Below are 72089 nucleotides of genomic sequence, written 5' to 3'. Positions count from 1 at the left end.
AAATATACATATACCTAAACCCAGAAAGGAACTCATTGCCTCATTCTTTATAGCAGCTAAGAGTACGATAGCAACAGTATGGAAGTCAGGATGAACACCAACACTTGAGACTTGGTTTTCTAAAGTTTGAAATCACTTTATTTTAGAAAAAATAAACAATGATATACAAAACGCAGAACACTTTACAGAAAATACTGGTTTTATTGAAAAGAGGCTTCCCTTCTAGGAGTATATAGAAAAGAATAACCTGGACTTCTGGTTTGGGATTAATGGCGATCTGAAGTAGCCTAGAGAGCTGGGCTATCCGAAATACTGTTTTTGGGAAGCGAGGCGCTCGAACGTCTGCTAACATCCCCCTTCAGGGAGAAGGGGGTCCTGAACAATACGCGGCCCCAAGAGCGTGTGATCTCGATGACAGGGGGGGTTCTGAATCAAGGATTCTCCCCACCACCTTGAGGTCCCCTCAGAGAAGGGCAAGCTACTAACTCTGTAGTACCTCTGGAGTAATTAAATTGGCATAAGATTATCAGAAACCAAGCCTCAGTACCAGATTTGACCAACTAGAAATGGAGGAAACATCACAAACAACCCGAAAAAGCAGCGCAAGGTAAAGATTGTTATCAGACTTTTTAACAGAAAAAGCAGAAAAAAGACCAGATATTAAAGTAATAAAAAGGCTTAATTAAACAGAGGAAACAATATGGAACAATATTTGAGTAAGAAATCCCTAATTTGGCAAGTTTTTAAGGACAAAAAGAGCGATATAAAGGATTGTTTACGCATACTTGCGATTTGAAGAGAGATAACCGGCGTGAGAGAGGAGGAGGGAGCTTGGAAACAGCATTTAAAATATTGCGAGAGGAGACGGAATTGAGGAAGGAGGAGACAATGTGTGCCTAGAGAGGACAAGGATGAGCGGGAAGCAAGAAGAACAGAAAGAAAAAAGAAGATCTGGAAGGAAAACAAAGCAAGCATTGTGGGAAATTGGGACTAAAGGAACAGGAAATACGCCATCTTAACTGAGGGAAGAAGCAATTCCAGTTACCGTAGAGAAATTGCGCCCAGCATTTTGGATCCAAATTGAAAAAAAACTTTCTTTTACCGAGACCAGCAAAGTGAGTAATATTAAGAGGGAAACAGCAAAAAAGCAAAACGGATTTAAGAAAGAGAGCGGACACATGGGGTGGCACTAAGCCAAGTCCAAGTATGACAAAAAAACTAGATAAAGAGTGGCAAGCCTCAGTAGACGCAGCGATTGAAGGACTGGAGAAAAAAGTTACAGAAGGCTATAAAGAATTGAATCAATCGATACAAAAGATGCATGAAACACTAGTAAAAGATTTGAAAGATGTAATTAAAACGGAGGTGGCAGAATTGGCTAAGAATATGGAGGGGATCAGAAATGAACTACAGTCAACAAACAACAAGGTGCAAGAAGTGGAACAGAAGACTAATGATTTAGCTACAAATGTAAAGACGGAAAATCAAGTGATACAAGAGAGGAGTTAATAGTTTGAGAGTTATAATTAAATCAAGACAGGAAATGGAGGAGTTTCTTTCTGAGAATGCAAATGAAAATAGAATAATGGAGTACAAACTAATATTGTGGAATGTAAATGGACTAAATTCACCACAGAAGAGGAGAATTATTTTTCATTGGTTAAAAAAACAAAATTGTAATGTAATTTGCTTACAAGAAACACATATTAAAGATCAAGATGTCAAGTTTTTAAAAAACAGACAATTAGGAAGAGAATTTATTGCATCGGCAAAACAAAAGAAAAAAGCAGTAGTAATGTACATCAAAGAAGATTTGGATTCAAAGCTGATCTTTCGAGACCAAAATGGGAGATGACTTGCTGTGGAAATTAATGTGTGTAAAAAGAAGACTTTAATAATAGGTATATATGCACCCAATGGAGCCAAAGATCAATTTTATAGGGAAATAATAGAGAAGCTAGATCAAGATCTATATGAGCAGATTGTAATGGTGGGAGATTTTAATGGGGTTGTAGATTTGCAATTGGATAGAAAAATAAAGGGAGGAAAGCAGAAATCAGGAAAGCTACCCAAATCATTTTTCGAACTAGTAGAACAAGAAAAACTGGAGGATATTTGGAGGAAAGAAAATCCTAAAGGCAAGGATTATACGTACTACTCGGCGAGACACCAATCATTTTCAAGAATTGATATGATTTGGACAACAAAAGAATTGGCATTATGGACAAAAAAAGTGGAAATAATGCTAAGAGTGAGCTCGGACCACAACCCATTGCTTTGGAAAGCTGTAATGGGACACAAGAAATTACATGGAGAATAAATGAAGATCTATTACATAATCAGGAAAATATGGAATATCTACAGAAAGAAACAAAATATTTTTTTCAAACTAACAAAAACAATGAAGTCTCAACCCGGATGGTATGGGACACATACAAAGCAGTAATAAGGGGAATATTAATTACATTAAACAACAAAGACAAAAAAAGAAAACGAGAAAGCTCAAGAAATTCAAGAGAAATTACATAAAAAAGAGCAGGTGTTAAAGAAGAAACCAGAGAAAAAAATCAATAGTACAAGAAATTAAAATATTGCAAGAGCAAGTAAGAGCAATGGAAAATAAAGAATTAGAATGGAAATTGAGGATATTACAACAAAAATCATTTGAAGGAGCCAACAAGCCTGGAAGGTATTTAGCCTGGCAACTAAAGAAAAAAAAAGAGAAGAAAATAATTAGTAGAATAATTGAAGAAGGGGAAGAAATTAAAGAACACTACAGAATTAAAGGAGCTTTTTATAAATACTATGCAAAACTTTTTCAAAGGAAAGCAGTACCACAAGAGAACATAGATCAATATCTGCAGAGAATAGATTTACCAACTATATCAACCAGCATGAAAGAGAAGCTAAATGCTCCAATAACACATGAAGAAATTGAACAACCTGTAGACGTGGCAAAGAATGGTAAGGCACCGGGACCAGATGGGATTACAGCAAAATTTTATAAAGCAATGAAGAAAGACCTAGTACCAGCTTTAAGAGTTGTAATGAATGATATATTGAGAGGAGAGGGTCTTTCAGATACATGGAATGAGGCAAATATTACTTTGATACCAAAGGAGTCACAGGATCTGACTGATGTTAAAAACTACAGACCAGTTTCGCTAATAAACAATGACTATAAAATACTAGAATATTAGCAGATAGACTTAAAATATGGCTAATGGACTTTGTAGGAGATGACCAGGTGGGGTTTCTACCAAACAGACAATTAAAAGACAATTTGAGGGTGGTAATAAATGTCATTGAATATTACAACAAGCGTTCAGACAAAGAAGTTGGGGTTTTTTTCTGCGGATGGAGAGAAAGCTTTTGACAACTTGAACTGGGATTTTATGTTTGCATTGATGGAAAAGATGGATCTAGGCAAAGAGTTTATAGAAGCCGTAAGAATGATCTATAAAAATCAAAGAGCAGCAATCTGTGTTAACGATGACCTGACGGAGAAATTCGAAATAAGGAAAGGAACAAGACAAGGCTGTCCACTCTCTCCGTTGTTATTTGTAATGGTCTTGGAAATATTATTGAGGCAGGTAAGAGAAGATGAGAATATAAAAGGGATTAAATTAAAGGGGTCTACATATAAGTTAAGAGTATTTGCAGATGATGTGATGTTTATAGTTGAAGACCCAATACATGTTCTGCCAAGATTGCTCGGAAAGATTAAAGAGTTTGGAGACTTAGCAGGCTTTTATATAAATAAGAAGTCGAAAATAAAAACAAAAAAATATGACAAAGAAACAGCAACAAGAATTGATGGAAGTAACAAATTGCAAGGTGGTACAAAAAAAAGAAAGTATCTGGGAATAGAGCTGACCACTAAAAATATTAATCTGTTTAAGAACAGCTATGAAAAGCTCTGGACTCAAATTGAAAGAGACATGATAAAATGGAACAAGTTGAATTTATCCTGGTTAGGTCGGATTGCCACAATTAAAATGAATGTGCTGCCTAGAGTCATGTTCTTGATGCAAACGATACCAATTGTTAAGGACAAGAAACAGTTGGAAAAATGGCAGAGGAAAATATCGGAATTTGTCTGGGCAGGAAGAAAACCCAGAGTCAAAATGAAAGTGCTTTGTGACGCAAGAGAAAGAGGAGGCATGCAACTACCTGATTTTTCGACTGTACCATAAAGCAATATGTCTACTATGGCTAAAAGAACGGGTGTCTTTATCTAATCATAAGCTGTTAAATTTGGAAGGTTATAACAAACTTTTTGGATGGCATGCATGCTTATGGTATGATAAGTACAAAATGGATGCAATGTTCCAGCACCATTATTTGAGAAGAAATTTACTGTTAACCTGGTTAAAATATAAAAAATTTATAGAGCAAGAGAAACCAATGTGAATTGTCCCAGCAGAAGTAAGTAACCCCAATTTGGAATATAAAGGAGATGAATGGCTTACCTATAAAGAATTATTAAAAACTGAAAACAATGAGCTGAAATTTAAATTGAATGAAGAATTACCGTTTAAGTATGGTTGGCTGCAATATCGACAAATTAAAGACTTATTTGAATCAGATCAAAGGAAAGCAGGCTTTAGAAATAAAAATTCAGAATCAGAAGAACTTTTATAGGGGGATAACAATAAAATAATTTCTAAAATGTATAAATTATTGTTAAAATGGTATACAGAAGATGAGATGATTAAGGTTCAAATGGTAAAATGTAAATAAATTGTAATAATAAAATAAATTGTAATAAATAACAACAACAACAATAATAATTTGTAATAATAATAAAAATAAATTGTAATAATGAGATTATGATGGAAGCATGGGAACAGTTATGAAAAAATACTCTGAAAATTTCAACATGTACCAGTATTAAAGAGAATGGCTATAAAATGATATATAGATGGTATTTTACACCGAAAAAGTTAGCCATTGCTAATAAGCAGCTATCCAACAAGTGTTGGAAATATAAAGAACATGAAGGTTCTCTATTTCATGTGTGGTGGACTGGCAATGAGGCTAGAGACTTCTGGTCTAGAATATGTACGGTGCTGATTCTAGAGCTGTTTTTTTCAAAACAGCTCTATTGCACTGATTAATCAGATTTTCCCAGAGGATGTAACAGCCTTATTCCATCATTGTCTGACAACCAGTTACTTCTAATGGGATAACGAATTCTATGAACAGATGGATGGGGTGGCCATGGGGAGCCCTCTCAGCCCAGTTATAGCAAACTTGTACATGGAACATTTTGAAAAAACAGCTCTAGAATCAGCACCCTACAAACCTAGTGTATGGTTCCGGTTTGTGGATGATACATTTATCATTTGGAGCCATGGGGAGGAAGAATTGATGGGGTTTTTGAATCATCTCAACAACATCCACATGAACATACAATTCACAATGGAGAAAGAAATCGAGGGAAAACTCCCATTTCTGGATACCTTGGTCATCCGCAAAGCAAACTTTCAGTTAGGTCACAAGGTCTACAGGAAACCAACTCACACTGACCGGTACTTACACAAAAACTCCAATCACCACCCCCGACAGAAAAGAGGCATAATGAAAACATTAGTGGATCGTGCAAGACGGATATGTGAGCCACACTTTCTCAATGAGGAAATTAATCATCTAAAGCACGCACTTCAGGCAAATGGCTACTCCAGAAATGAAATCCGAAGAGCAATCAAACCCAGGATGAATCAAACAACCAAGGAAAAACAGTCTCCTACAGGAAAAGTGTTTTTGCCATATATCAAAGGAATTACTGATCAGATGGGAAAGCTTATGAAAAAGCATAACCTTCAAGCAGTATTCAGACCCACCCGAAAAATACAACAGATGCTACAATCAGCAAAAGACAGTAGAGAGCCCCTCACCTCTGCAGGAGTATACCGTATACTCTGCAGCTGTGGACAAGTTTACATCGGGACCACAAAGCGTAGCATCCAGACAAGAATAAAAGAGCATGAAAGACACTGCAGACTTGGCCATCCTGAAAAATCAGCAGTGGCTGAACATAGCCTAACTCAAACAGGGCACAGTATCTTATTCCAGGACACCAAAATACTGGAGAACACTTCCAACTACTTTGTCAGACTGCACAGGGAAGCCATTGAAATTCACAAGCATAAGCAAAACTTCAACAGGAAAGAAGAAACCTTAAGAATGAACAGAGAATGGTTTCCAGTTCTGAAAAACACCAGGCTAACAAAACACTCTATACCTGACAATAGCCCTGCAGAGAAGATTAGCATATCAAGCACCAATCCATACGCAAAAGAACCTCCTCAGGATACAGTGAAGCCTCCTGCCATTAGCATTCCACACCCGGGGAAACTCTTACAGGATGACTCAGCTCAACCCCACCCCTCCTGATATAAATGACCTGCCAACATCTTTTCCACACTGTGACACTGAGACATCTCTGTCTTTTGGTGCTACACCTCTGAAGATGCCAGCCACAGCTGCTGGCAAAACGTCAGAAACTACAATGCCAAGACCATGGCAATACAGCCCGGAAAACCCACAACAACCATTGTTTTTATGGTAGCTTACCTTGATGAGGAAGATCTCTCTGCCGAATTCCCTCCTTTATCTCCATCTCCCCTACATCTTTTCTGTTAACATCAAACAGTGTTAAATACTAGCCCCGGTGAGCAAAACATGCATATTTTTCTCTTTTCAAAGCTCCTTGTGTTAATGGATCATTCACCAAAGTTGTGTGATGGATTAATGCTTCATCCTTCTTCCATAATGATGAGTAGTGCCATTTTTCCCACTGGAAAATTACATGTGCTGTTTACTAAGAAATCTAACATCTTTCATATTTGACAATGTAAAAATTTACATATACAGCAAAATGCTGTATATGTATTTTGATTTGTAAGCTTGTATAGCTACTGTAAATTTCTGTCAATTTACTCTATGGTTACTCAAGGTGACTCTGTGGGGTGTGCAAGCATTGATTTTGCATACTGCATCTGTAATTCACTTCCACAGGGCACTTGTTAGCAATTTGTGCCAGCTTTTGACCACTTAGAGTTTATTTTATATTCTATTAACTTTCTTATAAAGTAACTTTTGCATTATTTCTTTGGAATTGTTTTTCATTCTGCCTTAGTTGGTCACGGCTATTGCTTCTTTCCACGCCTGATTCTTTCCACAGCATTCAGCTGTTTCAGCTGCAGACACACTGGTTGAGCTGCCAGTTCCAATTCTCCTGAACGAAGCCTGCCGACAGCAGGATCAAATGGTGTTCAACTTAAGAGCACCACCAGCAACAACTCACAGTAAAAACAATGTTGCCTGATTCTGAGTGATCATAAAAGAGGCTTTAAAGGACTTCTAGGCATGACAGGCAGGACCCTCCAGCTATCCCACAGGACGCCGGTAGCTGCCCCTTTCTCTGACACACCTTTCTGTCTGATGTAGTCTGCTGCGGCCCCTCCAGCAGCAAAACTATGGGCAGTAAACAAGCAGGGGGCGCCAGCGGCAGCTGCTCACATTGCTCTGTGAAGCAACAGCCTCCGGCAAGTTTTCAGCTCCGTCCCTCGCCATCTCAGCTCTCAGCTTCCCAGTCTCTAATCACCCTTGGGGCTCGATAGTAAGCCAGTTTCTAAATAATTCCTCATTGAAGTTGTACTACTGACCCCTAAATACCAACTCGGGCTGTAGTAGTTGTAGTAATGACTCCTAAATACCAACTCAAGCAGCACACATGACCTCAAAAACCCCAAATCCTACTATATAATTGTGTAAGTGTGTTTCACAGAACTCACTTTATACCCTGGTGTACCACCAGTGGGTGCAGCCACGGAGGGAAATCCAGGCAAGGCACCATGTCCCTCAAGAAAACGTGCCGTGGACAGGAAGACCAGGCCAGGAACAGAAGGGGGACAGATGGCAATATCAGGCCCCCGCTTTCACTCAGCTGGTATTAGGAGCAGCTGAGTGGCAATATTCAATCCCCACCTTAACCCAGCTAATATTAGGAGCTGAGCAGATGACAATGCCCACCGCCGCCTTAACCCAGCTGGTATTAGGAGCAGAGTAGGTGGCAATACCCACCCCCCTTCAGCCATCAGGGATCAGGATCAGACAGGTGGCAATGCTCACCCCCCATCTTCACCCAGCTGATACTAGGAGCAGAGAAGGTGGCAATGCCCACCCCCCCTTTAGCCAGTTGGAATCAGGAGTGGAGGAGGTGGCAGAGCCCACCCCCACCTTACCCAGCTGGTATTAGGAGCAGGGCAGATGGTAATACCCACTTGCCTTCAGCCATCTGGGACCAGGAGCAGAGCAGATGGCAATGTCCACCCCCCCCCGCCTTCAACCAGCTGGTATTAGGAGCAGAGTAGGTGGAAATGCCCATCCACTGCCTTAACCCAACTGGTATTAGGAGCAGAGCAGGTAGCAATGCCTACCCTGCCTCAGCCAGCTGGGAGCAGGAGTGGAGCAGATGGCAATGCCCACCCCCAACCTTACCCAACTGGTTTTAGAAGGAGGGCAGGTGGCAATGCCCACCCCATGCAATTTCCACTTCCTGCCTTACCCAGCTAATATTAGAAGTGGAGCAGGTGGCAATGCCTACCCCAGCCTTAACTTAGCTGGTATAAGGAGCGGAGTAGGTGGCAATGCCCATCCAGTGCCTTAACCCAGCTGGTATTAGGAGCAGACCAGATCGTAATGCCCACCCCACCTTAACCCAGCTGGTATTAGGAGCAGGATAGGTGGCAATGCTCACCTCCAGCAATTCCCTCACCCCACCTTAACCCAGCTAATATTAGGAGCGGAGCACTTGCCAATGCCCACCCCTGCCTTAACCCAGCTGGTATTAGGAGTGGAGCAGGTGACAATGCCCACCCACTGCCTTAACTCCCCTGGTATTAGGAGCCGTGCAGATGGCAATGGCCACTCCTGTTCAGCCAGCTGGATACCCAACTGATATTAGAAGCAGAGCATGTGGCAATGCCCGCCCTCAATGTCTTCAACTACAGAGGCATTCCAGGAGAACACTGCCAAACAAACAACACCCAGTTCCCCTTTAAGATAAACTCAATGTACTGAAGAAATCAAAAATAATACAAAACAAGCTATGAATCAAGCAATAATGTCTCACAAGATAATAATCAATCAAACAATTTACCAGTCATAAATAGTATCAATCATAAATAGCTATTAGTAGTATAATAGATGAACCACTACACAACCAGATCCAAGCATGAATGAGTCTTTCAAATGAAATCATTCAAGGAGTCCTGAATAATCACAGTCATTCAAAATTCAGCTGTCATGAAGTCCAAAGGCACAGTAAGAAGAATGTGATGAATGGTTGTTGTGGCTTTTCCGAGCTGTATTGCCGTGGTCTTGGCATTGTAGTTCCTGACGTTTCGCCAGCAGCTGTGGCTGGCATCTTCAGAGGTGTAGCACCAAAAGACAGAGATCTCAGACACTGAGAGATCTCTGTCTTTTGGTGCTACACCTCTGAAGATGCCAGCCACAGCTGCTGGCAAAACGTCAGGAACTACAATGCCAAGACCACGGCAATACAGCCCGGAAAAGCCACAACAACCATCGTTCTCCGGCCGTGAAAGCCTTCGACAATGTGATGAATGTCAGCGCAGTTCCTTCCACCAGTGTCCAAACGATGGTATCCGTGGTGTAAGTAAGGTCTAACAAATCCTGGAAGCAGCTGGCAAAAATATCAGCCCAACACACTGCCAACAAAAGATTGTTTCGCCTTGTGGGCTTTCTCAGAGGCTAAACTATAGGTGTTAAACAGAAATCACATTAAGAGGACACTCTAACATTTCTACAACGTTTGTCTATAAATATACAAAACAAACTCTGAGATTCAAAGTCATGGTAACTGTGTGCTACACTCTAATACGTTCAATGAAACAGTCTCAAACTCAGAGCAATTAACAGTCAGGTCTGGTATCCATAGCCATAACAGCTGGAATACAAAGCAATGAATCCCTCCTCTTAAATACCATTCACATTTAAAGTGGACACGTCCTTATCTAAATCACCTCCTTCACTAAACAGTATAAGCCCTTGTAAAATACACATTTGAACAGCAGAAGCCATAACGTTTATAAAAAGCAAGTCATGTCAAGATCTAAATTTAGTCCCCTAGGAGCCAGAGTGCCCAATTTAAAGATCCAAAAACCTCTCCCTCTGGAGAAGTCTTCTCATAGGAATTCTGCCTTCGTTGTCCTGTACAACCTCCAGCACTGTAAACCTCATGTCCGTCTCACTATGTTGCAGCTGTAAAAAAATGGGCTGTTTAAAGGAGCCTCAGCAACATGTCTTCTTACTTTAGAATGATGTTCCTGAATCCTTATCCAAACTTCCCTGCTAATGCTTCCTATGTAGATCTTACTGCACGGACATTGTATAAGGTAGATAATGCCCTTATTACACATGGAGAAATTATGCAATTTAATCTCCTGATCCAATAATGGTAGGGAAACCACGTGCCCCTGTAGAATAAAGGGGCATACACTACAAAGACCCCACTTAAAGTGTCCTGTCGGTAGGTTGCCCTTATCTCTTATGTCCGCAGGCACAAGAATGTCCCTCGGGCTATTGGTTTTCTTATACCCTATCATAGGAGGTTCAGCACAACCGGGCAAATGCCAATGTTGACGGACAATCTGGCTGATGTTAAACGCTCTTGAAGTGTAATTTAAAGACCAATGCAATCTCTGAGTGGAGTCCTTATGTTGAGTTGTTAATCATTCCTCCCTAGGTCTCTCAGAAGCTCTAATTCTCCCGTGCTGTACGGGAGTAGCCACATGCTAGAAAATTTTTGACTGAACTATCACACTCTCTCTCTCTCCAGAAGTCCGTAGTTTTAGTAGAATTCCTCCATAAACGAAGGAATTGACTGTAAGGAATATTATTTTTGAGTCTGGTAGAATGAAATGATGTGAAATGCAGATATGATTTCCATTCGGATTCGTTCCTGAATAGACGCACCACTACTTCATTCTTGGAAATCTTATAAATAACCACACCCAGATAATTTATATGGGCCAAGCTATGGTTCCCTGTAAATCTAATATTAGCGTCTAACCCACTCATCCCGTCAATAAATTCACTTACAGTCCCTGGATCTGAAAAAATGGCTGCCACATCATCAATATATCATCACCAGTAAAATATTTTGGCATAGAACGGATTGTGTGTCTCATTAAGAATATACAGAGATTCCAACCTGTTCATGTAAAAGTTGGCTATTGAGGGGGCTGCAGGACTCCCCATCGTAACCCCCTTTATGCCCACCCTGGCAATTCCCACCCACCCCCGCCCTAACCCATCTGATAATAGAAAAGGACCAGATGGGAATGCCCACTCCCTGCCTTAACCCAGCTGGTATTAGGAGCGGAGCAGGTGGCAATGCCCACTCCCACTTCCACCAGCTGGGATCAGGAGCAGAGCAGGTGGCAATGCCCGCCCCTCTGCCATAACCCAGTTGGGATTAGGCTGCCTGCTTAGTGCCTTATTCTGGTAGGTTGAAGGGAGTGAGGTAGCATGGAGCAGGTAGCAAAGCCCCACCCCCTTCACGTGGCTGAGATCATGCGTGGAGCAGGTGCCCACCCCCCTCTGCCACCAGCCACAACCAGTGACGTAGGAGGAAGGAATGCCTTCCTATGTGCCCTCCCCTTTCTAGAGCCCGTTGTATTTTTTCCCCCATAAAGGGCTTTGTTTCTAGTAATAAAATAAGAGTCATGCAGAGGTTTCTGTAGTCTAATGTCCTGTTTCCCACACTGGCCAGCCAGATCCTTCTCAGCAGCAGGGAATAAAGGCAAGAGCCATCTCAAACAGAGCCCCCCTCCCCAGCATTGGCCTTCAAGAGTATTCTGCCCCCCTGGACACCGAGCTATTTGTTCATAGCTAAGCTAGAGCATTGTTCGCTTTGATAAAATTGGAACAAAGACATTCCTTATTATTCACAACTAGCAACAAAGCCCATTGTGGAAAAAATATGATGTGCTCTAGAAAGGGGAGGGCGGACAGGCAGGCATTCCCTCTTCCTGAATCACTGATCCGGCCGTTGAAGGAGGGGGGGTGGGCATTGCCACCTGCTCCATGCCTGATCTTGACCATGTGAAGGGGTGGTGGGCTTTGCTACCACCTTACCTGATAATCCCATTTGTAAAGTGGCAAGTATGGCAGGCATTGCCACCTGCACCTGGCTGGGTGAAGAGAGGAATGGGCATTGCTCCTGCTTCATACCTGATCCAAGCTGGGTGATAGGCATTGCTGCCTGCTTCTTGCTGGGTGAAGGGAGGAGCGGGCATTGCGGGCACTACCTCTGAGCTTGGCACCATCAAGCCAATCAAGATTGATAGACTGGTCTTCCATGAATTTTCTCTCTTCCTTTTAAATTCATCTCAAGTAGTGTGGCAGGTGCAGCGTCTTGTGTCAAGGAGTTCTATAGGCCTCTACCTTCCCACCTGTGTGCTTGAGTTGACCAAGGTGGGAGCAGGAGGCTTGCAGTCTCTTCCACCATAGCCAGGCATAGTTCAGCCAATCCTCCCCCCCCCAGTAAAATAGAGGAAGCAGTTTTCACTTTGACAGGTACCAAAAAGCCTGTGCCTTTGGGGGCAAGGTCTGCTTTGCTGCACCTCCTGAACTCAAGCAGAGGAGGTGCTTGTCTCATCTCTCCTGCAGGGGGCTGGGGCCACAGTGGAAAAGGCCTGCGACTGGGCAGAAGCCCTTCTTACCGCTTTAAAAATGGAATTATCGGGTAAAGTGGTATGACCTACACAGTCTGGGACCATCATTCCTGAAGAACCAGCTCTCTCAATAGGATCCCCCACAATTTCTGCATTCTTAATCTTGCGGCTTACTGGTGGTGCCTGCCCCCCCCCCGAGTGACTTGTCTCTCTTCCATCAGGTCAAAGGTCTTCTCTGTGGTATCCCCGTCCTGGTGTCATGGTCTGCCCAACCATATGCATGCCCTTTGGGACCTAACTAAGTTCCGCAGGGCATGCAAGGCAGAATGGTTTCAGCAGCCTTTTAACTAGCCACGATATATCACAGAATCTTTGCCACTTAGTTTTTTTTTTTACTATTGGTTGTATTTGTGCAACCCCTTAATTGTAGTGATGCTTTTAGTTTTAATATATGCTTATTGTTGTTTATAATGTTGTAAATTGTTTTGGGCCTCATTTGAAGGAAAGACAGTATAAAAATCTAATACATACATACATACATACATACATACATACATACATACATACATACATACATACATTAAAGTAAGGCCATTTGGGAGGACTGAAGCTGATATACAGGCCCTCTCCGGGAGAGACAAGACTTTAGTAATACAAACTCTCAGGCTTGGAAGGGCTTTTAGAGCCCATCTCTTAAATCTGAGCCCCCAAACAGTCTTAACATGAAAGTCTTTAACATGAGACTTTAACTGTTAGCAGCAAGTTGCAGTCAAAAGATCAGCTGCAGCATTCTGCCTGAATGGGCTGACCCATAGAGCATGTTACAGCCTCAAGGGCAGTAAATGCAGATCAACCGGTTATAGAAAGGAGAATGATCTATGTCCTAACTAGTAGAGTCCAATAGCATCTTTAAGACTAACCAACTTATTTGTAGCATAAGCTTTCGAGAGCCACAGCTCTCTTCATCAGATGTATCTGATGAAGAGACTTCCGGTTTGGGATCCATGGAGGTCTAACGCAGCTCTAATTGTGGAGCTGACCGGGCTGCCGTTTTAGCGGCCGGCGGGGCAAATCTAGCCCGCGGCCACCTGCTCCCAGGCAGGGAACAGGCAAAGAGCGCTCAAGTACCTCAGGGCGCGTCGATCTTGGGCAAAAGGGGGTTCTGCGCTAAGGATTCTCTCTCGTCCCTTGAGGTCCCACCCTACAACAGGTCGGCATAAATCTCTGCGGCAGATCCGGGGCCAGTGCGGCTGGCATAAGATCTTCATGCCCAAGCTTCAGCAGGGGAAAGTAATTTCGGAAGAGAATTTGAAATCGAAGCAGTGATTACAACCCAGAAAGACTCTTGAAAAGGTAAAGATCACTATCTCTCAAACCGGGACAGATTGCTTAAAGTAACGAGGCTTTAAAGTGAACTTTTAAACTGCAACAGATGGATTATATTGAGGAAAAGACCCGGCAAGAATTAGATCAGAAAAAGGACTAAGTTAAACGAAGTTATTGAAGAAAATAGACAATTGTTTACCATACCTGTGGTTATAAAGTGATAGCAGGCTGTGAGAAAACTTCTATCATCGCGAGAGCTGCAGTGGAGAGTCGGCAAACAGGAAGTGTGTAATAGTGATAGAGCTGTTCGAGAGAGATAGTCCTTATCGGAGGACAGGAAGAAGGGAACCGCCATTTTTGAAAAGGGAAGGGCATTGACTTCAACAGGAGCGGAAGTAGGACATCTTGGATTACAAAAAGACCATAGAAAAACCATAGAGAAAAGACGCCCGACATTTTGGACTTTGCAAACGTCTCCTGCTTATTTTAAAAACCGGGACATTTAAATTACTTTAAAGGGACATTAATCTAGACGGTACACGTGGTGTACCGAATAAATTCCAGATTTGCGACCCAGAGGAAATTACCAAGGGATGTGATTGTGCAATTTACGACAAGGAATATAAGAGAAACGATAGTGAGTAAACAGTTCCAAGATCCATTGGTAGTTGATGGCAAGACGATTATCATCATGAAGGAGTTACCCAGATCGGTGTTGCTTGATCGGAAAAAATACAAAGTGCTCGTCCAGAATTTGAAGGACATGAAAATAAGATACAGATGGGAATTACCGGAAGGGATATCTTTTGAATTTGGAGGAATGAAAAAGCGCATTAGATCTGAATTTGAGATGGAAAAGTTTATGAGGGACAATGAAAAGGACTTACCAACAACAAGGTTATGAATATGGAGTGTAAAGTTTTATCTTGGAATGTAAACGGACTTAATTCACCCAAAAAGAGAAAAAGTACTTTCCACTGGCTACTAAAACAAAAATGTGATATTGTATGTTTGCAAGAGACCCATATCAGAAATCAGGATGTTAAATATCTTAAAGTGAGTAAGTTGGGCACGGATTTTGTAGCGGCCTCAAAAAAGAAAAAAAAGGGAGTGGTATTATATATAAAAGAGGAGCTACAGCCGAAATTAATGATTAGAGATGTGGAAGCCAGATTTATAGCAGTGGAATGTACATGGAATTTAAAAAAAGTGTTGGTAATTGGAATCTATGCACCAAATGGTGCTAAAGAGAGCTTCTTTGAGGATTTAAGGAAGCAATTAGATGAACTTTCATATGATCAGATAATCCTTGCAGGAGACTTCAATGGAATTACAAATTTGGAACAGGACAAAAAATCAGTAACTGCACAAAAGAAAAAAGGACTTTTACCAAAGACGATTTTTGCATTAGTGCAACAGGAAACTTTGGAAGATGTGTGGAGAACGTGGAATTCTACAAGCAGACAGTACACATTTTTCTCTGCAAGACATTCTACTCTATCACGTATTGATATGATCTGGGCCTCAAAGGACTTAGTGCTTTGGACTAAGGACATTGAAATAATGCCTATGGTGGCCTCAGATCATAATCCAATTATGTGGAAGTTTGGGAAAAGAACCAAGAGGAAAGGATGGAGAATAAATGAGGACCTGTTACAGGAGGGAGAAAATATGGAAATGCTGAGAAGGGAAACTAAGTTCTTCATACAACACAACATGAACCGAGAAGTACCAACCAACAAGGTTTGGGACGCATACAAAGCAGTAATTAGAGGCATACTAATGGACTTAAATGGAAGAGATCAAAAAAAAGAGAAGAGAAGAGACAGGAGATTATGGAGAAAATAAAAGCCAAAGAAATACAATTAAAGAAAAGACCAGGGAAAAAGAAAATTTATCAGGATATTAAAATACTTCAAGAGCAGTTGACGGCAATGAATAATAGAGAATTGGAATGGAACTTGAAAAGAATGAATCAAAAGTCGTTTGAAGGTGCAAATAAACCTGGGAAATATTTGGCATGGCAATTGAAGAAGAGAAAAGAAAAAAAGATAATAAATAAAATATGTGAGGACAATAAAGTGTATTGGGAACAGACTGCTATTAGTAGAGCCTTTTACAAATTTTATGCCAAACTGTACGGGAAAAAAGAAGTGAACAAAGACTCAATAGCGAAATACTTGGGAAAAGTAAAACTCCCAGTAATTTCGGAAGATTGGAGAGCTAAATTAAATTGTGAAATAACAGAGGAAGAGATAAGGAAAGCAATACAGTCAACAAATTTGGGAAAAGCGCCAGGGCCTGATGGACTTACAGCCAAATTTTATAAGGTAATGGCCAATGAGCTGGCACCACTTTTAAAAGAGGTGATCAATGGTGTTTTGAGAGATCAAAGAATTCCAGGTACCTGGAGTGAAGCTAATATATCATTGATCCCCAAAGAGGGACAGGACTTGACTAACGTTAAAAATTATAGACCTATTTCCTTACTTAACAATGACTACAAGATCTTCGCGAAGATCTTGGCAGAGAGACTAAAGGGATGGTTAGCCGAGGTTATCGGGGAAGAACAAGCAGGCTTTTTACCAAACAGACAGATCAGAGATAACTTAAGGACAGTGATAAATGCTATTGAATACTACAATAGGCGTTGTGATAAGGAGGTTGGTTTCTTCTTTGTAGACGCGGAAAAAGCATTTGACAATTTGAACTGGGACTTTATGTTTGCCACTATGGAACAGCTACAAATGGGAGAAAGATTCATAAGAGCAGTTAAAGAAATTTATAGAGACCAAAGTGCAGCAATTGTGGTGAACGATGAGGCGACTAAGAAACTGACTATAGGTAAAGGCACAAGACAAGGTTGCCCGTTGTCTCCGCTGTTGTTTATTTTGGTATTGGAAATTTTGATGATACAGATTCGAGAAGATAATGCAATCCGCGGAATAAAGATAAAGGACTTTTCCTATAAGGTCAGAGCATTTGCAGACGACATAATGTTAATTGTGGAAGATCCAATCGAAAACATGCCTACGGTAATGGATAAAATTAAAGAGTTTGGAGAGTTGGCGGGTTTTTATGTAAATAAAAAAAAATCAAAGATATTATGTAAAAATATGACTAAACAAAAACAACAGTTATTAATGGAAGTAACTGATTGTGAAGTAACAAGTAAGGTAAAATATTTGGGAATTGAACTGACTGCAAAAAATATAGATCTATTCAAGAACAATTATGAGAAACTATGGACTCAAATAGAGCAGGATTTGATTAAGTGGAATAGACTGAATTTGTCATGGCTGGGAAGAATTGCAGCAGTCAAGATGAATGTTTTGCCAAGAGTGATGTTTTTGTTACAGACAATACCAATTATCCGGGACTCTAAACAATTTGAAAAATGGCAGAGGAAAATATCAGACTTTGTGTGGGCAGGCAGGAAGCCTAGGGTGAAAATGAAAGTGTTGCAGGATTCAAAAGAAAGGGGTGGAATGCAACTGCCCAACCTGAGACTTTATTATGATGCAATCTGTCTGGTATGGTTGAAAGAGTGGATAACGCTGAAAAATCGCAAATTACTGGCCTTAGAGGGATATAAAAAACTGTTCGGTTGGCATGGATATTTATGGTATGACAAAGTGAAAGCAGACTCTATGTTTTTGCACCATTATATTCGGTGAAGCCTCTTCACAGTTTGGAAGAAACATAAAGATTACCTACAGGGAGGAACTCCCTCCTGGGTGGTTCCATATGAAGCAATTGATCCAAGAACGGTTGATAATGAACAACAGTGTTTAACGTATAAGGAGATAACTCAAATAGAATTTTCTAAAATAAGAATAAGGACACAACAAGAGTTGTCCCCAAACTACAATTGGTTTCAATACAGACAAATTAGAGACCTTTATTATTCGGACTGTGCGAAGGGAGGAATAAGAATGGAGAATTCAGAACTAGAGAAAGTAATTTTACAAGAAGATAAAAAGGAAATCTCAAAGGTTTATAAAGTACTGTTAAAATGGTATACTGAAGACGAGGTAGTTAAAGTGCAAATGGTGAAGTGGGCTATAAATTTTAATAAAGAAATAACAATGGAGGCATGGGAATACTTGTGGAAAAATACCTTGAAGATTACGACATGTACTAATATTAAAGAGAATGTTTATAAAATGATTTACCGTTGGTATCTGACACCAAAGAAAATTGCGCTAGGGAATCTGAATATGTCTAATAAATGCTGGAAGTGTAGAAAGCATGAGGGATCTTTGTATCATATGTGGTGGACGTGTGAGGTAGCTAGGCAGTACTGGGGGGAAATAACAAAAGTAATGAGTGAGATTTTACAATTTCAAGTTAATAAGAACCCAGAACTCCTGCTACTGAACTTGGGAATGGAGGATATCCCAGCACAATATAGGACATTGTTATTTTATATGACAGCAGCAGCTAGACTTTTGTATGCGCAGAAGTGGAAAGTACAAGAAGTGCCAACTATCGAGGACTGGACCTACAAATTGCTGTACATGGCGGAGATGGATAAAATGATAAGAAAACTGAGAGACCTTGACCCAGGGCAGTTTAACAAGGACTGGGAGAAGCTGAAACAATATCTGGTGAAAAAATGGGAGGTGGGAGGAGAACTGTGGCAGTTTGAAAATTACTGAAATATAATATAAGAAGAGGGAAGTGACTATACCGGGGTGGAGAGCTAACAGAATAATTCTAAGCAAATATCATATTTAATTATTATATAGAGTATTAGTAGTGCTATTAATATAAGAATTATAAGGATAATAGACTAGCATACGGAATGTGGATTTAATAGACTGACTTATGTTAAATGGATATATATTGACTATTTTTGGTAGATAGCTTTACAATGGTGAAATAAGATAATTAAGATAGATAGGATATGTAAAAGGAAGTAAAGAGCAACATATAGAATATAAGTCAAATTGATTGATTTATCATGAATGTATGTAATGTTTATAGAAGTATTAGAAGATATGTATAACGAGGGGCAAATTGTTTGTCCCGTACTGAAGAGACTAGAAAGAATAAGATAGAGCATAGATTATTAAAATGAATATTATTAGTATCATTGAAGAAGATAGGTTAAGAGAGTATTATTCATTTGTAAGGGAAGGAATTAGAAATAGCACAATTATGATAGATAAGCTTAGAAGAATTTGAAAGTATATTTTAACAAATGTATCAAAGTTGATATGAGTAAAGGGAAAATAGAATGAGGGGTTGGAAAACTGTTGGAAGTCAATAAAAAGGGGGGGAAAGGGAGGGGGTTAGAATTGGAAAATTTTAGGGAATGTGATTGTAAATGATATGGACTGTTTCTAATCCAATAAAAATTTTTACAAAAAAAAAGATGTATCTGATGAAGAGAGCTGTGGCTCTCGAAAGCTTAAGCCACAATAAAGTTGGTTAGTCTTAAAGGTGCTACTAGACTCTGCTATTTTGCTACTGCAGACTAACACTGCTAACTCCTCTGGATCGATGTCCTAAATGTGATTGACAGAAAGCCCCCTTGGCTACTGCACTTCCCTGATTCTGTGACAATGTGGACAGCTAGCAGTTGTGAACACAAAAACCAGGACCAGCTCTTTATGTGCAATTGTTACCATCATGTATATGACTAGTGTGATCTTGTGCAGGTAAAGGTAAACGTAGTCCCTTGTGCAAGCACCAAGTCATTACTGGTACATTGGACAAACCAGCCAACCTCTACGCAAAAGAATAAATGGACACAAATCTGACATTAGAAATGGCAACATCCAGAAACCAGTGGGAGAACACTTCAATCTACCAGGACATTCCATCAAAGACTTAAAGGTCGCTGTAGTTCAACAGAAACCTTTCAAAAACAAAATCCAATGGGAAGCTGCTGAATTGGAATTCATATGTAAATTTGACTCTGTCAAGCTGGGACTGAATAGGGACTATGAATGGTTATCTCATTATCACAGGTAACTGATTTCATTTACATAGGCGGGGTAGAGAGAGTCCAGTGGCACCTGACATGGGCTTTCGAGGACCACAGTTCTCTTTGTCAGATGCATCTGGCGGGGAGGGCTGTGGTTATCGAAGGCTTGTGCTGCAGTGGAATTGTATGGTCTTGGTGGTGGTGCTGGACTCTTTTTGATTTTGCTACTACAGACTAACACGGCAAACTCCTTTGAACCTTTACACAAGCAAACTGATCCCCACATCAAAGGAAGCTGTTTGCATCTCCATATCAAAGGAGTTGTTTACATCCCTCCTCTCCTTCTCCCCTCCCCTCCTCTATATTTGACCAGTTTCTTTCTGCCTTCCATGCATCTGACGAAGAGAACTGTGATTCTCGAAAGCTTATGCTACAATAAAATTGGTTAGTCTTAAAGGTGCTACTGGACTCTTTTTGATTTTGCTACTACAGACTAACACGGCTAACTCCTCTGGATGACCAAGGGAGTAACAGATGGCCTTTCTTGGATTAGAAATTGTCTAACTCATATCAGGGGCTGGGGCCCAGGTATGAGAAACGACCTAGGTCACACATGAAGTTACCTAAAGTCACCTGGTGACTAATGGGAACCTCCATATTCAGAAACAGTAAATCTCTGAATGCCAATTCCGGGAGACAACATCAGGAGAAGGCCTCAGCCTTTATGCTGTATTGTTAGCCCTTCCGAGTAACTGGTTGGCCACTGTGTGAAATGGGGTGCTGGACTAGAGGGACTGCTGGTCTAATCCAGCCAGGATCTTCTGATGTTCTTACCTTATACTGAATCAGACTGTTAGTCCATCAAGATCCATATTGTCTGGAAAGAAGATGGATGCCCAAACAAGGAAATTTGGAAAGATAAAGATGGCAGAATATGCAGTGATGGTGAAACTGACGAGTTATATAAATAGAAGACCAGTAAGTGAATTAGAAGAGAAATGGGGGAATTATTTTGCTTATAAAGAATAAAATAAATAAGAGGTTGCAGTTCTATAAAGTACCGATTTATTGTTATTAGTGCTTATAGTCTAACAAGGGGAGAAAGGTTTGAATATATAATTAAATATATTATTGCTAATTGCTAAAATAGTTTGAAGATCTGGAAGCATCGATAACGTTAGGGACAAGTAGAGAGGATGAGGATCGCTATATTAATCAGTTATATAAAGAGTTAAGATGAAATAGTGCAGCAATTATGGAATGAGGTTTATATATTGATAAATACTGAATATAAAGCCATGATAAGATGGAAATGGTCAAATATTAGGGACAAGGTAGACTTCATAATGTATTTAGTTTGTGAAGATAAAGGTGAAAAAACTCAGTAGTTGGAATAGTATACGTATTCGATGTATTGTCGAAGGCTTTCAAGGCCGGAGAACGATGGTTGTTGTGGGTTTTCCGGGCTGTATTGCCGTGGTCTTGGCCAAGACCACAGCAATACAGCCCGGAAAACCCACAACAACCATAGTATACGTATTCTTTATTTTAATATTGATTAACTCTGATTAATATGTGTTTTGTGTACTCTGTATTTTAATAACTCTTGTAGTGCAAAATCCTACCCCACTTTTGACCCTGTAACTCCCCGTTTTTTCTGTACTTTTTATTTTGGAAATATTAAAAAATTTCAAACACAACACAAGATCCATATTGTCTGTTCAGACTGACAGTGACTCTCAAGCTAACTCCTCAGGTAAGTCCAACTAAATACTGGCCATTTTCACACATCTGTAAGCCTCTGGAAAATCGCACAAAACTCATGATGCATGACCCATCATGATCCCATTTAATGGTGCGCTTTCTGATGTCATAACACTGTTAAACGGGATCGTGACGGGAAATTGCGCTATGCAGATGCCATCGTGCCATGAGTTTTGTGCAGTTTTCCGGAGGCTTACGGGCATGTGGAAACGGCCGCCGAAGATATCATTCAAAGACGTATATTGGTTGAGGGCCAACAGATATTCCTATGTATGAGAAACTTTTAAAATTTGTTGTGATAAAAAGTAGTGAGAACAAACTAACCATTTTTATAGATAAATGCTGCATGGTACTTGAAGTTATGAGGCCATAATCAGCTAGCCAAAACTGTGCACCCTTAAATGAGACAGCTAGCTGTTGTGGGAAGACGATTTTCAATATCTATAAATATTGGGAGCTTGGCCTCATTTTAGAAAAAGCTGCTTGCTTGTGATCTGCTTATCTTTGCATAAGGGACTAAAGCAGTAATACTCCTTCAGTGGCTCGGGAGCCACTTGTGACTTTTCTGAGCACTGATCCTATTTCTCAGGGAAGTGGGGAAGGCTTTTACCCAGAGGGGCTTGTGGTTGGCAGGGGGTTCCCACCATGAAACAACTACCACTGGAGAAATGGATAAGCTGTAAACGTTCTTGACGTGCAGGCCTCATGCCAGGGTGGACTCTTGATTGATGGCAACTGCGAACATGGCCCTCCACACGCAGAAGAGAAATTTCCACTGGACTAAAATACTTGCTCAGCTTTAATCATCTATGTAGAAGTAATGGATGGTATTGTTTTCTTTCAACCAGTCAATGTTCAAGATGTAATAGTTACGTTATGATAAAGGGATAAAACAGAAACAAAGGTTCTCTAATCGTATACTGTGCCCAAAAAACTACAAAGACTCTTGCCAGGAGATAAATGAACTGATACAGGAATGGGAGTTAGACAACTAAGCCTTCTTAAGCACATGGCTAAATCTGAGATACCTGGAACAGGTAGATTAGGCTGAGAGCGTGTGACTGGCCCAAGGTCACTCAGTGAGCTTCCATGGCATAGGTGGGGTTGGAATCTTCCAAGCAGGAATTTTGAACCTATAACTCCACAGGCCTAGCTCACTCAATGTATTTATTTGTTAAAACACTTGTACTCTCCCACCCCATCCACCTCCCTAGCAACAGGGACACAAGCAGTTTTATAATAAATACAACAGCAGCCGTTCCCTTGTTTCACTCCTGAGTCTGGTATTGTACACGAGTTACAGAGCCAACATTGTGTCTGCTTAACACAAAGGGATGGTAAAATATCCACTGGTTCAAGAAATCGGAATTTTTTTCTTTTCCCTGTGCAGTGTGGCTTAGCTAACTCGCTTGAATCAGCAAGAGCGCTTTCTTGCACAGGCAGCTTTATGAGGTTCCGCCTGGGCACACAGCTTGTGGCAAACATGTCTCACTAGCACTTTGGAAGTACACAGTTTTGTCCCACAGCTGCTGTAAAATTGGAGGTGACTGATTAGAGGCATAGGGTTCCTCCCCCATGTGGATTCTTTGATGGGAAGTAAGGTTAACCTTTTGATTGAAGCTCTTTCCACACTCAGAGCACTGATACGGTTTCTCCCCTGTGTGGATTCTATTATGCAAAGTAAGGGTACCATTCCGGTTGAAGCTCTTTCCACACACTAGGCATGTATAAGGTTTCTCCCCTGTGTGGATTCTTAGATGGGAAGTCACATGGTCCTTTTTCCTAAAGCTCTTACCACACATTGGGCATTTATGTGGTTTCTCCCTTGCATGGACTTGTTGAGAAGTAAGGCTTGAGCTGTGGCTGAAATTCTTCTCACACTCCAAGGACTGGTACAGTTTCTCTCTCGTGTGCATTACTTGGTGCAAAGTAAGAGTCGTGCTCCGGCTGAAGCTCTTTCCACACTCCACACATGTATATGGCTTCTCCCCTGTGTGAATTCTAAGATGCGAAGTCAGATCTGTGCTCCACCGGAAGTTCTTTCCACACTCAGAACATGTATATGGTTTCTCCCCCGTGTGTACTCTTTGATGGGCAACCAGGTGATCCTTCTTTCCAAAGTTCTTGCCACACTCCAAACATTTATATGGCTTCTCCCCTGTGTGTACTTGCTGATGGTAAGCAAGTTTTCTGTTGTGACTGAAGCTCTTTCCACACACTGAACACACATATGGTTTCTCCCCTGTGTGAGTTCTTTGATGGGAAGTCAGGTTTGTGCTCCACCTGAAAGTCTTCCCACACTCCAAACATTTGTATGGCTTCTCCTCGGAATGGACTGTTTGATGTCTCTTATGGCTGGATTTCTCAGAAAAGGTCTTCCCACACTCCAAGCATTTATACGGTCTTTCCCCACCCTGGTTTTCATCCTGCCTTCTTCCTACGCTTTGATTCCCAAGCGTTTCTTCCCTCCTTTCAGGATTGTTTCCTGTTATAGAAACCACATGTGGGTCCGTAGAATTTTTATTGCTTTGCTCACCCCCTGCAGGGAAAAAGAGAAAATCTGTGACTGAGCATGTAATTACCTTCTTCACCCATACCGAGTACTCCAAGACAAATCACATCATTTTGATGGCCTCTGTTGATAAATAGGTTTTGCAGCTGAAAACGTTTCAAAGGAACTGCTGTCTGGAACACGGCAGTTCCCACCTGCTTTTATAAGGCACATGCATGAATGTTCATCACTCTCACCATTTTTAGGCCAGGTATGGCACTGGTTTCCACAAAAATAACAATACTGGGAGGAAAAACCAGAACTCTAATGAAACCATGGTGGGGGAAAAGGAGGGGAGGGTAGAAGAGCATGTCCTTTGCCTGCAGAAGGTCCCAGATCCCGTTCTTGGCATCTCCAGTTAAAAGGGCCAGGCAATAAGAGATGTGAAAGGCCTGTGCCTGTGACCCTAGAAAGCCACTGCCAATCTGAGTAGACAATACTGTCCTTGATGGACCACGGGTCTGATTCAGTGTAAAGCCACTTCATATGAGAAAGGCCAAACTGGGGGAAACCCATTACGTTTCCCAGAAATTTGGCCAAAGCTTAGCTGCCTTTTACAGCATCTTCCTCAAAATGAATAGAAACCCGTCACTTCCCCGTTCACCAGGTTTCCCTGAACCAGATCATGAATGGAACACTCATGCTGGATCTCGCAGGCCTTCTTCTGATCAAGGACTGAAATTTCTCTTCTCCCTCCTCTTCAGTGTGACTGGCCACTGAATCACGACCAAGCTATCTCTGTGCCTGCAAGGAAAATGGGATTTCCCAGAGGCTGGGAAAGGAAAAAAGGGGTGTCTCTGACATCCCATTTAAGCTCTCCTGAAAAAAAAAATTCTCAGGAAGATGATACAAGATGCCAAGTGGAGATAAGAAGGTATCATGAAGCCATGTGAGACGCCCACTGGCGGAACAGGTAGCCTGACAGGTCAGAGTGCCTCATGGAGGAGAAATGCAGCAGTTTTCCAAGCCACATCGATAATTCCCAAACAAAGGGTCCCCGCACACATCAAAGCACTTACCAGCCAATGTCTCCTCTTCTCTACATTCTTGGATGGAGGGGTCTGCCTCTTCTTTCAGCCAGGACGTCGGGTCAGGTTTGGGAGCTTCTTTCAGGAAAAGAGAAAAATACTCAGGCATTTCAAAGCAAAATTTTTGTGCCATGATCCCCCAAAAGGGAGAGGGTAGAAAGTCAAGCTTTTAATTCTTGTACACACATCCAACAGGAAGGACACTTGATCTCTGCTCATGAAGCTCAGAATTTATACTATATCAAGGCTTTCTTTGGGGGGGGGAACGGGGGGGATGCCATCAGTTTGGTGTAGTGGTTAAAAGCATGGGACTCTAATCTGGAAAACGGTTTCATTCCCCACTCCTCCGCTTGAAGCCAACTTTGGGTCTGTCACAGCTTCTAGGAGCTCTCTCAGCCCCGCCCACCTCACAAGGTGATTATTGTTGTGGGGATAATAATGACATACTTTGTAAACCACTCTGAGTGGGCATTAAGTTGTCCTGAAGGGCAGTATATAAATCGAATGTTGTTGTTGTTGTCAACACTGCTATGGCAAAAGGAAAAAATTAAACCCTACAGGAAAAATTTCATTTTCCAAGCAACATTCAAAACATCAAGACCACCCCCCCCCCAAACATCTAGATACCTACCTGTCAACTTCCCCCGTTCCTCGAAACGGCGAACAAATGGATCTTCCTCATCCTTCAGCTGGAAGACTAGGTCAGGTTGGGGAACTAACCCTTAAAAAAAGACACAGCCCCATTAATTTTGTCTACAAAAATATTCAAAGCGCCCTTTTAAAAAAATTCCTGCATCTAAGGCGTCTTCCACACAGAGACAGGTTTTTGTGGTTCCCGCACTGCTGGTGCAACTGAAGATAAAGAGCAGCCACAACAGGATTTCCAGTGACAGGTTTCCCCACAGTTTCCCTGCTCCAATCCTCCAGAAGTGGCCACCCCACATACCTAGGCTACCAGGGCTTTTGTGTTAAAAAAAAGTACTAGAATATTGTTGTATTGATCTACCATTGTACCAAGTTCTTTAAAAAAATTAAAGCTGGGGATTCAGAGAAACGGCTACACCTAATCAGCACAACTTTATACCAATACAACAATAGTCTAGTGTTCATATTTTAAAAAATAAAAGCCTATCCCAGTGGCGAGGAGGAAATGACTGTGCTAGAGACAGAGACAGGGAAAATGGCTGCCACGTGGGTCAGAAAATCCAAATTTTCTCATCCGCACAGCAGCCGTCCAGGTTTTACTGGGATCTTTCCCAAAACTTTGGAGCACAGCAGGTTTGAGAAAAATCAGACAAAAGCTGATGAAACCCCTGGAGGTGCACACGCGCACCCCGATGCTGCAGGCAAGCAGAAGGGAAAAAACCACTTCCCAACAGCAATGAATATGGGGTAGATAACCCATGTGAGAGAAACCCCAAAAGAGGACAGAAAGGCAACACTACATAAAAGCAGAATAGGGCCTCGTGGAGCTAGAAGCCTCAGCAGCACCCGCTGACCTCGGACCAACCCCACACACTCTCAGCTCAACCTACCTCACAGGGTTGTTGTGAAAATAAAATGGGGGCAAAGAGAACAATGCAAGCCACTCTGCATCTCCACTGGGGAGAAAGGCAGGGTTTTAGATTAATTCGATAAATAAATGTGGTTAGGCACATTGAGATTCCCAGTGGAGAGTGGAAAGACAGTCAGAATTCACAAAATCCTCATGTTAAAGATGAGTAATCTTTAAGACTAGACCCAACTTTAAGATACTAAGTCAAGCAATGGAATTAATACTAAATAATCTGTGATAGAATTTAATGTGGATACATAACGTACAAATGTTTATAGTTTCATTCATGCAGGATCCTCAACAATAGGTGGAATTATAATTTGTATTGCTTCGGACTATCTGCTTGGAACTGAGGAAGGGGAGTTAAAAAATAGCTCATATATTTTACTTATATTCTAGGTACTTCAGTTTATTATTATTATTCAATGTATTTCAAAGCATACATAACCTATTAGATCTATTTAATAGTTTTCTGTATAAGGTTCTATGTGCTATTAATTGTTTTTTCCTATTTCTTAAATAAAATCTAAAATCTGAAAGAAAGAAAAAAGAATTCACAAAATCCTTTCCACACCTAACAGACTAAAAAATGGGATAAGACAGTGCAAAAAAGGAAAATGTGACAATTACGTTCACATCAATTATATATCTCCCCAGATAGAATTTGGATTTTGCAGAACGTCCGGCCTACCATGGCCAAGCAAAGCACACATAACCGTGGCACTTTTTTTGCTGTCTATTTAGGCTGTTTCTCCCTTCATCATCTACTAGCCGAGGACAATGAGGAAGCCTTACCCAGAGAGGCCACGATCCCGTAATTCTCCAGCATGACGTCAATAAACAAAGCTCTTTGGTCCTGATCCAGCAAAGCCCACTCCTCGTCGGTGAAGTACACGTACACTTCCCTGAAGGTCACGAGCTCCTGGAAGAAGCAGAACACACACAAGCATACAATACACGCACACGAGTTGCTCACAGCTTGCAAGAAGAAAAGGTGCAGTAACTGGGCATTTTCTGGGAGGACTCAAAGCTTCAAGCAGGGCTGCCATTTAACCAGTTAAATGCTAGTTAAATACTAGTCAAGCCTGTAGCCAGGAGACAGGAGAAGAAGGGAAGCAGGTGGCCCCCGGTTTGCTCCTGAATCCACACAGAACGGCCCCTTCTCCCTTATGTCTAAAGAACCTCAACAGTCTCATTGTGAGAACACAGTTTTTGTTGGTTTGCCTCTTTTTTCTGGGGAATGCTTTTGTTTTGTATTTTAAAATTCTGTTGTTTATTCTCCTCTCTGCCTACCCTATGCAGTTTCTCAATTGAAACATGATTTTTTTTAAAAAAAATATTATTTTCAGAATAATTACACAAAGAATATACACAGACACACATATACACAATGGGGAACGTCCTTAAGACCCTAAGAAAAATCCACCAGAATAAATATGGGCATCATAATCACAGTACAAAGCATAACAAAAGCACGTCCAAGACTTCCAATATCCCAAGCGGGCCAAGAATTTGTCCATGTAGGCTTATGGTGCCTGAAATCCTAACTCTAAATTTACTTTTCATGTAAATTGTACGACAGTTTAAAAGCCTCTCTGATAATTCTTCCTCTTGTTACATGCCCCACTAGGTCTGATGTCTACCATTTACTTAATCTTTTCACTGGAAACATAAATCATATTGTTTTAGCAGTTGCCAAATGTATTTCAGGAGCTTTAAAAATTCAAGCGGCTGCTATTAATTCAGCACTAGGACAGCTATGAAGTAAGTTTGTTATTTTTTTCCAAACTTCAGTCTACTATATTTTGGATATGAATATTTTCCCCAAAATTTTGGGATTTCTTTTTAAGTTTTTACTTGTATTATTTTGTCTAAAAGTCTTTGCACTCTGTAGACAAGAAGGATTTCAGTCCAGCAGAAACTTCGGGACCAACAAGATTTTCAGGGTGTAAGCTTTCAAGAGCCAGACATGAGGAGAAGGAAGCTCTGACTCCTGAAAGCTTATAAACCGTATACATTTATAAGCTTAGAAATTTGAAAATCTTAAAAGCTTATAAATCTTGTTTAGCTCTAAGGTGCCCCTGGACTCAAATCCTGCTGTTCTACTGCAGACGAACATGGCTACCCATCTAAAACAATGCACTATATAGACTTTTTTTGAATAAATGAATGAAATGTCCAAGATTTCAATTATCTTGTTTGTGTGTGTGTGTGTGTGTGCTTGTGTGTGTGTGTGCGTGTGTGTGTGTGTTTGTTTGTAGTCCATCTTTCTTGCTGGAAGTCAAGGCGGATTGCACAGAAGAAGTCAATACACTCAACAGGTCGGGGCATCCAATAGACAATACAATAGGATTTGACTTGCAGAAATCTGGAACCTACCAAATTTGCAGGTCACAATCTTGTCTACGGGCATTATAAACCCAAGCCCATCTAGCCACTGTCATTTTTCTGGAGATATTTGCTGTTTCCATTCTGGTTGCAACACTTAACTGTTTCACCAAAGCCACATGCCATCCAGTAAATGTGTCCCATGTCATACACTGCGTAAGCCACCTTGAGTCTCAGTGAGCAAGGTGAACGATAAATATCGTAAATAAACAAACATATATCTTCTTATACACTCTATTTGGACTAGCTCATATCCCCACCACATATGCACCAAAGGACCTCTTAACCTGGCCCCATTTCCAGCAAAATCGAATTCACCAGAGATGGTAGGTCATCAAACCTGGTTGAAATATCACTGCAGGCACATTTTCAAACCATTGTCTCTGATGGCCATTAAGGGAAACAGTTAAAAATGTTTGTTCAAATTATTTCTGGATTGTTTATGGGAAAAAAACTTGTGCATTTGGGGGCAGCGTTACTGTCTGGCAGCAGGAGAAAGGCAGAGACAGGTTAGAGCATGGAAGGAGGTCTATCCAGATGTTCTCTGCAGCTCTCTGTGAAGATTTGCTCTTTCTATGGATAACACATTTTTATCTTGCCTTTCCTCCAAAGGGTGACAGGCATAGTTTTCCCTTCCTTGTTTTGTCTTCACAACAACCCAGTGAGGTGGGTTAGGTCAAGAGAGATTGGCCCAGCAAGCTTCCATGGCTCAGTGGGGATTCGAACCTGAGCCCCCCAGTCCCAGCACTCTAGCCACTTCACCCCACTGGTTCTTCACCTGAGCAGGCTGCATCGTGGTTTTTTCCACCCCAACAAGGAGATGTCCCAGGATGTGGCACCACGGCCTGAAAGAGAGAGAGAGACATGAGCAACAGGAAGACTTTAGTATTTTGTACACATTTCACGCAGATGTCTTACCACCCTCTCAACCTCCAAACAGCCAAGATCAAAGAATTCCTCTTTCCCAACCAAGCCTTCGAAGATCAGGGTAAAACTGTCATGTGGACCTGCATGCAAGCGAACACTGACAGATCCTACAAGCCTTCCATTTCCCAGTTTACATGACTGTCAATTTCACGCAACAGCGAAAACAGAAGGGGGAGGGAAAAACCCAAACTCAACCTGAAATATCCTTAAGATACTGCAAGGGTTAAGCTATAGCAAATGAAATGTAATCAAAACCAGTACTTATTATCCAGTATACACAATAATAAAATTAAAAACAACAGTTGATGAACATGTCAAATGTCCAGCCCAAGACCGTATGCATTTCAGCCCCACGGGCCTTCTTCAGGGGTCCATAATACACACTTTTACAAAGAATCATAAAAACAAACCCACACATCCAGAAATTAGTATATATCAATTCTGGCCAAATCTCATATCTCAGCCTGGAGAGGAGGCATGATGACCAAGGTCTAGAAGGGCTGTTACATAGAGGATGGTACAGAGCCGTTTTCTGTTGCTCCAGAAGCTTGGACCGGAACCAACGGCTTGAAATTACATCAAAAGAGCTTTAGGCTAAACATTAGGAAGAACTTCCTGACAGAGCGGTCCCTCAGTGGAACAGGTTCCCTCAGAAGGAGGTGGGCTCTCCTTCTTTGGAGGTTTTTAAGCAGAGGCTAGATGGCCATCTGACAGCAATGCTGATTCTGTGAACCTGGGCAGATGGTCAGGGGAAGGGCAGGAAGGGTTACATTAGTGCTTAGTTCTCATGGCCCCTTCTTACATGCCCAGGGTAAGGCCAATCACCACCTTTGGGTCAGGTAGCAATTTTCCACAGGCCAGTTTGGCTAGGGATCCTGATGGTGTTTTGCCATCTTCTGGGCATGGAGAAGGGGTCATTGGATGTGTGTGTGTGGGGGGGGGGGAGATTATTGTGAATTTCCTACATTGTGCAAGGGGCTGGAGAGCCCCCTTCCGATTCTATGTCTCTATTATCATTTATAGAGCAGGCCATGCATTTCTTCACATGGTCACTGCGCTCAAACAAAACTCTTCATTGGTGTTATAAGCTGGTGTGGAGTTGCCAGTGTTTCTGGATATGTGTCATCAACGTGTAGCTGAAATCAAATCTGGGACCACATTTTACTTCTTCGACACAGGAGGACCCAGTCCTGAATGCATATTTAGGAAGAGGTCTTTCCTTTCTTCCTTAACACCTCCTTTTAAAAAGTGCACTTTTGGTTGTGTCCGTGCCCTGTGTTGTGCAGCTGCGGCGTGTAAGAGCCCTGGCTGGATCAGGCCGCTGGCCCACCAAGTCCAGCGTCCTGCTCCACACAGTGGCCAGCCATGATGTTGTCCTCTAGCACTGGAATGCAGCACGAGCTAGTGGGGGGGGGGGGATGAGGGAGGAGATGCCTTCTCTCGTGCACCACCCCTTACTGATTTGCAAATAGGCACAATCAGCTGCCTGTACATGCACCTTCTCTGTGGCGGCCCCCACCTTATGGAATGGCCTGCTTGAAGAGGTCAGGAAAGCTCCCATTCTCCTGGCTTTCTGCAAACTGCACTAACTCCTCAGAAGAGCTTTCTTACATAGGCAGTAGGGCTGCGCTGTAGGGAAATGGTTCAAAGAGATGCTTCGATACAGGGACTGTAGACTATACTACTGTGCGTTGGCTATTACTGTCTTTTATTATGTTATGTCAAATTGATTACGTTTTGTTTCAACGTTGTTTCAGCTCCGTATCAGATTTCTGCTTGTTTTCAAACCTCTACAATCTGTACCCTATCATATTGCTTATTGATTGACCCAGCTGTTGATTGCATTAAGTGTGAAATGCGCCCTGGGTCTTGGGGAGAAAGGCAGACTATAAATAACGTAAATAAATATTAAATTGGCACAGAAAGCAACTCCTTCAGTTGTTTGGGCATCAGAGTCATCTGCCTTTCTCATGCCAAGCCATGATGAACTGGGGGCAGGGGGAGGGGGGGAGAGAAAGCAAGGGGCATCGTTTTGTGCACTAGCAGCCCTTCTTTTCCCTAAAAACAAACAGAAGTTCTATCAGGCCACCAAGAATCATGTCAGGGACAAAGATCACAGCTGTCAGCCCCCATGAAAGTCTGGGTCTAAAATGCAGATATTGTGCAGGGTTGGGGAAGGACAAAATCTTAGCAGGATATGCCATAACTGAAGCAGCCAGTTTCTCCAGGGGAACTGACCTACATAGTTTGGGGATTAGTTATAATTCTTTGACTCCAGTCCCCCACCTGGAGGTTGGCAACCCTATCCCACACACCCCACTCTTCAACGTGAGTGCTCTTGCAGTCCATTCTCTTTAATCTCCCACATGACTAGCACTGGACTACCCTGCACGGCTGTTGTACACTAACCCCTTGTGATCCCTACGGGATGCAGTGCAAGGGGGCAGGCAACCCTTTCTTACCCCCTCCTCACCCCAGCCCCCCCCCCTCGTTGCTTGGCTCCTTCCCACCCACCCCAGCCTCACATTCCCCCCCCCCCTGCAGCCCAATGCGCTTGCCAGACTCACTAGATCGCTTCGAAGCAGCTAACGCAGCATGTAGAAAAATCAAAGACTCCTTTCTCATAAAAGGAGGCGGGGCAGGAAGCGGCGGTATCAATTCTGACTGTCCTCCCCCACCCCCCCTTGTCCTTCCTAGCTGCCTTTCTAGGAATCCACACTCTCGTCCTTTAACCCTTCCCCAAAGGAGTGAGAAAGGGGCGCGCGGGGAAGGGCATGCAAGGAATTTTTATGCGCTGTGAAATTATCTGGGGGAAATCTGCCCGCTGTTGTTGCAAGGGGTGTGTGTGAAATGTGGTGGTAAGGCTTCAATGAAAAATAGCACGCGTACATCTCTTTGTAAGAAAGAGCCCACACGCGTTCAATTGGCATCTGGAACCCAGGACCAGTATCAAGATAAATGAGTGGCTTGTATTCCGCATGGGATTAACATGAGAATTACCCAATGCATATCTTAAAAATAATCAGGTGTATAGTTATTGGGCGTGTGTTCGCTGTAATTTGTCAACCGGGCTGGCAAGAGAGCTTCCATGTACAGGGGTTCTCTGCACGCGTTCCTCTTTTTTTTTTAGTTTTCCCTTCCACGTGGATTCCTCAAGGACCCCTCAAATTTCTTGGATGGGGAAGAGGCGTGGTTTTCACAGCCGCCAAGGCGTCTTCTCAGCTCCCCCCTTGTTCATTTTTTCATGCATGTGCTATAAAAATTATATTAAAATTTGGAACAGGTTGGAGTGCTATAGCACAAAATCTGTTTGCAAATAGTCTCTCTCCAACCATCTTGCAGATTCCCTTCCCCATTCCTTCCCAGCCAATCAATCAAGAGAAAAACTGCCTGCACCCTTTGTATCTCTGCATCGAAAAGGACCAGAAAAGCCACAATGTCATTTTTGTTTCAGTGCTGTTTTGTCTGTCTCACACACATGCACCATCTCACCAACTATCCCTCTTTTAGGACATGTGAGCTCCAGTCCACTCCATATTCCAATTCAGAATTTTCTGCATTCTACCTCTGCTTATTCTTGGACTGTCCCCAGCCAAAATGAGTATCTGCAATTACAAGGTCGCCAACTAGATGAGAAAAAAATATACCCAATTCTTTTAACATCACCTAGTAATTGCTATAGCCCAAACTGATATTAAAGGAATCAGTGGCAACCCTCCAAGTTGCCCATATCATTGTGCCCTATGTAAATGTTTAAATTGAACCCAGCCATACATTCACCCACCAGCCAACCAAGCAGAGCACAAGGCAAACCTCAGAAAAGGTGCCTGCAAAGGAAGCAGCTCTAGGTTACTCAAGGAAGTGAGCCAAGCTGCATTTAGAAAAGCGTGTGCGTGTGAGAGAGATATAGAAAGACCGGTATTCTGCCCACTTTTCCAGTGCAAAAGGAAAAAGCAAGAAAGGTTTGAACAGCTACAGATGCGGAGAAGGCAAGCATATAAAATTATAAATGGTACGGACAGCAGATAGAAATGCCACCCCCACCTCCCGCTCCCAGTTGCTTAATGCTATGGGTTAAAGTCATCCAACAGAAAATTCACAGTGGAAATAGAATTGCCGATTCACACATCACACAGTTAAACTTATGGAACTCACTGCCACAGGATTCAGCAAGGGCTTCTAGTTTGGAAGGTTTCAGATAAATTCATGGCAGGACAGAACAGTCAGTACCACAGTGAACAAGATTAGCTTTGAAGACCACAAAGATTAAGTGCACCTGGCTTTCTCATCTGCTCGTGGGTTTCCCAGGTACTTAGCTGTCCACTGCTGGAAGCAGGATGCTAGGCCAGGTGGGCCCATTAAGGCTCTTTCTATAATGTTCTCAGTCAGGAAAGTGTTGTATCTTCTTCAGGAAGAGAGAAAAGGGCTGCTTACACCTTGTTTATTTTATTTACTTCATTTATACCCGACCTTTCTTCTCAACAGGGACTCAAGATGGATTCCATAATTCTCCTCCATTTTATCTGTACAACAACACTGTTAGGTATGATAGGCTGAGTATGTGTGACTGGCCCACACTCACCCAGCAAGCTCCCACAGCAGAATGGAGATTTCAACTGGTTCTCCCAGATCTTAATCTGACTAGTTTGACAGTGGACATAGTGATGCCACAAACACAGATGGCAAAATGCCCCTTGAGAGATGGAGAAAGGTTGGCCCTGGTATTGTAGTGCTCAATAAATCCATCAAGATGGCTGCTCCTGACAGGACGGGCTCGTTGCTGAAACAGCATATTTGGCCCAGAATTTGGGGCCTGGCCAGGTCACTGACTGCCTCCCACACGATGAGTAGTCAAGAAGAGATGGGAAGCTCAAGACATCCTCTCTGAAAAGGATCCCCAAGGGAGAAATTTTCCTCTCACAAAAAGGCAGGGAAATGAAGCACAGCAAGGAGACTCAAATGGCAGCTGAAAAAATAAGGCTGAAGTTGGTTCCTGGAGGAAGCTGAAGTTGGTCCCCAGTTCCTTATTCCCAGTTCCTAATTCCTTATATGCAAATATTGCGGAAAACTGAAATGCTCTGAGCCCCCAAATAAGGTTTGGAGCAGCACATGTCATCTACCTCAGGGAATTCTGCTCTCCAGGTGGACCTATGATGGGTCTTGCTCCAAAGCCCAGTTCCCAGCGCCTTCTTCCTTAGTCTCTAATCAATTTTTATTTAGAAGTTCAACAGCCCAAAATATCAGGAATGTATTAAAATAATGCAGTGAAATGTGCTGGGTCAACCGTCCATTAGCAGGTGAATTGGCACACTCCAAACTCATTGGTAGATCTGCTTGTATGTGAGAGATAACAGGAGCAGACATTCCAGAAAATATGAAAATTTCTGATCAGTGTTTGACCCTCCGTTACTGCCCCATTTCTGCTCAAAAGAGATGTTGTGTTCTCACAGAAAGAGCCCCTGAGGGGAAAAATTCCTCAGAAAAGAGGTGGGAAACTTGAGTAGAGCAAAGGGCAGCCAGAAGCAAAGCAGAGGAGGATAGATGGATGCCGGGGATGAGTGTCACTACAAATTCACAAAGGGGTAAAAGAGCTTCAGAGCAGTTTGTGGGAAACAAAGCTCTCCCCTGCTCTGCTAGAGCCCCCCTCCCTACATCCTCTCCTGGAGAAAGCAGAACAACTGTGAAAGGAGGCCTGAGGCCTGAATTTCACGCCATGGTTTCAAACTTGCATATTAAACACAAGAGCATAGAGTGGCAGACCATGACCTCATGGGTTATCATGCGGATAAAATGAGGGGAGGGGACCAGAGCTCTCTAAAATCAAATAAAAAATGGAGATTCACAGAAGGAACCTGCCGGAGTCAGCTGGGAAGTAGTGGAGCAGCCACCAGAGCATGGAGAACTTTGACCAGTCCGGTCCAGTTAAAAGTAGGTCTACTCCCCAGATAGAGCCATCTTTCCCAGGGAGTGAAAGGAGACATCTGTCTTTCTAGACATGTGGGCCTCATAGACTGACCAAAGGAAATATTCATTACAAGAAGTTCTTCCACAAACATGTGTCTCCTATTGATTGCACAGAGGGGCACATGCAGGGGTGGGATACAGAAGGGCCAATTCTAGTCCATCGCATATGAGAGAAAGGATTTGGGTGTGGATTTTGGAAACTGGTTCAGCAAGCATATTGGCACATTATGACTTCTCTCAGATTTTGAGACAAGAAGGCTGTCTCATAAGAACTGACATGCTTGCTCTCATATTCTTTATGGGACCTTCAGGATTTCTGGGTGAATCTGTCTCCCTCCTATGCACTTCTCCCCTGCCTCCATTAACCAGAGCAATAGCTGCCTTGTAACTCACCAAGCTGTGGAATTTAATATCGCAGCATGCTAGCAGGGCTGGACAAACCTCTTGCTGTCACTGATATCGGGTGCCGCCTTCGAACAGTTTGAAGCCTTTGGCTCGGTGGTGCGGGAGTGGTGGTGGTGGTTTCAGGTCAGCCCTGGAGCCAATGAAGACAGAATCTAGCAAAATACTAGGGTTTTTCTTCTGTCTTGTCTTCTAGGACAACTAGTTTCAAATTTGGAGGGGTTGCCTGATTTTTATCCATATCTAGTGCCTCTAATCTAGCTAGGAAAGTGGTCAAGAAGTAGATTTGTGAGCCTTTTGTGGGGGGTGCTGTATAAATGGGGGGGGGACAGTAGCTGAGCTGCACCAAAAACCTAATGCAGAAATGCCCACAGTGGTAAGATTATTATACTAGGATCTGGGAGACCCAGGTTCGAATCCCCACTCTGCCATGGAAGATTGTTGGGTAACCTTGGGCCAGTCATACTCTCTTAGCCTAACCTACTTCCTAGGATAAAAAGGAGGAGCAGAGAATGATTGGAGTTGCTTTGGGTCCCATAGAGGAGAAAGGAAGGGTAGAAATGAAGGAAATAAATACAGAAATGTGTAGGGATTGGTGGATTTCTTGTTTCTCTATCCAGTTCTGTTTTCACTATCTCCGAATGTTCTTATTTCCCTAGCTGTGTTCCTATTTCTGAGACCCACATCTGGTAAATATTTTGCCCTGGTTTCATCTTTGGGGAGAATGTTTCATAAAAAGTAAGATTCCATCTCATATCCAGCTCGGCATTTTAATGTCCAGACAATTCAGGTTTCCTAGCTACATTTTAAGCAAAAGAACAATATTAAATCCTGTTGTCAAGATGACTCTTTCTTAGTCTCTGCCCCAAATGCCAACATGCTGCTTTGACTTAGTCTTTTCCACAAGTACTTAGTAAGAGAGTCCATTTCTGAACAGCATATAATCCCAAAGTTCATATTGCCTAGAAAGACATAAAGATAAAAAATTCAGAAAACTGACCTTGTTTTTGCATAGTGGAGGAGGATGATTATATGACACATTTTTACTGGTACTTCCTACCCATTCTGTTCCTCTGGCTCTTACCGCCTGCCATACTTGGGTATAATGTCTGCAAGAGCTATTTCATCCTAACAATGACTTACAGTTCCCTACAGGACCTGGGTCAAATCCACATTACTCATTCTAAGTCGCATGTTCCCCGCATTCCCCACGCAATCCCGAGTGCCGGTCACATTACCTCATTAAACAGACGCATTTCATTCGCATTTCTCCCGAATATGTGGTCACAGGTTTTCAACGGGAATTTCACGGTGGCCGTGAACGGGCCAATGCACAATTTACGTGGTTTTTTTAAAAACCACCCCCCCTTCCTGTCTCTCCGGCCATTCCGAGAGTTCCTATTGGCTGATTGCAAGTGCTCCGTAGCACTCGCGAAACTTCCTTTTTAACTGTTTTTTTATTTTTTTTATTTTATATTACTGTAATATCGAAATTACGAAATATTGAAATAATGACACTCCAAGGAAGTGAAACTTCAGTAAAATTCAGGCACTGAACTGTCCTGCATAGGAAATGCCCACGAAAGCTTCCCACATGCTTCCAAATTTCCAAAAAAGAAACGGGAGAGAGCCATCAGTGCTGTCAGTGGGGGAAAGAGAGGCATCATCTTCAATGATGTTTCTTTATAAGGCAAGATCGAAATAACGGAAAAGTGTGCTCAAAAATTTTTTAAAAAATGGGCGGGAAAAAAGGTCCCGCCCAAAAAAGCGGTTTTCGAGCGGCCGTGTGACCGGAGGGACGCGTGAGAAAGATGGATGGGAAGCAGGAATGTGAACAAAGAGGAAAAAATCACGGATTGGAGGCAAATGGAAGATATCCGATAAACATGCGGGTAATGGGTGAATGTGGATTTGACCCTGTTCTCGACAGGAAAAAACAGAAAGTTATTCTGTTTTCCTCACCTGTATTTTTACCTGTATCCTCACTGGTCATTCTGGAATCCTTGGGCTGGCTCTGAGACAGACATCTGGGGTTGTTTCCATAGAAGAACTGGCTTACATTGGATAGGGGAGTGGAGAGGGAAGATATCCCAGGCTGACTGAGAGATAAGAAATCAAACACAAATGAATCCTTTCCCAAACTCCTGAAATGACTCCCAAATGTCTGAATGAATAAGGGGTTTCTCTGCATTGTCAAAGTCCCTACCCCAGTTCTGCCCTTCCAACAGGGTGGCTACACCCCCAAGATACGACTTTCTTTGGGACACAAGAATGGAAAGTGGCCAGAACTACGCCATGGGTGGTTTGAGAAAAAGCTTTATCAATGCACTGATGTATTAAAGTATTCGTACCGTGCCTTCTCCTTGTGGCTCACGGCAGCTTAGAATTCTAACCCCCAGACTGGGTTGTTTTCGCTGCGAGATTACAGGCTTGGCTTTAGCTTTAGCTTAAAACACGTTAAATAACTTTTAAAAGCTGCCCACGTTAACTTTCAAACAGAGTAAGATGTGTGGGCTTGAGCATTCTTGGAAACCATGTCCCAGGGGCTAAAGAGCCGAGTTGCCTAATTCCAGATGTGTGTGTTTACATAAGAACATCAGAAGGCAAGCCCTGCTGGTTCACACCAGTGATCCATCTAGCCCAGCATCCTGTCTCACCCAGTGACTAACCAGTAAACCTGGAGTGCCAGCAACAGGGCATAAAGGCCGAGGCCTTCCCCTGATGTTGCCTCCTGGCACTGGGATACAGAGGTTGACTTCTTTTCCATATAGAGGTTCCCATTAGGCCCCATAGCCAGTAGCCAATGATAGACTCCTCCTCCACGAGTCTGTATAACTCTCTTTTAAAGCTGTCTACATCCGGGGCTGTGGCCATCTCTACATCCTCTGGCAGCAAATTCCACATTTTAATCACTTGTGTGAAGAAATATTTCCTTTTGTCCATCCTGAATCTGCTGCCCATCTTCTTTACTGGGTGTCCACCAAGTTCTACTATTTGGGAGAGAGAGAGAAACATCTCTCTGGCCCATGCTTAAATTTATAAACCTCTATCCTGCCCCCTGCCCCCCCCCTGTTTTCTAACCTAAAAAGTCTTCAACTTTTCCACTGGGAAAGGTGCTCTCCAACCCTGTAATTATCTTGCTTGCCCACTTTGGTACTTTTTCCAGTTCTGTAATGTCCAAAACGGCGCACAGTATTCCAAATGCGGTTCCACTGAAGGCATTACAATATTGGCTGTTTTATTTTCAGTTCCTTTCCAAATAATCCCCAGGAGAATGTTTGCTTTTTTCTCCATTGTGGCACACTGTGTTGGCATTTTCATTGTGCTACAATCACAGAGCATCTTTCCCTCTGAGAGCCAAGCTACAAGTGACGAATTACACTTGCCTGGCAAGTGAACAGACTCATGTGTATTCCTCCCTGTTCACTTGCCATTCACTTGTTCTCCACTTCTCTCAGAGCCAAACTACAAGTGACGTCTTACACAGGTTGGACACTAGTCGGCTTCCCTCAAGTTTTGATGGAAAATGTAGGCGCCCTGGTTTTACAGCTTGGCTCTCCATTACAGCTGCAAGACCAGGATGCCTACTTTTCCCATCAAAACTTGAGGGAAGCCGACTAGTGTCCAACCTGTGTAAGCCGTCACTTGTAGTTCGGCTCTCAGTTTCAGCAAATTAAGACCCCATTAGCATATAACTGAAGTTAGGATTTTTGTTCCTATGTGCATCATCTGACGCTTGCCTACACTGAACTTCACTTGACACATTATTGTCCACTCACCCAACTCATAGAAGATCCTCCTGGAGCTCTACGCTGCTTGCCCCCAGTTCCAGATCACTTATGAACAAATTAAATAGCACCAGTCCCAATACTGATCCTTGTGGAAACCCGTGGCTTGCTTCCCTCCTCTTCAAGAACTGTCTGTTTATTCTTACACTTTGCTTCATATAATTTAACCTACATTTAATTCACAAAAGAACCGGTCCTCTTACCCCTGACTTCTAAGCTGCTGTGGCTGCCTTGAGGTGAGGGCACGTTTGCAGCCGGCTGCTCCGGCACGGAGGCTTTGCTTGCAAGTCAGTGCCCCAGGGTTGATTCTCACTTTACGTGAAGCACCTAGCCTAGCATGGTCTGACTGACTAAGCTAATTACATCTGAGAAATGTGTTCATTTGTTTAAAAGATTTATATGCCACCTTTCCACCCAAATAGGGTACCCCTAAGGCAGTGAACAACATATATGAAAATATTAAAACATTAAAATAACACTTAAAATGTGTATATAAATGCAATTAAAACAGACAGATAAACAAGTAACAAAGACACTTACACAGGGAGGAAAGCCAATAAGAATTTACTGGAATGTGTTGACTTTAGTTTTAGTGCTGTTGGTTTTTAGTTTTGTGTGTATGTTATGTGCCATCAAGTCACCTCCAACCCTTGGAGACCCTCTGAATGAAAGACCATCAAAACATACTATCATTAACAGAATTGCTAAGATCCTGCAAACTGGAGGATGTGGCTTCTTCGACTGAGTCAAGCCATCTCATTTTAGGTCTTCCTTTTTGCCTACTGCCTTCCACTTTTCCTAGCATTATTGACTTTTCCAGAGAATCCAGTCTTCTCATGGTGTGACCAAAGTACAATAGCCTCAGTTTTGTCATTTTAGCTTTTAGAGAGTTCAGGCTTGATTTGATCTAGGCCGTCGTCACACGGGCTTTTATTTAGCGCGAAAATGGCGCAATTTCCCAGCAAACACCCACCTTATTCCAACACTGATGCGATTTTCTCTCTTCTGCTTTGTGCTTGATAGTCGCGATATTTTGTGCCTCAGTGTGAATGCCTCACATCGATGTATTTTGCCTCGCAACGTCCTATGCCCTCCCTTCAATCCCAGAATCCATTTCTCCCCGCGACTCCCTTTTTTTAAAAAAAAAATTACGTTCTCATAACGCCATAACGACATAACACAATGCAAATTTTCTGCTGAAGTAAAAATGACTCAATCACCATTGGAGAAATATTTTAACCCAAAACCACACCTCGCTAAAGTTGGAAAAACAAAAGGGTCAACCAATGTTCTGACCACTCCATGGGCGGGAAAAAAGGGCAACCTATCAGCGTTGTTCTGGGTTGGTCTACGGGAATGTTTATATAATGTTATTCCGTTATAGCGGAATTAAACGGCAAAAAAATTAAAAAAGGGGGGGGAGCTGCTTCTGCACCATTAGAGAGAATGGAACAGAGCGCTTCGGTGTGGACAGCTCAGAGCGCAAAGAGCCGTGAGGTGACCCAAAGAAACATTACTGTGTCGATATCAGGTATGACGCTATATACTGTAAATTTAACGGAACAGATGCCCGTGTGACGACGGCCCTAGTACCCACTTATTTGTCTTTTTGGCCATCCAGGGTATCTGCAAAACTCTCCTCCAGCACCAGATTTCAAATGAATCCATTTTTTTTCCTGTCTGATTTCTTCATTGTCCAGCTTTCACACCCATACATAGTACTGGGGAATATCATAGTTTTAGTTTTTGCTATTACTATTTAGTTTTTGGTTTTAGCAAGAAACTGGGAGCCACTTTACCCCTAAAACAAGCTTTGGTCCACTCCTAACCATAACCCTCCCAGCCTTAGGAAACTGTGCAATGAAAGGGCACGTAAACTTTCCTTCCCCAGCGAGGCTTATCTATCTATTTGGAGATAACTTAAACTCTGGGAGAACCATACCCATTTCTTGAATATCCACCAGTTTGCACTTGATCTCACCAGTGGTTATATTAATTTCTGGTGCTCTCTGAAATAATTCTGTAGCCAGTTCTCTGAATAACAACCGCTGTGTGCCCACAGCGTTTCAGTCCTCTGATGGAAATAGCCCACCATTACTGTTCCATCTAGAACCCACCCCCCATTTTATGTAAAATCTAGGGCAGAGCTTGTCTGGGGATGCAACTGCCCCATTTGTCCATCCTGGGCAATCCAATCCCACTTGGAAGCCAGAGAACAGTCAGCGTCTCCTCGCTGTGCAGGGTTCTCACACTCTGGGGGTGGGTGATTCACGGTGGTGAAGCTGCCCCAAATTTCTTCAGTTTTATTTGCCCAGGAACACCCCACTTTGGAGTAATTACCACAGACACCAGACTTTAGGTCCCTTTGCAGGTCAAAGTCTGGGGGTGGGGGGAGTCTGAGGGTGATGATTTCTTGCAATGCAAAGCTATTTGGGGGCACAGAGCTTTTTAAATTGACTTTGGCAAATATTGAACTGGGAGCTTATTACAGCCCGGTGAGATGGAATTCAAGTTGCCAGCTCTGTGGTGGGATGTTCCTGGAGATTTGGGTGTGGCACCTATTGAGGAACCTCAGCAGGGCATAATGCCATAGAATCTACCCTCCAAAGCAGCTGTTTCCTTCAGGGGGGCTGATCTCTGTATTATGGGGTTCGGCTGTAATTCTGGGAGGTCCCCAAGCTGCACGTGGAAACCGGCAACCCTAGACAGAATCTTTGCAAGGAGGGCTTATCCCCCCTCCCATGAAATCCTGAACAAGAAACATTAACTCCTTTGACCTTTGCTTATCTTTGGTCCAGACCGTTATTGACTTTGTTGACTTTGGGTGACTCTTCAGGTTTCCAAGCAGAGGAAATATTTCCCTGGAGACTCCACCTGGCACCAGGTTCATGCCAAGCAGGTCCTCTGCCAGTGAACTGGGTCTCTTGCCCCCCCTCACCTCTATATCAGCCCCCCTCCATTGATTCTTCGACTTCCCCAAAGAGAGGAAGGGAGAGAGGGATCCTCTTTCTTCTGTTCCTTCTTTCTCACCAAGCCTGTCCAATACAAACACGGCAACCCTCGACCGAGCCTGCGGCGCGATGTTTCCTGTCGCCCCCGCCGCCCCCGGCATTCCCGCTCCAGCCCCAGATTCGTCTTCAGTTGGTTCCCACCCACCCCCTTCCCATCCGCAGAAAACGGATTTGAGATTGGCAAGAGACTCGCGCCTGAGCTGCGGGATGGCTCCGATTCGGCGGCGGCTCCTGGCCCTGGGCGCGGCTGCCCTCCTCCTTCTCGGGGGCTGCTCAGGTGAGTGCTGCTGGGGTTAAATCCCACCCCCCACGTGCCGGGGAGGGAGGGCAGCATGGGCACACTGGGCATGGGCAACCGGTTGGATCCAGTGATGTTGCAGACACAAAGGATCGCGGGTTTTCCCAGTGGGAAAGGACTGCTCTCTGAAGAACAGCCTTTCAGGTGGGGAAATGTGTTGGTCTGTAGTAGAAGAGCAAGATTTGGATCCAGTAGCATCTTAGACACCAACTAGATTTCCAGGGTATGCACTCCGAAGAGTTAGAGCTCCCTTCCTCAGATACAAGGAGTGAGAAAAAGTAGGAGTCTTTATAATGCAGGCTGATGGTGGAAGGGGTATTGCAGATTAAGTGTCAAGAAGCTAGCTCCTGGTGGGTAGCCATGTCGGTCTGTAATAGAAGAGTAAGATTTGGGTCCAGTAGCACCTTAAAGACCAACTAGACGTCCAGAGTATGAGCTTTTGAAAGTGAGAGCTCCCTTCATCAGAAAGAAGTAGAAAAGGGTAGGAGGCTTTATCATCCAGGCAGAGGGTGGGAGGGGTATTGCAGATTCGAGTGTCAGGAAGCTAGCTATAATACACGCTCGCACCCCTGCTCTATCAAGCTAATTACAACATTTATTATAGCTAGCAAGCTTCCGGGCACTGCAGTACCCCTTCCAGCCTGCCTGGATTATACACAGTGCAATCTTTTTTTTTTAAATAAAATACTTTATTGTTTTATTCCGAATATAACAACCCGTCACCGACATCACCCGTGTAGGGACCTCCAGGCGGTAGATACATAAATATTATTCCATACAATATTATTTCATGTTCACAATTACTCCCTGTACAACTCATTCCACTTAGCCTTATAATTAAATTAACCTCTCAATTTCCTATTAACCGACTAATCATCTCAAATTGTTTAAACATTTCTAAGTACCCCACCATCCTTCTAAACCAATTCTCCTCTTGTTCTCTAACCTTTAACCCATTCATTCTACGTATCTTCATCGTAAGGTACTCTAAAACTATTATATTATTCATATTTCCCCTCCAGTGATTAATCGTCAATTCCTCAGCTTCTTTCCAATTCCTTGCTATAACCTGTCTTGCTGCTACTAACATCAAATTTATCCACTTAGATTCCTCTCTTAACCTTAGCCCTATTCCATCCAAATTAATAAGTGCCATTGCTTTAGATATGCTTACCCTTCTTCTCACTATCTTCGACATTTCCATACCAATTTGATCCCAAAACTTTTTTACTAAAGGACAGTATCATCAGATAGAAGGAGTAGAAAAGGGTAGGAGGCTTTATCATCCAGGCAGAGGGTGGGAGGGGTATTGCAGATTCGAGTGTCAGGAAGCTAGCTATAATACACGCTTGCACCCCTGCTCTATCAAGCTAATTACAACATTTATTATAGCTAGCAAGCTTCCGGGCACTGAATGTGCAGTACCCCTTCCAGCCTGCCTGGATTATACACAGTGCAATCTTAAACAGAGTTACTCCAGTCTAAGACTATTGATTCCAATGGACTTAGACTGGAGTAACGCTTCTTAGGATTGCACTAACAGACTTCTACCTTTCCCCACTTCTCCTATCTGATGAAGGGCGCTGTGGCTCCCGAAAACTTGCACCCTGAAAATCTTGTTGGTCTCTACGGCGGCACAGAGTCAAATCCTTCTGGGTGGAAAGGTTAGAGGCAGGCAGCCTCTTCTTTTGATGGACTGTTAAACCCACCATCGTGCATTTTCTCTGCATGTGAAAAGTGCAGGATGCTCAGGGGCAGAGCATCCATTTGGCATGCAGAAAGCGCCAGGTTCAATCCCCAGCGTCTCCAGTTAAAAGGGACTTGGCAGTAGGTAAGCTGATCTCTACCTGTGAGCCTGGACAGCTGCTGCCAGTCTGAGTAGACAACTCTGACCTTAGAATCATAGAATGATAGGGTTGGGACCTCTAGGGTCATCTAGCCCAACCCCAATCGAACCACGATGGATTGATGCTCTGATACAGCATGAGACAGTTTTGTATGTATCCAAGGGCAGATTTTAACTCTCCCTCTAGCAGAGGCCATCTCCTGGGCCGGTCCCTTTCCTCACATGTGTATATTTTGCAAATGTGAGAAGAATTAGGAAAGTGGCGCTATAGCGACAAGAGAGAGTGATGCCAATATGTTTTCCTACCTATACGAGCACAGCACTGGATCCATTTTGAAGTATGATATTTTATTATTTTTTAAATGATATTTCTCTGCCCCTCCCTCCCTCTGCATGCCTCTCTTTCACTGTGTGCCTCTCTTTTTTGCCCTCTGAGTCTCTTTTCTGCCACTCAGCGTGATGCAAGTCCAATGCTTCCTGTAGAAGCTGTCCTGAAATTTGGGGAAGAAAGAGGGTGTCTTTTTTCCCCTGGGGTGGAAACGTGATTGGATAATGAGACTACCTCCCAAAAAACCCACAAATGCATGTTCCCATGTTCAATCCCTGGCCTCGCTGTTTCAAAAAGGATCACAGGAAGCAAGTTTGGGGGAAGACCTTTCAGATCCAGGGAGCTGCTGCCAGATCTAAGAATCCCAGAGTCAGCCCACGGTTCCCATCGGGTCCCACATCCTGTTTCTCACAAGGAGGGCCAAAGGCCACCCCACCCCACCTTCTGCCTCCCAGCAACTGACATTCTCAGGGTTTCCTGCTCTGGCCAAGGAGATTCCATTATGGCCAACAGCCACGACTTTCCACCATGAGTATGTCAAGTCCTCCTTTAACGCTAGCAACCGTCACTATGTTCCACAGCAGTGTTCCACCAGTTAATTCCGCATTGAATGAGGGCATGCACCTTTTTGTCTGTGCTATTTCTGATTGTCCACTAGCATCACTGCCCCCGCCCCCGAATTCTAGTATCACGGGAGAGGGAGAAAAAACTCACTCCCGTGCATATTTTGATAAACCTCTATCATGTCCTCCCCGTCACTGTTGCATTGTTTTCTAATCTACGAAGTTCCTTTCTTGGTAAAGAAATGTGTTGCCCTTTTTGGCACCTTTTCCCATCACTGCAATTTTTTTCCGTTTATAATGAAGCCAACAGAACACTGAGCTAGTTGGATCAGTGCCATAGAATCATAGAATCCTGGAGTGGGAAGGGGTCTTACAGACCATCTAGTCCAACCCCCTGCCTAATGCTGGAACAGCCTAAAGCATCCCCAACAAGCATTTGTCCAGTCGCTCCTTGAAGACAGCCACTGAGGGGGAACCCACCACACCCCTAATCATCCAATTCCACCGCCTAATTACTATTAACATGAATAAGTTTTTCCTAATGTCCAGCCGGTACCTTCCCTCCTTTAGTTTAAACCCATTGTTTCAAGTCCTACTCTCTGTTCCCAAAAGGAACAGCTCCCATGCTTCCCCTAAATGACAGCCATTTAAATACTTCAAGAGAGCAATCATGTCTCCCCTCAACTTCCTCTTCTCCAAACTGAACATTCCCAGGTCCCTCCATCTTTCCCAGCAGGGCTTGGTCTCCAGGCCCCTGATCATCCTGGTTGCTCTCCTCTGCACCCATTCCAATTTGTCCACGTCCTTTTTGAACTGAGGCCTCCAGAACTGCACACAATACCCCAGGTGGGGCCTGTCCATTGTGGTATATGGTGGGACAATGACGTCCTGTGATTTGGTTCCTCCCACATGCTCCCAGGGAGAGGCTCCGTCCAGAAATGGTCAGTGAAGTCATGGGGGTAGGGGAGGAAAGCCAAGTCAGGCTTCACCAAGAACTAGTGTTTGTATTGGTTTTCTAATTCCTGTAAGCCACTTTAGAAGTGCTAAAGCAGGACCGAAAGTTGACAAAAGAAAGGAAGGAATGCCCAGTGTCATGTTTCCAGAGGCTGGAGTGTGTATGTGGTGGGAGTTTGCATTAATGCAGGTGTGTTGATATTCTGTAATTCTGGAGTCTCAACAAGGACTGGGCAACTGGACCTGGAACCTATTAAAATGTGAGGTTATGCTGGCCCGATTTACCTATTGTAACCTATTTAAAGGAATCCATATTTGGCCCTTAGAAGAGTAATATCAATTGCAGAAAAAAACATGATGGGTGGTTGGAGCTTGTATGTTGGCTGGTGTGAGTGTGAGAGAGAAAATAACAAACTTACACTTGCTTATGTTTAGAAAAGAAAGAAGAATGCTTTTTATAGGAACTCCATGCTCGGATAGGAAAGGGGAGAGAGAGATTGCTATCTACCTATCTAGTCTAAGGATGGACATGGATGGCAGGGCAAGTCCTGCATCCATGATGCAAGATGGAGAGAAGGGAGGGAAGTGTGACAAAGCCAGGAAAAGTGGATGACAACGCAATGAATATATACAATAAAACATACATAAAAACACGAAACATCATATAAACGATTATATAAAAACATTTTAAAGTGGCACACAATGCATCCCACATCAAATATCTTCAAGGTCCACAGGGCAGGTCATTAATAGCTAGTTATTACAGTATCAGAGTACATAATACATAACCTGATCCCCGTCCCCGCGGGAGGCCGGTTAGGTGATCCGCCAGTCTCAACCACCATAAACAGTGAACAGATACCATGACCTCTTTGTCTTTCTAGCTGTTTGGTTTGTCACCTCTGAAACCTGAGGAAAGGGACAGCATCAAGTTCTCCACTTCTAACAGAATCCTTCTGTGTAGACAACAAGCATCCCCCAATAGAAACTTGAAAGGCTCATCAGCTACAAGAGAAGCCAGCTGCTAGGGGACTTTGAGGAGGTTGAGATTGTTGGCAGAATGCCTAAGCAGCAGTCAGGACACTGAGCTGATTAAGAGTAACAAAAGTTTTATTTATGGAACTAACAAACTGAATAGGAAAGAAAAGAGATAAAACTTGAAGCCTTGATAGAAAGAGAGTGTGCCGAGTTCTAGCCTAAGAATAGGATTCTGCAAATAGGCAAAGAAAAGCCACTTTAGAAAGTAGATGCTCCCCTACTGTCCTGTCTAGCTAGAGCTGCTGCCACCTGCAGGATCTCTTTTATCTTCTTTGTACACGAGATATTGCTATACACCGAGATGGCAACTACCCCCAAAGCCTCAGCTATCTCTGACACCTCTCTTCCTCCTGCTTCTAGGTGAAGGCTGCTGGGATGAAGAAGAAGAAGACTTCTGCAGCCCTTTCTGCTTCCTCCATGAATTCAGGTGCCAGAACGGGCAATTCATCCCCAAGCTTTGGGCCTGTGATGGGTATGATGACTGTGGGGACGACAGCGACGAAGCCAACTGCCCTTGCGAGTTCTTCCAGTGCCAGAACGGGCACCGTGTTGACCAGGATGAAGTCTGTGATGGAGATGACAACTGTCTGGACGACAGCGATGAAGCCAACTGCGCCTGCACCGACAGCCAGTTCCAGTGCGCCAACGGGCGCTGCGTCCCCCTCGATGTGAGCTGCGATGGGTTGGACCACTGCGGGGACGACAGCGACGAAGCCAACTGCACCTGCACCGAGTCCCAGTTCCAATGCCAGAACGGCCGCTGCGTTTATGAGATTTGGACCTGCGATGGGATTGACCACTGTGGGGACGACAGCGACGAAGGCAACTGCACCTGCAGCAGCGACCAGTTCACGTGCAAGAGCGGACGCTGCATCTCCAAACTTTTGGTCTGTGATGGGGAAGACGACTGTCGGGACAATAGCGATGAGGACGATGCGGTCTGTGCTGCTCAGGGTGAGGATGTGAGCAGAAAAGGGCTGGTGTTGCCGTGCATTGGAAAGAGCTTATGATGGCATTCTGCACCAGGGAAACATTCCAACCTCAAAACGTGATCATGCTTTAGAGATAGGTTGCCAAATCCATCTTGGGAAATTCCTGGAGATTTGGGGGTAATGGGGAGGGGGTGTGATTCAGTAGAGTCCGCCATCCACAAAGTTGCTGTTTCCCGCAGAGGAACTGATCTCTGTAGTGTGGAGACCGGTTGGCATTCCAGAACGCCAGGCTCCAGCTCTGAGTTGGTAACTCTACTTAAGAGGACTGCTGAATTTTAAAAACTCAACAATTCATTGTTCTTTATGTTATTGTTGCATTGCAAGCTGCTTTGAGCGAGTCTCGGTAGAGGCAGCATATAACATTTCAGAGCAAGTCTGTTAACGATAGGACGTTTTGGAGATCTTTCGTTGATAGGGTTGCCGTAGATTTGATGGCAAATACAGAGAGATAAATGATTGATTCGGCTAACAAATATGTTAGCCACAAAAAGAAGATTGGGGTAGCCACAGTAGAGAAACAGTATTAAAAAACAAAGAGCTGTCCCCTCTTCCTTTGTGTTGCTGCTCAATCTAAGTTGCTTTTAAGTCCCACTGAGGAAAAAGACAGGATCCTGCATCATACCTGTCTTTTCCTCCCTATGGGACTAAGAGCAGCTTAGAATTGGGAGAGGAAGAGGTATCAAATACATCTCCTCCACCACTCCCAGCACCAGCTTTCAGAGCAGAAAGACACACTGGGTGAGCGGGCCATGGTTTCTTTGATATTCCTCCTCAGAAAGAAGAAAAAGCAGAAAACTTTAATGGAGGGGTAAAGGTTACTGGGGGAAAGCCAGCAGGGAGAGAGGGTGCAAGAGCCAAAAATATGACCTGAATTAGCCTTTGGGTTCATCAGGGGCCTCAGAGACCATTTAGTCCATCTGAGACTGATGAGTTGCACCATCCCAAACAAAGACTCCAAGAACAACCCAAATCCTTGCTCCATCTTCATGAATGCTTTGGGGTGTTCCTTTAAGTGTTGATTCATGCCCCTTTTAGAAAGAAGCTATCCATTTCTCTGTAATCTGCCTTGAGTCTCAGTGAGAAAGGCAGACAATAAATGGCGTAAACAAACAAACTTGAAAGATTTCTAGGAGCCAGTGGGGCGAGGTGGCTTCATGACTGCCACAAGAGCTTTCGTGAAACACAGCTCAATTCTTCAGACACATGTGAGTCCATCTGTCCTTATATCTTGGAGAGTGGAGTGATTTCAGAAGCTGAAAGACAATAGCAGGTAAATGACAATCACCGGTGAATGATGTAAGTGTCATTAAATTAAATGAGTTATGCGATTGCCGTTTACCTATTATTGTCATTCTGAAATCACTCCACTCTCCATGGTATAAGGACAGATGGACTCACATTCTAGTCTATCTGAAGGAGTGAGCTATGTTTCACAGCGCATACCCCACAATAAATTTTGTTAGTCTTATAGGTGCTACTAGTCTCTTGCTCTTTTCTACTACTACAGACAGATTAACACAGCTACTCGTCTTGATCTATGTCCTAGAGAATGTCCAACTCTCCCTTTCATTATCAACCTAACCTCAGGACTTGTGCGATGCTCTTCTGTCGACCTCTTAGGACAGCAACTGCCCTGAAGCAGATCTCTGAGAGTGTGCAGTGTGGTATAGGGTTGGCTTTCAAAGGGGAATGGGGATTAAGGATCTCTTGTGGGGAGAGCTAGGTGGGGTCCCTGCCCCACCAGCATCGTTTCCTGGCCTTTCTCTTTTCTTGCCCCTTCCTTCAGGTATCCTACTCTTTCTTTAATCCCTTGCCTCTCTTCAGCTGCTTCCTGAGCCAATTTAGTGTAGAGGTTAAGAGCGGCAGGATTGTAGTTTGGAGAATCGGGTTCGATTCCCCACTCCTCCACTTGAAGCAAGCTGGGTGACTTTGGGTCAATCACAGCTCTGTCAGAGCTCTCTTAGCCCCATCCACCCTACAGGGTGATTGTCATGAGGATAATAATGACACACATTGTAAACCGCTCTGAGTGGGCGTTAAGTTGTCCTGAAGGGTGGTATATAAATCAGATATTATTATTATTATTATTATTCCTTACATCAAAAATTCAAGATCTGAGAATTCATCCCTCCCTCGAGCTTCTCAAGGACTCCCTCTATTACGTATCACATCTGGAGTATCTTCCATATGTAGTGAGACCCCATCCCTTTACTCACTCGCAGCGTGTACTTAATTTTTGGTGGAACATTGTGCCTTCTTTCTGCCTTGATGGATAAGGCAGAATCATAATACAAAGGGGGCTTGTAGACAGTTTGGGGTCTCCTTGGCTACAGACTCCCTCATTCTTCCCTTGCAGGCTCCACCGCACACTCCCTCTTCTACTTCCGCACAGCAGTGACCCAGTTTGACCAGGGCCTGCCCCGGTTCACAGAAGTGGGCTACGTGGATGGTCAACCCATTGCATACTTTGACAGCCACATCAGGAGGGTCTTCCCTCGGGCCGCCTGGATGGAGGACAGCCTGAACGAGCAGTACTGGAATGAACAGACCGACCTGGTGCATGTTAACGAGAGGTGGCTCCGAGATTATCTCTTGATTCTGCAGAATCGTCACAACCAAACTGGAGGTGAGTTGTGGGTGGGAGGGGGACACGCTTTTTGTACCCACCCCTTCCCTTCCTTTATTTCTACTCTTTGCTTCCTTAGCAGATATCAAATAAGAGAACTTCTGTGCTTACTCAGGAAAATAAAACAAAAATCTAGGGGCTGCTTAGGGACTAACAACATTTTATTTCGGTATGAGCTTTTGTGTAATTCACACCATCGTATCTGCGCATCTGCCTCTCCCTCTATGTCTTTCCATGGCAGCTTTGCTCATTTGGACAGGGCCTTCTGCAGATACTGCCCTGCATCTGGGCAAAATTGACAGCTGCCTGCCCCCGTGCTTCTTCTGTGGTGGCCCTCACCTTCTGGAATGGCCTGGCGGAGGAGGTCAGGAAAGCTCCCCCTCAGCTGGCTTTCTACAAACTATGCAAAACTGAATTATTCAAGAAGGCTTTCTCTCCCGATTATAGGGCTGTGGTGTCAGAAGTAGCTCAGAGAGATGCATTGGTAGGGACAGGGACTTTACACTACTCTGTTGGGTACTGTCTGCTGATGTAGTCATGCTCCTCCTAGAGAGTTTTCCATGTTGCTAAACATGCCATGTAAATTAGTTATGCTTTGTTTCAGAAAGATTTCGCGTTATGCTTGTTTTTCAAATTTCTCCTACCATACCTTATTGTATCTCTTTCACTGAACATCCTAACTGTTCTTCATTAGTGTACTTTGCTCAGTGAATGTCCTAACTGTTGATTAAATTATGTTTTCATTTGCACTGTGTAATCTGCCTTCGGTCTTAAGTGAGAAAGGGAACTATAAATGAAGCCTGCCTGCCTGCCTGGCTTGACTCTTTCCCTTTCACCAGAAAAAAAATCCCCCTGTAACGAAATGGTTGCCAAGGGTCAGATGAGTGCTGGTTGCAGTAATCTGTTTTAAAAAGGGGAAAAAAATGTTCCCCATGAGGTTTAATGGGCTGAGGGGCCAAGGAGAGGCCTGCAGGAGTCTTGGTGTGGGATGCCCTTCTTCCTGGACTACAACTCCCAGCTGCCCCGGGCCAAGAAAGTGCGGGAAAAATAAGGGGTGGGGCCAGAATTGAGAGACTCAGCCGATCCTGAGGGGAAAAAGTCAGTTAGGCTCCTTCTTGGTGGAAGAAGGAGAGGCTCCTGCTGCTGGGTGAAACCCGGGTGCCTAGGCCCAAAATGTAGAGGGCCTGGGAGGCAGCAGAAAGGAAGTAAAGGGGGAACCTTCCCTCAGACCACCACCCCCTTAAGGCAGAGTAGGGAACAGTGTGGTAGGGAAAGCAGACCGTGGTTGTCTTCCGTTTGATTTTCTGCCCTATGAGTTCTGAACGGGGGGGGGGGGGGGGGGGTCTACCCCAATGTTATGTGCCTTTACCTGCTTTGTATATAGTGCTCTGTATATAGTTATTAAATTATACTTTTTTGAATATAAAGAACCTGGTGGTGCTCTGACTACGTAAGCTCCCCCACTTGGCACACTACAGGAAGGGAGGGAGCCCGGGAGAACCTGATCAGGCCAGACCTTGGTGGGTTGCCAATTCTACAGGGCCCACCCAAAGATTGGGGAATTCACTTCCCAGTAAGGAACCTCAGCCAGAGGAGTCTCACTGCCCCTCAGTCAGGCGGTGTACAATTCAGTGAGTGGTGGCAATGACGAAGAGGGTGAGCCACGCCCACCAGGGACGGTGGAAGGCAGATAGCAGGGCTAGCAGGCCATTGACTGCGGCTCAGTTGCCCGGACTGAGAGCAAGTGCCCGTTCCACCACACCCCCAATATGATGTTCCATCATATCTGCTTGGCAAAGTGAACTGTGATCCTCAAAAACTCATCCTACTATATAACAGTAAGCATATTTCAGTCAACTCACTTTATACACTGGCGCACCATGAGAGGGTGCTGCTGCAGAGGGAAGTCCAGGCAAGGCATCCTGTCACTCCAGAAAATGTGCCGTGGCAGGAAGGCCAGGCCAGGATCGGGATGGAAACCGGTGGCAATACCAGTCCCCCACTTTCATCCAGCTGGTGTTAGGAGTGGAACCAGTGGCAATGCCCACCCCCCACCTTAACCCAGCTAATATTAGGAGCAGAGAAGGTGGCAAGGCCCATCCAATGCCTTAACCCAGCTGGTATTAGGAGCAGGGCAGGTGGCAATGCCCACCCCTCTTCAGCCAGCTAGAATCAGGAGAGGAGAAAGTGGCAATGCTCACCCCCCGCCTTCATCCAGCTGGTATTAGGAGCGGGGCAAGTGGCAATGCCCACCCACCGCATTAACCCAACTGGTATTAGGAGCAGAGCAAGCGACAATGCTCACCCCCCTCCCGCCTTACCCAGCTGGTATTCGAAGCAGAGCAGGTAGCAATGCCCACCCTGGAAATTCCCACAAGCTGCCTTAAACCAGCTGGTATTAGGAGAGGAGCAGATAGGAATGCCCACCCTGCACCTTAACCCAGCTGGTATTAGGAGTGGAGCAGGTGGCAATGCTCTCCCACCACCATCATGCAGCTGGTATTAGGAGCGGAGCACATGGCAATGCCCACCCCACTTCACCCGGCTGGGATCAGGAGGGGAGCAGGCAGCAATGCCCTTCTTCTCTTCACTCAGCCGGGATAAGGAGCGGGGCAGGTAGCAATGCCTGCCGTCTTCAATCAGGCAGGTAAGCAAATAGAGGCACTCAAAGGAGAGAACATGAGGTCCCAGACAAAAAAGTTATCCTCTTAAATTTCAAACATATAACAACAATTTTATACTAAGAAGTAAATGTGCAAAAGTGCAATCAATCATATATATACAAAATATTATTCCATTACATATATCACAGCCAGTCCTTTCTAGAGTTAACACACAGATATTTTTACTACTACCAATTTTTCAAAATTACAAGGCAACCAGAATCCACATTCTTAAATAAACAGTTACATAACCAGTAAATCTGGAAATGAATACAAAACCAAATGTCCCAGTACACCAGTTTAAACATTATAGTTGTTACCAAAGTGCCCACTACAGCAGTTCAGAAAAGGTTACTTCTTAGTATAAAATTGTCATCATATGTTTGAAATTTAAGAGGAGAGCTTTTTTGTCTGGGTCTTCAATCAGGCACCAAGCAGGCAGCAATGCCCCCCCTTCAACCTGCCAGAATCAGGGGCAGAGCAAGTGCCAATGCCTGCACCCCCTTCACCCATCTGGTATTAGGACCGGAGTAGGTGGCAATGTCCGCCTTAACACAGCTGGTATTAAGTGCGGAGCAGGTGGCAATGCCCACCCCCAGCAATGCCCACCCCCCCACACCTTAATCCATCTGATATTAGAAGTGGAGAAGGTGGAAATGCCCACTGCCTGCCATAATCCAGTTGGTATTAGGAGCAGAGCAGGTGGCAATGCCCACCGCCCCTTCAGCCAGCTGGGATCAGGAGCAGAGTAGGAGGCAATGCGCACTTCCCAGCTGATATTAGAAGCGGAGCAAGTGGCAAATGCCCACTCCCCGCCTTAACCTAGCTAGTGTTAGAAGTGGAGCAGGTGGCAATGCCCACCCCCTGCCTTAACCCAGCTGCTATTAGGAGCAGAGATGGTGGCAATGTGCATCCCCTGCCATAACCCAGATAATATTAGGAGTGGTGGCAATGCCCACCCACCCCTTCAGCCAGCTGGGATCAGGAGCAGAGCAGGTGGCAATGCCCCCCTACATTCACCCAGCTGATATTCAGAGTGGAGCAGGTGGCAATGCCCACCCCCCTTTAACCCAGCCTGTATCAGGTGTGGAGCAGGTAGCAAAGCCCACCCCCCTTTCACGTGGCTGAGATCACGTATGGAGCAAGTGGCAATGCATACCCCCTCCTTCAGCAGCTGGAATCATTGATGGAGGAGGAGGGAATGTCTGCCTATCCCCCCTCCCCTTCCTAGAGCCCATTGTATTTTCTCCCACAACGGGCTTTGTTGCTAGTATCAAAATAAATGTTGCTGGTCTTTAAGGTGCCCCTAGATTTTTGCATTATTTTGCTACAACAAACAAACACAGCTACTCTTTTACAAAGATTCCTCAGGATTCTTGCTTCTTTCCCAGGGTTTCACACCTTGCAGTGTGTCCAAGGCTGTGAGCTGAGTGAAGACCGGATGAAAAGAAGGTATTATCACCAAGAAGCCTATGATGGGAGAGAGGTCAACAGAAAGGCCCAGGTGGAGACGGGTCACTGGAAATACTTCCGGCACGAGGACTGCATTGAAGAGCTGAAGGAATACCTGGTCTATAGGAATAAGGCTTCTCAGAGGAAAGGTGAGGGGAGTAAATGCTGGGTCTTCCATATTCTACCTATCTACCTTTTACACAGTGGGTAGAAGATGAGGAATGTATCCCTTCAGACTGAGAAAGGGGGTGGGTGGGTGTGAGTTGCTGTATTTTTATAGACCCCCAAAAGTAGAAAACTAGCAGAACAGGAAGCAGCCCCTGCTAGCTGAGCCGGGTTTCCCCCTCCACATAAGGGGATTCTATAATGTGATTCCTCTACCTGCAAACTGAAGCAACAAGGTCTATTTCACCAAAACAGAGAGTGGTTCTGCTCCGTATGTAGATCTGCCCTGAAAGCTGGAACACATTCAAAGCAGTCACTGAGTGACCATGTGGGAGGGCTGGACAAATTCAGGCTGCACGGAAAAAAGGGGCAGTGGAGGCTTCATGTCTGAATCCCTTGGTCTCCATTCCTACAACCGGCAGACTCCTCCTGGGTCTCTAATCTGTCTCCCCTGGACCTCTGGGGCACACCAAAGTCCACCCAGGCCTGTCCACCACACATCCAGTTGATGGGTATTTATTTTTACTGTATGCCTTTGTCACTGAGACTCAATGTGGATTATGTTTGGGTTGGAGGAATGAAGATCTGGAGTTCCAAAATATTAAGAGGAAGGGAAACACTTCCGTGTCTTAGGGCATCCTGATGGAATCTCCCATTGCCTGAGCCTGAAGGGCAGTTTTAGTAGGACGTACTCTTCGGCTAAGCCTAATACAAAATTAAATTGGGTTAAGGAAGGCCAGAAAGACGGTCATTCAGGAACAAGCAGAGTTCAGCAACTCTCCCCTGGAGTGAATAACCGCCAAGAGGGAACTGAGTTATTTTCAGTTTCTGACCTTTCGCCGTGGGGGTGTCTAGGGATGTTCCCCCTAAAAGGCCTGGAAGGGCAGACTGTATGAGTCTAAAAACTGCTAGTTAACGCATTCAAGTTAATTCAAAGTGTATTTAAATGGTGCAAAATCCCCTTTGCAGAAAGTTTCCACCTCTTAGGATGTCCTACCCTTGATGCTCCCTGATCATCCCAGGGCAGCAATCCTGTCTGGGTGCTCAGGTAGGCCACTTCGCTGCCCTTCAAGCACAGCACCCATCTTGCCAGCCCATGGAGAGGCATCGCTTTAAGAAGTTGTTCTCCTTTTCGCAGATCCCCCAACGGTGAAAGTGACACGCAGGGGAGGCAATGACAGCTTCGAAACCCTCCTCTGCCGGGTCTATGGCTTCTCCCCCAGGCAAATCAAGGCCACCTGGAGGAAGGATGGGGCAGTTTGGGAGCAGGAGACCCTTCATGGGGGGGTCATCCCTAACTCGGATGGGACTTTCTACACCTGGCTGACCATCAAGATTCACCCCAAAGAAAGGGACCGCTACCAGTGCCACGTGGAACATGCTACCCTGCACAAACCTGGTGAGAGATTGAAGGAGGGCCAATTCTGGTGCTGAAAGGGAGGCCAGAATCAAAGTGGATTATGCCTTTAAATCTTCCCAAAGCCAGGGCCCTATGCCCATGCCACATTGAACTAAAATGGCCTCGAAAGGGTTACACATTCAACGGTACGATTCAGGCCCAGTAGCATCTTTTAAAGGCAAGAATATGCAAGTTCCCCTAAAGGTCTGTGCTGTTGGGTTCTGGTGAGTCTTTTTGAGGAGGAAGCACCGGAGCCACTACAGAAAAGGCCCCGTTTTACCACTTCAGCAATCTCACAAAAGGGGTGGGCCTATTAGTTTTATGGCTTCCCTTTATGGAAAAAAAAGAGATAGCACATAAACACATGTGTCTACAGAGCATCTCCTGCTCCCTTTTGTCAGAGACTCTTGTGCGTTCTACTTTTCATACACATAGAAGTAAGATTACAAGTCCAGGTTGGGAAATTCCTGGAGATTTGGGAGGGGGTGGAGCCTGAAGAGGAGAAGGTTTGGAGAGGGGAGGGGCCTCGGGATGGTATAATGCCATAGAGCCCACCCTCCAAAGCAGCCATTTCCCCCAGGGAAACTGATCTCTGTGGCCTGGAGATCAGTTGCAGTTCCGGGAGATCTCCAGCCACCACCTGGAGGCTGGCAACCCTGCAACAGTTGTTTGGGAGTCCTATTGACCACTTCATTCATTTCTCATTTCAGGCACCGTGTGGCCCATTGTGGGTGGCGTCTTGGGAGCTGCGGCTGCCCTCCTGCTGCTGGCTGGGATCCTTTGGTACATCAGTAAGTAAACTGGGAGTGCGATGTGCCAGACATGGGGGGGGTAGGAAGTCATTCTGTGGTGCTTTCCTGGCAGCAGAAGCCCACAACCACCACACCTAGCCGTGCCTACAAAGACATTGCCCGTGAACAGCATTGCGGACATCTCCTGGAATGGTAATCTAGACCACTCTGCTTTTTGAGAACAATTCTCCACTTATTGCGGTTAAATAATGCTCTGTTGAGGAGCTCCTGATGTCTCGGTTGTACCTCACAGGGCTGGAATGCCCCCCAGGCCTAACTCTCCCCCATCCTAAACTTGTGCCTATCAATTTTATATCTTACACACACATGCCAAACAAGAAGAAGTCACATGGTGTGGATGAGATGGGGCGGGTGTGTGTGTTCCTTTTCCTTTTGCGGGTTCCCTTTCCAGAGCTCAGATGGTTCTCTGACTTTGGGGAGATGGACACCTCCCTCCTCCCTCAATGGTACAGCAGTTCCTCTGACATTTAGAAGGCTCCCCACGGCTTCCCAGGGGTGGAACAGCTTACCAACCACGCCACTTGCTTGGATAAGGTTGTGGCAGAGTTGCATCTAAAGCCTTGGGTCTGTCCGCATCACATTTAATTGGGGCTTCACTTGTCCTCGAGGCTGTGGAAGGAAGGAGTGAGGCTCAGAGGCATCCATGCCCCTAGATCCTTCTCTGTCTCTCCTGCGCTGCCCAGAGAAAGGACCCAGCCACCTCCTCGCTAGCCTGTGTGTGAGCCCCTTATGAGACAAGGCCAGCATAGTCAATTCCCCTGAAGGTTCATGAGAATTAGCAGTCTTGGGGAGCCTCAGGGGACTCTTGGACTGCACCTACAGCTTCTTTCCCCTCTCTCATTTCCCTGGCCGGGCTAAACTGCCGGAACCTGTTGGCAGCAATTGAAGTGGGACCTTCAAAGACCTTTACTGCTGCACCCTTGCACAGCATTCTTCCTGTTCTGGCTAGCTTGGCTGCAATTGTTTCAGCCTTTCTCTGTGTTGCCACTGTCCTGGTAGACTTTCTTGTTGATACCACCACAGGTCCACACATGGACATCCCATGCCCCTTGGGAAAGTCCAGGGATGGCTCTGGCAATGGGAGTAAGCCATCTCCCAGTTAGGCATATTAGACACCTATGAAAAGTATGTGTGTTGTGTTATGGGCTGTCAAGGCACCTCCGACCTATGGCAACTCTATGAAGGAAAGACCTCCAAAATGTCCTATCATTAACAGAATTGCTCACATCCTGCAAACTGGAGGACGTGGCTTCTTTTATTGAGTCAAGCCATTTCGTTTTAGGTCTTCCTCTTTTCCTGCTGCCTTCCACTTTTCCTAGCATTATTGACTTTTCCAGAGAATCTTGTCTTCTCATGATGTGACCAAAGTACGATAGCTTTAGTCTTGTCATTTTAGCTTCTAAGGAGAATTCAGACTTGATTTGATCTAGTACCCACTTGTCTTTTTTGGCCATCCAGGGTATTTGCAAAACTCTCCTCCAGCACCACATTTTGAATGAATCTTCTTCCTGTCATCTTTCTTCACTGTCCAACTTTCACATCCTTACATAGTAATGGAGAATAGTATGGATTATCTTGATCTTGGTCCCAAAAGAGAGATCTTTATCTTTAAGGGTTGTTTCTAGTTCCCTCACAGCTGCTCTTCCAAGTATAGATATATTGTATTTCACCAGTGTATTTCACCTTGGGTTTGTATGGTGGATTAACCAAGGAGGTGGTTAATCCAGGCATCACTCTGCCCCACCCCCCAAATACAGAGCATTCAGGGGGACTGACTTCCCATTCCCCAAAGAAGGGACCTGCATCTATATTGCACTTTTCTCTGTCTCAAGAAATTAATAAACTGAGGAGAGACCACCTTGGAGGTGGGCCATAAGTGTCAGGCTATGGATGACAGGATATGTCAGACAGATCCCTGGACCATTGCAGCAAGACACAGGTTCTTGGTTAAATGGCTTTTATTCAGAAATCAGATCATTTCCATATATATGTCCACAGGACTACTCAGAAGCAGGGTAAGCATCTGAGTAGCAAGAGTAGAAGTTGATAGGAATGACATCATGTGAGAGAGACTTTTAACATTCAAATCTGCTCCCCCCCCCAATCATAAACAAGATTTTGGCACTCTCCTGGTGTGAGAACGTTTCACATATTTGTAATATCAAAGAGAGTCACACTGAAGCAAAACATAGCAAAAGCTGAGAGTACAACTGGGGAGGGGTGGGGTGTGTGAATTTCCTGTATTGTGCAGGGGGCGGGACTAGATGATCCTTGGGAATACCTTCCAGCTCTATGGTTCCTGTCCCCATTGTGTGGCATTTAGAGAGAAATCTGCATGCCTCCAGCCCGTCCTGGCCAGTGACTCTACCCTAGTCCTCTATTAAGCCTTCACTTTCTGTCTTTCTAAAGAGTTTGCACTATTTTGGCAGCCAGCCAACATAACGCAGCTGTTGCTGATCCAGGCAGCCCAGTCAGCTACCCCGGCTGCAGCCGCTTGAGACAGCCCAGGCCAATGCTGGGAGGCCAAGGAGGGGTGTGGCCTGGCAGGCAGGGCCTGCAAGGTGGGTGGGGTGCTGAGAGAAGGCCCTATAAAAGCTGGCTGGGAAGAGCTCTGAGGTGGTGGCTGTGAGTAAGGAGTGATGGTGTGGAGTGAGAGCAGAGCAGTGCGAGAGTGGAAGCTTGGAGGAGAGTTCTGGGAGGAGGAGTTGATGGAGGACGCAGGGGGTAAGCAGACCAGGTTGAGTAGGCCAGTGGGTGGATTGAGAGAGAGTCAGGGTGATGTATACCGCCCCTCCTTCCACAGAGTAGGGTCCTGCAGCATCCCTGGTACCCTTCTGATGTCGGGGCCGACCCAGCCGGTGCCCCGCCCAGCGGCGGCGGCAGCAACAAGCCTTGACAAGTTGGTGGCCCGTACAGGGAAGGTCGTTCCGACGCAGGCGCCAGTCAAAGGGATGTATCCCAACACCGCAGCCCCAGCGGAGCTCAGACTGTGGCTGGAGGAACACCTGGATGGGATGTGGAGGAAGCTGGAGGCAGCCTTCCAAGCAGCTCAAGCGGAGCTAACGCAGGCAGTGGAGCAGCGGATGCAAGCCTGCGCCCCCACAGCCTCCTCGCCAGTGGTATGTGCATTGGCTTGGGAAATTAACCCACCAGCTGGCAAGAGGGTGCAGAGTCTGTGCGCCACCGTGAGGATAGGCCGGCAGAGCCTACAGGCCCTGTTGGACTCAGGGAGTGCAGTCTCGGCGATCCACACCCAACTCATCCCAGCTGCCACCCCAGTGCACCGCTGGATCCCGGTGACAGATGTGATGGGCAGCACCCTGCCGTATCCTGCGGTCTGGGTCACAGTGGAATACCTGGGGACACTCCGCCGCATAGAGGTCGTCAAGGTAGCCCACTTACCCCACCCAATGCTGCTGGGAAGAGATGCCCCGGAGTTTTACAGGCTACTCAGGGAGGCAGCGGAGGGGTTGGCAAGCCCACAAGTCGCCCCAGTTCTGCAAGTAGAGGAGGCCGCCGACCCAGACCAGGGTCCCTGTCAGACCAGGGGCAGAACCATGGGCCGAAGACTCAGCTGGACCTCCGGCAGGCCGCCCATTCCGCGATGCCCAAGGGGCAGATGAGTCCTTGCAGCGCTTGCGAGAGACAGCAGCTCAGGAGGAGGAGCAAGTGCGGGATAAACGGAGGTCCCAACGGCTTCCCCGCATCGAGAAGCAAGGAGGGGTGTGGGTCCGCCTAGCCCGCGCCCCAAATGGCCAGGGAGAGGTCCGCCAGCTACTTGTACCAACAGCCTATTGGGCGGAAGTCCTCTGCACGGCCCATGAGCACGCTTGGGCTGGGCACCTGGGGCACCACAAGACCCTGAGGAAGGTCGAGCGGTTCTTCTGGCCCTCCGTGAATGCAGATGTGTAGGCCCACTGCCACTTGTGCCCCACCTGTCAGCGGGTGGCAGCCCGATGCCCGCCGAAGGATCCCCTCTCCCCACTGCCAGTCATGGAGACACCCTTCCAACGCATCGCAATGGACTTTATTGGCGCACTGCCACGCACACCCCGGGGCCACCACTTTGCCCTGGTGATTGTGGACTATGCTACGTGGTTCCCCGAGGTCGTCCTGCTGAAGACCATGCAGACCCCGGGGATGGTACGGGCCCTGTCCAAGTTTTTCGTGATGGTGGGGCTGCCAGATGAAATTTTGACAGATCGGGGGGGCCCGTTCCGGGCCACAGCGCCAGCTCTGCCGGAATTTGGGGATCTGGCAGGTATTCACCTCGGCTTACCACCCTCAAACAGACAGTTTGGCAGAGCGGCTGAACCAGACCATCAAGGAGGCCCTGAAGATGACACCGGACAAGCCTCACCAGTGGTATCCGTACATTGACCCGCTCATGTTCGCCCTCCAGGAGACCCCGCAGGCCTCCACCGGCTTCAGCCCATTCGAGCTGCTATATGGGCGCAAGCCGTGGGGGATGCTCTCCCGGCTGGCAGAACGCTGGGGGCCTTGGGCCAGCAGCCCCGCATCCCCCATACAGGAGTACGTGAGCCAGCTCCATGACTGGGTGCAACAGTCCCAAGCAGAGGCGAATCGCAGACTGACTCGCGCTCAGTCAAAGGAAAAGGCCGCCTATGACTGGGGCACGTGGATGAGGACTTTCCAGGTCGGAGAGAAGGTCCTCATGCACCACTCGATGTTCCCAAGAGAGGAAGGGGACCCGTGGAGGGGCCCCTACCAGATTCGGAGGGTGCTGGGCCCCACCACCTACAAAGTCCAGTGCGGGGTTGGCCGGCATCGGCGGAAGACCCTGCATGTGAACCTCCTGAAGCAGTGGCACGAGCGCCCAGGAGAGGAGTGTGGCATGGCCGAGGACCCGTTAGAGCTTCCTGACAGTGAGCTGCCATGGACCACTGATGCCCCGGAGTTCGAGGAGCCCAAGGTGGACCCCCAGCTCGACCCAGCTCAACGAGCCCAGCTACAAGACCTCTGGGCCCGGGTTCCCAGGGTCTTCTCCCACAGACCAGGCAGCACAAGCCTGATCCAACATGCCATCCCGACGGACCCGGGGCAGACAGCCCGAGCTACCTGGCGCCCCATCCCCAGGAAGCGGTGGGAGGCAGTGGAGAAGGAGACAGACGAGATGCTCAGGCTTGGGGTAATCGAACACTCGCAAAGCGCTTGAAGGAGCCCGATAGTCTTGGTGCCCAAGCCGGATGGGACCACCCAGTTTTGCATCGACTATCGCGAGCTGAATAAGGTAGCCCAGTTCGATGCCTACCCCATGCTCCGAGCGGACGTGCTAGTGGACCACCTGGGGTCCGCCCACTACCTGTCGACCCTGGATTTAACAAAGGGCTACTGGCAGGTGCCCGTACGGCCAGAGGATCGGGAGAAAACAGCCTTCGCCACCCCCCGAGGCCTCTTCCAATTCAAGAAGATACCGTTCGGCCTCCATGGAGCGGCGGCCACATTTCAGCGGCTGGTGGACCAAGTGCTGGGGGAGTGCCGGGCGCACGCAATGGCGTACATTGATGACATCATTATCTTCAGCCCTGACTGGCCCACCCACCTCCAACACCTGGAAGCTGTCTTGAAGGCCCTCCAACAGGCCGGAGTACGGGCCAACCCAAAGAAGAGCCACTTGGGGTTCCAGGAACTCCAATACCTGGGCTTTGTGGTCGGGGGAGGACGGGTCCGACCACCGCCGGACAAGGTGGCCTCAATAGCCGACGCCCCACAGCCCCAGACCAAGAAGCAGGTCCGACGTTTCTTGGGCCTGCTGGGGTATTATGGGCAGTTCATCCCCCACTTTGCCTCCCGAGCGGCACCTCTGACAGACTGCTTAAGGAAGGGGATAATCAACCAAATCCGGTGGACCCCAGAACTAGAGGCGGCTTTCAAAGACCTGCGGTCAGCCCTCTCTAACGCCACCACCCTGTGGAACCCGGACTTTGACCGACCCTTTACGCTGGCCACAGATGCTTCTGACACCGGCCTCGGGGCTGTGCTGACTCAGGAGCGTGACCAAGTAGACATCCCCATTCTCTTCCTGAGTCGGAAGCTACAGCTCGTGGCTATGCCACGGTGCAGCGGGAGGGCCTAGCGGTCAAGTGGGCAGTGGGCGCCCTGCAGTACTACCTGGCCAACAACCCCTTTGTACTGCTGATGGACCATGCGCCCCTGCAGTGGCTCCATCGCATGAAGGCACACAACCCCAGGGTGCTGCGGTGGTACCTCTCCCTCCTACCCTTCCAATTTACCATCAGATACCGCCAGGGGGCACAGCATGTGGACGCGGACTTCATGTCCTGCATGTTCGAGGCTGAACCGGACCCCCACAACTCAAAGCCAAGCGGGGGGGGTGTCCGGGGTCTGAGCCCCAGCCCCCAGACTTGCCAGGAGGGAATAGCAGGAGGCAAAAGGGAGGCAGCAACCCTGCCACCCCAGCCGGCAACCAGGGCTAGAACCTGCCTACTCCAGGGGGAAGGGACAAAAGGCCAAAGCCTCAGAGGGCTGGAGCAAGGAGAGACCAGCTAGTCCCACCCTCCAGGGGGAGGAGAGGGGGCTAAGCAGGCCAGAGGAAAAGGGCCAAGGCAGGGGGAATAGGGGCCCAGCAGCAGCCCAAACAGAGCTCTTAACTGGCAGGGAGGAGAAACAGCCACATCAGCTCAGAGCCACGCCCCAGCCTCCACCTCAGCTTGAAGACAGCAGCCTGGCTCAGGAGATGCTCACAACCAAGCCCCTCCAGGTGGAGCTGCTGAAAGCATTCCGTAGGAAGAGCTGGGCAGCCAGCCAAGGGACCACAGCTGGGCCTACCTTCAATAATCAGCTCAGCCAGAGAGGCCTGGCAGCCAGCCAACATAACGCAGCTGTTGCTGATCCAGGCAGCCCAGTCAGCTACCTCAGCTGCAGCCACTTGAGACAGCCCAGGCCAATGCTGGGAGGCCAAGGAGGGGTGTGGCCTGGCAGGCAGGGCCTGCAAGGTGGGTGGGGTGCTGAGAGAAGGCCCTATAAAAGCTGGCTGGGAAGAGCTCTGAGGTGGTGGCTGTGAGTAAGGAGTGATGGTGTGGAGTGAGAGCAGAGCAGTGCGAGAGTGGAAGCTTGGAGGAGAGTTCTGGGAGGAGGAGTTGATGGAGGACGCAGAGGGTAAGCAGACCAGGTTGAGTAGGCCAGCGAGTGGGTTGAGAGGGAGTCAGGGTGATGTATACCGCCCCTCCTTCCACAGAGCAGGGTCCTGCAGCATCCCTGGCGCCCCTCTGATGTCAGGGCCGGCCCAGCCGGCGCCTTGCCCAGCGGCGGCAGCGACAAGCCCTCACACCGGTCATTGCCGGATGACCTGCAAAGGGACTCCTGGTTGCATCTGGACATGTCCTCTATGCTGGTAAGGAACTGTCTGCCTCTGTTGCTTCTCCCAAACATCTCCACAGACTCTTTCGATGCCCTCCCTGTAAAGCTTGCCCTGCTTAAGAAAGAAGAAAATGGAGCCACCCTGACACTTCAGTCTATTTGACAGAAATCATTTGGTCAGGCTCTATTAACTCGAGTTTCATTAATTTCTGCTGGTCCCAAACCACTTACAACAGGAATCTTCTGACTGCTCATCTCAAGTACTTCCATATAATCATTACTAGTGCTTCTCATCTACCCCCTTTTCTCTCCCGTGGGAACCAAAACGGATTCCATCATTCTCTTCTCTTCCATTTTATCCTCACAAACACCACCCCGTGAGGTACTTTAGGATGAGAAAGCATGACCGTTCAAGGCCACCCAGCAACCTTCTGTGAGAGACTGAAGATTTTTAACCTTGGCTTTTTATACCTCAGTCACGTCAGGGCATCCCTGCTCCACCACCCCCACCAGCACCTCCCATGTCACGCTGAGAAGGGCAGCATCTTAAAGAAGCAGGCCCCACGTTGGCCAAATGCGCACCTTTCTGCCTCTTTGCTCTCTCGGATATGGACTGTTAGGCGCAAAGTTCTGGTGACCTCAGAGGGCTGTCAAAGAAGTCCACTTTGCAAACTGGGATGCAGAATGGGAGGTTTGCCATCGGTCACTAGAGTCGAGGCAATTTGGACAACGATCGCTTCCAACTTGAAATCGGCTGGTTTTCATAGAAAGTAATACATTTGGAAAAGCTTCACTAGGCTATGACTTTAAAATACAACGAAAAGGCTTAGATCCGCTGCACCCATGGTTTTATTTCGATGGTGGCTGCTGACCAGGACTCAAGCCACATGGAAGCAATGGGTGCCCGGATCAACTGCAGGATTCCCTTACCTGGCCCCATCATTCTTCCCAGATAAGGCAGAGTGCCAACCCCTTTTTATTTTGCTCAGGCGGCCAAATTGCTGACTTTACATCGAAAACACGATCTAATAGGGAATGCACCATTCAGGACAAAATAGAAGTTATACTTCTAAAGTGTTGTCAAATGCTAATGCGGGGGGAAAGGACATGATCACCGTGTAGCAGAGCATGCTGGGCAGATTTCCCCCACCTCCCCTGCACAAGGGGTCAGTTGGCAATGTTGCCCATCAGGAAACTGAGCTGAGACAGGAAGTAATCCAGGCTGCTCTTGACTGGGTGGGGAGGGAAGATGATGGAAGGGCTACAGCTAGTTCAAGTTCCAGGCCAACCACAGGAGGCAAAGAACAGAATAGAAGAAGACTATGAAGGATCAGAGCAGAGGCCCCCAGGAACAGAAGCCAAGGCCTTCTGCTGATGTGAGCTCCCTCTCTGGAAGAGGGGAGGCCAGGAAACAGGGCCCAAGTCCAGCCTCCAGCCCTGCAAAGACTCCTGTTTAGGGGGGGGGGGTTGACGTCATCTCAGGCCTGCGTTACTGACCTGAAAGGAAAAGGATTTGATCATTTGAAACATTTAAGTCTTTTCTTTATTTCACAAGTTTGCCACCCTGAATTTTTAATTACGAGAACTCCAAGTTAAAAAAATAAAGCCTCAGTTTTTATTAGGCAGGAACTTGATGAGTATATACAGAAGTTAATGAATACTATGAGTACAGAAAAAAATGCATGCATTAAAAATCAGATCTAACATTTCTCAGACGTAGCTAAATACATGAAGTATGAGGCAAATCAGTTTTTTGCTGATTGGCAGAATGCTATGTAAAGTTTTGAAGGCCGCTAGAACACCTATGAATGGAAGTGACAGCTTCAGCCCCATACCTGACACTTTCTACAGAGAAGGTGACTGTTAAGAACGTGTGGAATCCATTTTACATCCTATTTGAAAATAGCCATTTCATGGGAGTGAGCAAGTTGCATAGACTAGTAGAATAAGAAAGCTAAAGAGATAAAGAGGTGGCTATAGAACATACACAGTGTTGTCGTCTTTCCTTTTCTGTACCTCTTTTTTGATACATTATGGAGAAAGTCAACAGATGTCTGAAGTATCTGCTGCCAATGAAGTTGTAGCTTTACTACAAATGAACCATGAATTAACAAGATGTGCCTTCCGACTTTGGTAACCAACACCACTAGCTTCTTTGTTCTTTAACTTAGAAATAAAACATTGTCGCTTCTTTAACTGGGATTAAGCAATTATTAAACAAGTGAACTGAGATATATCCTCATAACTCTTGTTAAATGCTCAAAGCAAAGTTATGTATCTAAAAGTGGCACATGTTCAAAATTAAAACTGCACTAACCGTGCAAACCTAAAAACAGTGACACCAATGTAAGCCCACAGATTTCAATGGGCTTAGACTGCAGTAACCCGGTTTAGGATTGCACTGTAAATCTGCTAAAACAGTGACACCAATCTAAGCCCACAGATTTCAATGGACTTAGACTGCAGTAACTCTGTTTAGGATTGCACTGTAAATCTGCTGTACTAACGAACTGTCAGGTCAAAAGGCAGGTCTGTATTTTTTCATACAGTCTAAATAAAGAAAAATTCCATGGAAAAGGCAGTTCTGTATTTTTCCTCACTGGTTGCTGAACTTTACAGAGGTGATGAAGCTCTATGAGAAGACACAGCAATGAACAGAATCATGAATATATGACCGTGCCCCTGGTGTCCCATTCACATGAACACACAAAAAGCTCCCTTATATTGCATTAGACTGTTGGTCCATCAGGGTCAATATTGTTCACAGAGAGCTGCAGTGGCTATACAGGATCTCAGGCAGAGATCTTCCAGGTCACCAACCGGCAGCTTGGTTTAATGAGAGATGCCAGAGATTGAAAAGATGTGTCAAAAAGATATGTGCTGTCTGAGGCTCTTTCAGCACTCTGGACGTTTAGGCATTTCTCCTGCAAGATTTTTTTGATGGGTACTCTGAGTACATTTTTTACTAGAGCTCTTTCCAAACTGTGAGCATTTTTTATGGTTTCACCCCTGTATGGGTTTTTTCATGGCCAATAAGGCTGGACTTCTTCAAGAAACTCTTTCCACATTCTGAGCATGCATACAGTTTCTCGCCTGTGTGGATTCTTTGATGGTTTGCAAGGTTGCCCTTTTGACTGAAGCACTTCCCACAGTCTGGGCATTTATATGGTTTCTCCCCTGTGTGGGTTCTTTGATGGGAAGAAAGGCTTCCACTCTCATTGAAGGCTTTTCCACACTCCTGGCATATATATGGTTTCACCTCTGTATGGGTTTTTTCATGGCCAATAAGGCTGGACTTTTTTGAGAAACTCTTTCCACATTCTGAGCATGCATACAGCTTCTCGCCTGTGTGGATTCTTTGATGGTTCGCAAGGTTGCCCTTCTGACTGAAGCACTTTCCACAGTCTGGGCATTTATATGGTTTCTCCCCTGTGTGGGTTCTTTGATGAGAAATTAGGATCTTCTTCCTACTGAAGCTCCTTCTGCACTCTAAGCATTCATATGGTTTTTCCCCTGTGTGGATTCTTTGATGGCAAGTGAGGCTCGAACGGATAGTAAAGCTCTTTCCACATTCTAAACACTTAAACGGTTTCTCCCCTGTGTGGGTGCCTTGATGGGTAGTAAGCTGGCCCTTGTGAATGAACCTAATGCCACACTCTAAACATTTATACCGTTTCTCTCCAGTGTGGATTCTTTGATGGGCACTAAGCTGAGAGCTCTTCCTGAAGTTCCTTCCACACTCTGAGCATTCGTAAGGTTTTTCTCCGGTGTGAATTCTTTGATGGCAAGTAAGGCTTGAGGTCTGACTGAAACATTTTCCACACTCTGAGCATTCAAATGGTTTCTCCCCTGTGTGGGTTCTTTGATGTGAAATAAGACTTGAGCTTTTGTTGAAGTTCATTCCACAGTCTGAGCACTGAAATGGTTTCTCCCCTGCCCGGACTTTTTGATGGGAAGTTATACTTGTTCTGTGACTGATGCTCTTTTCCCCAGGATGAATTCTTTGATGACTAGTAAAGCTGGAATGGTCACTGAATCTCTTTCCACATTCTGGACATATATACAGATTCTCCCCTTTATGGGTTTCTTGATGGGAAACAAAGCTTGAATGGTCACTGAAGCTCTTTCCACATTCTGAGCATATATACAGGTTCTCCCCTGTGTGGGTTTCTTGATGGGAAGTAAAGTTTGAAAAGTCACTAAAGCTCTTTCCACAGTCCGAGCATATATACAGATTCTCCCTTTTATGGGTTTCTTGATGGGACGTAAAGTTTGAAAGATCACTAAAGCTCTTTCCACAGTCCGAGCATATATACAGATTCTCCCCTTTTCGAGTTTTTTGATGGGATATAAGGGTTGTTTTCTGACTGAAGTTTTTCCGATACTCAGACCCTTTCACCACATTTTCCTGGTTATGCATTCTTGGATGAGAACAAAGGCTTGAGTTCCCAGTTAAGATGTTGGCACACTGATGGAAAGCAATTTTGTTTCCTTCTTTCTTCACGGACTGGAATTTCCTATAAATCGGTGCTTTCAGACTCAACACATTTCTCCCTCCACTTTGATAATGGTTCTGCTCCGCTTTTCTGCTCTTCTCCTCTCCTCTCGCACTCTTGCCCTGTATGAACAAATAAAGGAAACTTGAGCCTCGAGGCACGATACCCTGCAGCTGTGGACAAGTTTACATCGGGACCACAAAGCGTAGCATCCAGACAAGAATAAAAGAACATGAAAGACACTGCAGACTTGGACAACCTGAAAAATCAGCAGTGGCTGAACATAGCCTAACTCAAACAGGGCACAGTATCTTATTCCAGGACACCAAAATACTGGACAACACTTCCAACTACTTTGTCAGACTGCACAGAGAAGCCATTGAAATTCACGAGCATAAGCAAAACTTCAACAGGAAAGAAGAAACCTTAAGAATGAACAGAGCATGGTTTCCAGTTCTGAAAAACACCAGGCTAACAAAACACTCTATACCCGACAATAGCCCTGCAGAGAAGATTAGCACATCAAGTACCAATCCATATGCAAAAGAACCTCCTCAGGATACAGTGAAGCCTCCCGCCATTAGCATTCCACACCCTGGGAAACTCTTACAGGATGACTCAGCTCAACCCCACCCCTCCTGAGTAGATATAAATGACCTGCGAACATCTTTCCCACACTGTGACACTGAGAGATCTCTGTCTTTTGGTGCTACACCTCTGAAGATGCCAGCTGCTGGCGAAACGTCAGGAACTACAATGCCAAGACCATGGCAATACAGCCCAGAAAACCCACAACAACCATCGTTCTCCGTCCGTGAAAGCCTTCGACAATACAGGGAGTGTAATGATTCCAAGTAAATGTGTGCATGTGTCTTTAAATGCTTGGTGTGAGATAGGTGAAGAGTGGGGGGTGAAAGAGAGGGATGAGTGAGTGAGATGATTGGGTGATGACTGAGACGGTGGGCGGAGTGAATGCAGTTTGAGACTGAGAGTAGAGAGGAAGGTTTTTCAGTCAAGAAGAAAGCAGGCTGGCTGTGTGCTGCCTGAATATGTTGAAGTGTTTATGAGAGAAATATAACCTGTGTGGAACCTGAACTGAGCATGTTTGTGAAAGAGAGGCCAGCTGTGTGCTGCCTGAGCAGGTTTAATATTTCTGTGAATAAGAGAAAGAGAGGCCAGCTGTGTGCTGCCTGAGGAGTTTTCTGTGAGAAAAATATAGAGCCTAGAGAAAGAGGCTAACTGCGTGTGAAGCCTTACAAGAGATCTGTGTGAATGAGTTTAAATGAAGTAACATAAAGAACTAAGAACTACTTTTATGAAACCAATACGCTTCTTGAAAAATAAACATTTATCTTGTTTTGTTATATCCCAGAGTAGATGTCAGTGTAATATCCCATTCCTATCCTCAGGGCCACATAGAACCACGAAGAAGCCTGACGCTTAGGAACGTTACCAAAGGCAAAACTTAATTAAAACATATTGGAATTTAATATTCCTGGTGGCAGCTAACTACCCAGAGGGTGTAAGGGGAAGATTAAAAGAAAAATCTACCCCCCAAAAGTAAAGGTCATAACAGGGAGCCATACCAAGAGAGAGGAGATTCGTGCAATTCTCCGTCATGACTTGCTTGTGCAACGGCCTGTGGCCCAGACCCAGAAAACCTGCTCCTCTCTAGTCAAACAGACACCACCAGACCCAGAAAGAAACATTTTCTTCTCATAGATATCAACACAAAGTTATCAGCCTGGGTCAGCCACTTTGACAGAA

At 45.2% G+C, this 72089-nt stretch overlaps 2 protein-coding genes across 3 annotated transcripts in view; both read right to left on the bottom strand.

Annotated features, from left to right (window-relative positions):
- Positions 1–22918: 22918 nt before the first annotated feature.
- Positions 22919–32804, bottom strand: LOC129327267 (zinc finger protein 501-like). 2 transcript variants are annotated; one of them, XM_054975762.1, is made up of 6 exons: positions 32752–32804; positions 30036–30102; positions 27665–27791; positions 25946–26035; positions 25306–25392; positions 22919–24274 (listed from the first exon to the last, which is right to left on the bottom strand). In XM_054975762.1, the coding sequence occupies exons 2-6, from the start codon at positions 30048–30050 to the stop codon at positions 23181–23183; spliced, it is 1413 nt and encodes a 470-aa protein (XP_054831737.1). In that variant the 5' UTR covers positions 30051–30102; positions 32752–32804; the 3' UTR covers positions 22919–23180. The 2 variants fall into 2 exon arrangements, with proteins under 2 accessions (XP_054831737.1, XP_054831738.1); XM_054975763.1 differs by having other exon boundaries at positions 25306–25389.
- Positions 32805–68257: 35453 nt separating this feature from the next.
- The window catches only part of LOC129327974 (zinc finger protein 850-like), a 12679-nt gene continuing 8847 nt past the window's right edge, over positions 68258–72089 (bottom strand). Inside the window, exon 5 of the mRNA XM_054976721.1 lies at positions 68258–70444. Within this exon, the coding sequence (XP_054832696.1) occupies positions 68822–70444 (1623 nt within the window). The 3' untranslated portion in view covers positions 68258–68821. The remainder of the gene's footprint in view (positions 70445–72089) is intronic.

Source organism: Eublepharis macularius, chromosome 4 (genome assembly GCF_028583425.1).
Source record: "Eublepharis macularius isolate TG4126 chromosome 4, MPM_Emac_v1.0, whole genome shotgun sequence".
Classification (NCBI taxonomy): domain Eukaryota; kingdom Metazoa; phylum Chordata; class Lepidosauria; order Squamata; family Eublepharidae; genus Eublepharis; species Eublepharis macularius.
The sequence above is the reverse complement of the archived record's forward strand: the minus strand, read 5'-3'. Positions and strand labels throughout refer to the sequence as shown.

Coding starts and splice junctions, on each gene's coding strand:
- LOC129327267 (XM_054975762.1), bottom strand. Junction 25,393..25,945: donor GGAACGGGGGAAGTTGACAG/GTAGGTATCTAG, acceptor TTTTCCTGAAAG/AAGCTCCCAAACCTGACCCG. Junction 24,275..25,305: donor AGAAGAGGAGACATTGGCTG/GTAAGTGCTTTG, acceptor TTTTCCCTGCAG/GGGGTGAGCAAAGCAATAAA.